The sequence below is a fragment of the Clupea harengus genome, unplaced genomic scaffold (assembly GCF_900700415.2).
Source record: "Clupea harengus unplaced genomic scaffold, Ch_v2.0.2, whole genome shotgun sequence".
Taxonomy (NCBI): Eukaryota; Metazoa; Chordata; class Actinopteri; order Clupeiformes; family Clupeidae; genus Clupea; species Clupea harengus.
Genome location: NW_024879734.1, coordinates 1 through 66,293, shown reverse-complemented (window position 1 = coordinate 66,293; position 66,293 = coordinate 1). Strand labels below are relative to the sequence as shown.

The 66,293-nt window shown below is 46.1% G+C and overlaps 59 non-coding genes across 59 annotated transcripts; 56 read left to right on the top strand and 3 right to left on the bottom strand.

The window, feature by feature from the left end:
• Window positions 1-39,671: 39,671 nt before the first annotated feature.
• trnaq-cug lies at window positions 39,672-39,743 on the bottom strand. Its single transcript has one exon. It is a non-coding gene; the product is annotated as a tRNA-Gln (tRNA).
• A 453-nt stretch (window positions 39,744-40,196) lies between these two features.
• On the bottom strand, window positions 40,197-40,268 carry trnaq-cug. Its single transcript has one exon. It is a non-coding gene; the product is annotated as a tRNA-Gln (tRNA).
• A 415-nt stretch (window positions 40,269-40,683) lies between these two features.
• On the bottom strand, window positions 40,684-40,755 carry trnaq-cug. The gene has a single exon. It is a non-coding gene; the product is annotated as a tRNA-Gln (tRNA).
• A 337-nt stretch (window positions 40,756-41,092) lies between these two features.
• On the top strand, window positions 41,093-41,174 carry trnal-uag. Its single transcript has one exon. It is a non-coding gene; the product is annotated as a tRNA-Leu (tRNA).
• Window positions 41,175-41,452: 278 nt separating this feature from the next.
• On the top strand, window positions 41,453-41,524 carry trnag-ucc. Its single transcript has one exon. It is a non-coding gene; the product is annotated as a tRNA-Gly (tRNA).
• Window positions 41,525-41,730: 206 nt separating this feature from the next.
• On the top strand, window positions 41,731-41,812 carry trnal-aag. Its single transcript has one exon. It is a non-coding gene; the product is annotated as a tRNA-Leu (tRNA).
• Window positions 41,813-42,454: 642 nt separating this feature from the next.
• On the top strand, window positions 42,455-42,536 carry trnal-uag. The gene has a single exon. It is a non-coding gene; the product is annotated as a tRNA-Leu (tRNA).
• A 277-nt stretch (window positions 42,537-42,813) lies between these two features.
• trnag-ucc lies at window positions 42,814-42,885 on the top strand. The gene has a single exon. It is a non-coding gene; the product is annotated as a tRNA-Gly (tRNA).
• Window positions 42,886-43,091: 206 nt separating this feature from the next.
• On the top strand, window positions 43,092-43,173 carry trnal-aag. Its single transcript has one exon. It is a non-coding gene; the product is annotated as a tRNA-Leu (tRNA).
• A 644-nt stretch (window positions 43,174-43,817) lies between these two features.
• On the top strand, window positions 43,818-43,899 carry trnal-uag. The gene has a single exon. It is a non-coding gene; the product is annotated as a tRNA-Leu (tRNA).
• Window positions 43,900-44,178: 279 nt separating this feature from the next.
• Window positions 44,179-44,250, top strand: trnag-ucc. Its single transcript has one exon. It is a non-coding gene; the product is annotated as a tRNA-Gly (tRNA).
• Window positions 44,251-44,457: 207 nt separating this feature from the next.
• trnal-aag lies at window positions 44,458-44,539 on the top strand. Its single transcript has one exon. It is a non-coding gene; the product is annotated as a tRNA-Leu (tRNA).
• Window positions 44,540-45,181: 642 nt separating this feature from the next.
• On the top strand, window positions 45,182-45,263 carry trnal-uag. The gene has a single exon. It is a non-coding gene; the product is annotated as a tRNA-Leu (tRNA).
• Window positions 45,264-45,541: 278 nt separating this feature from the next.
• Window positions 45,542-45,614, top strand: trnag-ucc. Its single transcript has one exon. It is a non-coding gene; the product is annotated as a tRNA-Gly (tRNA).
• A 209-nt stretch (window positions 45,615-45,823) lies between these two features.
• trnal-aag lies at window positions 45,824-45,905 on the top strand. The gene has a single exon. It is a non-coding gene; the product is annotated as a tRNA-Leu (tRNA).
• A 642-nt stretch (window positions 45,906-46,547) lies between these two features.
• trnal-uag lies at window positions 46,548-46,629 on the top strand. Its single transcript has one exon. It is a non-coding gene; the product is annotated as a tRNA-Leu (tRNA).
• A 278-nt stretch (window positions 46,630-46,907) lies between these two features.
• On the top strand, window positions 46,908-46,979 carry trnag-ucc. Its single transcript has one exon. It is a non-coding gene; the product is annotated as a tRNA-Gly (tRNA).
• A 206-nt stretch (window positions 46,980-47,185) lies between these two features.
• trnal-aag lies at window positions 47,186-47,267 on the top strand. Its single transcript has one exon. It is a non-coding gene; the product is annotated as a tRNA-Leu (tRNA).
• Window positions 47,268-47,917: 650 nt separating this feature from the next.
• Window positions 47,918-48,002, top strand: trnal-uag. The gene has a single exon. It is a non-coding gene; the product is annotated as a tRNA-Leu (tRNA).
• A 596-nt stretch (window positions 48,003-48,598) lies between these two features.
• trnal-uag lies at window positions 48,599-48,680 on the top strand. Its single transcript has one exon. It is a non-coding gene; the product is annotated as a tRNA-Leu (tRNA).
• A 278-nt stretch (window positions 48,681-48,958) lies between these two features.
• On the top strand, window positions 48,959-49,031 carry trnag-ucc. Its single transcript has one exon. It is a non-coding gene; the product is annotated as a tRNA-Gly (tRNA).
• A 208-nt stretch (window positions 49,032-49,239) lies between these two features.
• On the top strand, window positions 49,240-49,320 carry trnal-aag. Its single transcript has one exon. It is a non-coding gene; the product is annotated as a tRNA-Leu (tRNA).
• Window positions 49,321-49,777: 457 nt separating this feature from the next.
• trnap-agg lies at window positions 49,778-49,860 on the top strand. Its single transcript has one exon. It is a non-coding gene; the product is annotated as a tRNA-Pro (tRNA).
• A 918-nt stretch (window positions 49,861-50,778) lies between these two features.
• Window positions 50,779-50,850, top strand: trnag-ucc. The gene has a single exon. It is a non-coding gene; the product is annotated as a tRNA-Gly (tRNA).
• Window positions 50,851-51,058: 208 nt separating this feature from the next.
• trnal-aag lies at window positions 51,059-51,140 on the top strand. The gene has a single exon. It is a non-coding gene; the product is annotated as a tRNA-Leu (tRNA).
• Window positions 51,141-51,782: 642 nt separating this feature from the next.
• trnal-uag lies at window positions 51,783-51,864 on the top strand. The gene has a single exon. It is a non-coding gene; the product is annotated as a tRNA-Leu (tRNA).
• Window positions 51,865-52,142: 278 nt separating this feature from the next.
• On the top strand, window positions 52,143-52,213 carry trnag-ucc. Its single transcript has one exon. It is a non-coding gene; the product is annotated as a tRNA-Gly (tRNA).
• Window positions 52,214-52,421: 208 nt separating this feature from the next.
• Window positions 52,422-52,503, top strand: trnal-aag. Its single transcript has one exon. It is a non-coding gene; the product is annotated as a tRNA-Leu (tRNA).
• Window positions 52,504-53,145: 642 nt separating this feature from the next.
• Window positions 53,146-53,227, top strand: trnal-uag. Its single transcript has one exon. It is a non-coding gene; the product is annotated as a tRNA-Leu (tRNA).
• A 278-nt stretch (window positions 53,228-53,505) lies between these two features.
• Window positions 53,506-53,577, top strand: trnag-ucc. Its single transcript has one exon. It is a non-coding gene; the product is annotated as a tRNA-Gly (tRNA).
• A 215-nt stretch (window positions 53,578-53,792) lies between these two features.
• On the top strand, window positions 53,793-53,875 carry trnal-aag. Its single transcript has one exon. It is a non-coding gene; the product is annotated as a tRNA-Leu (tRNA).
• An 83-nt stretch (window positions 53,876-53,958) lies between these two features.
• On the top strand, window positions 53,959-54,040 carry trnal-uag. Its single transcript has one exon. It is a non-coding gene; the product is annotated as a tRNA-Leu (tRNA).
• A 279-nt stretch (window positions 54,041-54,319) lies between these two features.
• Window positions 54,320-54,393, top strand: trnag-ccc. The gene has a single exon. It is a non-coding gene; the product is annotated as a tRNA-Gly (tRNA).
• A 209-nt stretch (window positions 54,394-54,602) lies between these two features.
• Window positions 54,603-54,684, top strand: trnal-aag. The gene has a single exon. It is a non-coding gene; the product is annotated as a tRNA-Leu (tRNA).
• Window positions 54,685-55,328: 644 nt separating this feature from the next.
• trnal-uag lies at window positions 55,329-55,410 on the top strand. Its single transcript has one exon. It is a non-coding gene; the product is annotated as a tRNA-Leu (tRNA).
• A 278-nt stretch (window positions 55,411-55,688) lies between these two features.
• Window positions 55,689-55,760, top strand: trnag-ucc. The gene has a single exon. It is a non-coding gene; the product is annotated as a tRNA-Gly (tRNA).
• Window positions 55,761-55,969: 209 nt separating this feature from the next.
• Window positions 55,970-56,051, top strand: trnal-aag. The gene has a single exon. It is a non-coding gene; the product is annotated as a tRNA-Leu (tRNA).
• Window positions 56,052-56,683: 632 nt separating this feature from the next.
• Window positions 56,684-56,765, top strand: trnal-uag. Its single transcript has one exon. It is a non-coding gene; the product is annotated as a tRNA-Leu (tRNA).
• A 278-nt stretch (window positions 56,766-57,043) lies between these two features.
• Window positions 57,044-57,115, top strand: trnag-ucc. The gene has a single exon. It is a non-coding gene; the product is annotated as a tRNA-Gly (tRNA).
• Window positions 57,116-57,324: 209 nt separating this feature from the next.
• trnal-aag lies at window positions 57,325-57,406 on the top strand. The gene has a single exon. It is a non-coding gene; the product is annotated as a tRNA-Leu (tRNA).
• Window positions 57,407-57,864: 458 nt separating this feature from the next.
• trnal-uag lies at window positions 57,865-57,946 on the top strand. Its single transcript has one exon. It is a non-coding gene; the product is annotated as a tRNA-Leu (tRNA).
• Window positions 57,947-58,494: 548 nt separating this feature from the next.
• trnal-uag lies at window positions 58,495-58,576 on the top strand. The gene has a single exon. It is a non-coding gene; the product is annotated as a tRNA-Leu (tRNA).
• Window positions 58,577-58,853: 277 nt separating this feature from the next.
• trnag-ucc lies at window positions 58,854-58,925 on the top strand. The gene has a single exon. It is a non-coding gene; the product is annotated as a tRNA-Gly (tRNA).
• A 209-nt stretch (window positions 58,926-59,134) lies between these two features.
• On the top strand, window positions 59,135-59,216 carry trnal-aag. Its single transcript has one exon. It is a non-coding gene; the product is annotated as a tRNA-Leu (tRNA).
• A 644-nt stretch (window positions 59,217-59,860) lies between these two features.
• On the top strand, window positions 59,861-59,942 carry trnal-uag. The gene has a single exon. It is a non-coding gene; the product is annotated as a tRNA-Leu (tRNA).
• Window positions 59,943-60,223: 281 nt separating this feature from the next.
• Window positions 60,224-60,295, top strand: trnag-ucc. Its single transcript has one exon. It is a non-coding gene; the product is annotated as a tRNA-Gly (tRNA).
• Window positions 60,296-60,505: 210 nt separating this feature from the next.
• trnal-aag lies at window positions 60,506-60,587 on the top strand. Its single transcript has one exon. It is a non-coding gene; the product is annotated as a tRNA-Leu (tRNA).
• A 641-nt stretch (window positions 60,588-61,228) lies between these two features.
• trnal-uag lies at window positions 61,229-61,310 on the top strand. Its single transcript has one exon. It is a non-coding gene; the product is annotated as a tRNA-Leu (tRNA).
• Window positions 61,311-61,588: 278 nt separating this feature from the next.
• Window positions 61,589-61,660, top strand: trnag-ucc. The gene has a single exon. It is a non-coding gene; the product is annotated as a tRNA-Gly (tRNA).
• A 208-nt stretch (window positions 61,661-61,868) lies between these two features.
• trnal-aag lies at window positions 61,869-61,951 on the top strand. Its single transcript has one exon. It is a non-coding gene; the product is annotated as a tRNA-Leu (tRNA).
• A 639-nt stretch (window positions 61,952-62,590) lies between these two features.
• trnal-uag lies at window positions 62,591-62,672 on the top strand. Its single transcript has one exon. It is a non-coding gene; the product is annotated as a tRNA-Leu (tRNA).
• Window positions 62,673-62,950: 278 nt separating this feature from the next.
• On the top strand, window positions 62,951-63,022 carry trnag-ucc. Its single transcript has one exon. It is a non-coding gene; the product is annotated as a tRNA-Gly (tRNA).
• A 207-nt stretch (window positions 63,023-63,229) lies between these two features.
• trnal-aag lies at window positions 63,230-63,311 on the top strand. Its single transcript has one exon. It is a non-coding gene; the product is annotated as a tRNA-Leu (tRNA).
• A 646-nt stretch (window positions 63,312-63,957) lies between these two features.
• Window positions 63,958-64,040, top strand: trnal-uag. The gene has a single exon. It is a non-coding gene; the product is annotated as a tRNA-Leu (tRNA).
• Window positions 64,041-64,315: 275 nt separating this feature from the next.
• Window positions 64,316-64,387, top strand: trnag-ucc. Its single transcript has one exon. It is a non-coding gene; the product is annotated as a tRNA-Gly (tRNA).
• A 209-nt stretch (window positions 64,388-64,596) lies between these two features.
• trnal-aag lies at window positions 64,597-64,678 on the top strand. Its single transcript has one exon. It is a non-coding gene; the product is annotated as a tRNA-Leu (tRNA).
• A 642-nt stretch (window positions 64,679-65,320) lies between these two features.
• Window positions 65,321-65,402, top strand: trnal-uag. Its single transcript has one exon. It is a non-coding gene; the product is annotated as a tRNA-Leu (tRNA).
• Window positions 65,403-65,680: 278 nt separating this feature from the next.
• Window positions 65,681-65,752, top strand: trnag-ucc. The gene has a single exon. It is a non-coding gene; the product is annotated as a tRNA-Gly (tRNA).
• Window positions 65,753-65,939: 187 nt separating this feature from the next.
• On the top strand, window positions 65,940-66,020 carry trnal-aag. Its single transcript has one exon. It is a non-coding gene; the product is annotated as a tRNA-Leu (tRNA).
• The last annotated feature ends 273 nt before the right edge of the window (window positions 66,021-66,293 follow it).

Here is a 66,293-nt window from a genome sequence, read left to right as displayed (position 1 = left end):
AAAGTGGGGGGCGCGAACACTCTCCAGGGGGGGCGCGATGTCACAGACGGAGAAAAGAAAAACGACCGCCGACCTGTCACTGGTTAGTGAAAGCTCCCTCAGTGGCGAAATGCAAGGGAATGGACTGACCCAAACAAATCAAATACTGTTTTGCTCCTGATCCACCAATCAAAACGGAGTCTTGTCATATGAACGCGAGTATAAAAAAAACCGCAGGCATGGTAAGCGCTCACCCGGCTGGAGGAAGTGCCTTGGTAGAGCGGAGTTTTGAGTCACGGAGAAGACACGCGGCCAGGGAACGTTACAGCGGAGAGCTTCTAGGTTGAGAGGGCTGTCTCTTTCGAACCAGCAAGTGCTATCGGGGAGAGACGCTATCGTGGACACAAAGTTTTTCGCAGGAGTTTGTATCAGTGAGTGTTTTTCGTTTGCTTTGTAAGCCTTTTGTTTGTTTTGGTAGAGCGAGGGTGTCGGTCCGACGGCCGTCGGCTGGCCGGCACTTTTGCTTTATTTTTCTTTCATTTGGTGGTAATATGCCAGGCTCTATAAGGAATAGTGAAAGTGATATGGATGAGGAATCTCAGGGTGTTGGGCGCGAAGGGGCGAAAAAGAGAAAAGGAAGTGGTGGTGGTGGTGGTGGTAATGGCGACGAAAGCTTAGCTAGTAAAGGTAGAAGAATGGAGGAGGACGAGTTTAAAGTTTTGATGAAATTCAATGAGGATATATCTAAACATGACATTTCCAATCCAATGCGTCTAACCAAGCTGATTAAAGAAGCTGTTGGAGAGGTGGTATCAGCGAGGTATATAAGCAACAATAGGATCATAGTGTTTTGCAAGTCTAGCCAGCAAAAACAGAAGGCTTTTAGTTTGAGTAAGCTAGGGAAGGAGGATGTGGAATGTGTGGAGGTGGGAGTAAGAGATGGAACAAAAGGAGTCATTACTGGTGTCCCCATGAATATTTCTGAAGAGGTAATGAAAACCTGTATGGAGGGAGGGACACTAGTGAAGGCAACCCGATTTCACACTACCAAGGAGGGTAAAAAGGTTCCAAGCACAACGATCTTGCTGCAGTTCAGTGAACTGCAGCTTCCTAAACGTGTGATGATTGGATATGTTTGCTACCCAGTCAGGCCATATGTGCCGGCACCGCTCAGGTGCGTTAAATGCCAAAGGCTGGGGCATGTCGCAGCAGTCTGCAGAGGGGCAAGGAGATGTTGTAGATGCGGAGGAGATCACGACTATGGACACTGTGGGGAGGGAGTGCAGCCCAGATGTTGCAATTGTGGTGGGGCACATAGCGCAGCATTTCAGGGTTGTGTTAAACAGCAGGAGGAACAGGAGGTACAAAAATATAGGGCAGTTAACCAGGTGTCATATGCAGAGGCTGTCAAACAGGTTAAAGCAAAAGAGCCTGCAACCAATCAGAGGGTAAATCAGAAAGAGGCATCTGTTATGTACGAAGCAGAATGTGCTTCGGTTATGGTGACCACCAGGTGGCACCTCTGTCCTGTATAAATTCACGTTCCTAATAAACCAGACTAGCTAAGTTGTAGAACAAGCTACAAGGTTTCGTGTCCCTCTCTGTGTGTGCATGTGGATGATTGCATCTAGTTAAAACATACAGGGAGCATGACATAAATTGGCGACGAGGTGCGTAGTTCTAAAGACGGAACAAAAGAACAACCACGTTGGAAGCTAGCTAGTGAGCTAGTGTGTAGCTGTTAAGAGGTGATGAGCCAATCTTCTTCCGAAGAATCTGTCATTGAAGTGCAATCCATTGAAAGCGGACGCATCATGACTGGAATAATTGGAAATATGGATCCCTTTGATGATACCGGTGAGCAATGGGCAACGTATATTGAGCGTTTTGAACATTACATTCTGGCTAATGAGATCAGAACAGTGAAGAAAGTGCCGGTGTTGTTTAGTGTGATGGGACCTAAAATTTATGGATTACTACGCAGTTTGGTGGCTCCTGACAAGCCTGGGGAGATGGATTATGGACGTGTTGTGGACGTGTTGCAGGCCCATTTTGCTCCAAAACCGCTCGTAATAGCGGAAAGATTCCGTTTCCACAAGCGAAATCAGGGGGAAGAGAAAACCGTTGCACAGTATGTTGCAGTACTGAAAAGACTTTCTGAGTATTGTGAGTTCGGTGCTTATCTAGAAGACGCACTACGGGACAGATTTGTCTGTGGACTAAAGAGTGAAACAGTGCAGAAGCGTCTTTTGACTGAGAAGGATCTCACTTTTCACAAAGCAGTGGAGTATGCTGTGTCGGCAGAGACAGCCACGCGCGACGTGCAGCAATTAAGCGGTTCACTTAAAGTGCATGCAATGATTTCCCAAAAAGGTGACCAATGCCGCCGCTGCGGGAAAATGAACCATAGGGATGAAGACTGCTGGTACAAAGATCTTGACCGTTACCAGTGTGGGAAGAAAGGCCATACCAAGCACATGTGTAAGGGTAAAGCCAGAAGCAGCAAAGCCAGAAGCAGCCAAGACAGAGAATGGAAACAGAAAGGTAATGCAATTAAGCGCAGTGTTAAAGATAGAAAGAAGAGAATTCATCATGTGGATGCTAGAAATGTTAGTGAAAGTGGTGAGACTTAATCTGACACTGACTCTGAGTTGGGACTGTATTCCTTGTCTGAAAAGGGGAAATATTCCAGAATCTCTGTGCTGCCTAGAGTAAATGGAAAGAAAATGGAAATGGAATTGGATACTGGGGCTGCTGTGTCTTTAATTTCTTTGAGTCAGTATAGAAGCAAATTGAGTCAATTGCCTCTGCAACCCACTGAGATTATGCTTAAGACATACACTGGAGAGCCATTGGCACCAGAAGGGGTCATCAAAGTACAAGTAAAATTAAATAAGCAGTGTGCTGATTTGCCCTTGTACGTAGTGAAAGTTGATGCACCTCCACTGTTTGGTAGAGAGTGGCTGAGGGTTATTAAACTGAACTGGAAAGACTTAAAGACTGTGCATGCCATTGAGCAAAGAGAGAAAGACAACTTAAAGACGGTGTTAAAGAGACACTCAGCTGTTTTCTCTACAGAGTTAGGCACTATGAAACAGATTAAAGCCACACTGACTGTTAGACCTAACAGGGTACCCAAATTTTGCCCCCCACGTAATGTGCCCTATGCTCTTCGACCTCGGGTGGAGGCCGAGCTGAAGCGCCTAACTGAGCTTGGGGTGATCTCACCATTGGAGAATAGTGAGTGGGCCACACCTGTGGTGCCTGTAATCAAGAAGGATGGCACAGTGAGACTGTGTGGCGATTTCAAGGTCACCCTCAACCAAGCTCTCTGCGTGGATAGATATCCAATACCACGCATTGAAGACATTTTTGCCTCTCTAGCAGGAGGGCAACACTTCAGTAAGTTAGACTTATCAAATGCCTATCTACAGATGGAGGTAGAAGAGAAGTGTAGGAAGCTGCTGACTATCTCCACTCAAAAAGGGCTATTCCGCTTTAATCGCTTGCCCTTTGGCATAGCGTCATCACCTGGCTTGTTCCAAAAGGCTATGGACCAAGTACTGCTCAGACTGCCTTACACACACTGTTACCTGGACGACATCCTCATCAGTGGTCCTGATGAACCGACTCACCTCAAAGCGCTGGATTCAGTCCTGGGCAGGCTAGAGGAGTATGGCCTGCATCTCAAACAAGAGAAGTGTCTGTTTTTCCAGGAGTCTGTGGAATACTTGGGCCACATCATTGACGCGTCTGGGCTCCACAAATCACCAGAGAAGGTACGTGCTATTGTGGAAGCACCAGCACCATGTGATGTCAGCCAGCTACGTTCTTTCCTAGGGATGCTGAATTATTATGGACGCTTCATTCCTGATCTAGCCACTGTCCTAAAACCACTGAAGGAACTGCTTAACAAAGGGAAGCAATGGCAGTGGACAGTAGACTGTGAGACAGTTTTCCAGAAAGCAAAAGCACTCCTTGTGTCACAGGAAGTATTGACGCACTACAATCCTGAGCTGCCCCTTCGCCTTGCATGCGATGCTTCACCATATGGGGTCGGAGCTGTGCTCTCGCACGCTATGCCTGATGGAGAGGAATGACCTATAGCGTATGCTTCACGAACACTCAGCAAGGCAGAACAAAACTATGCTCAGATAGAGAGGGAAGCGCTAGCGATAGTCTTTGGAGTTCGCAAGTTCCATCAGTACCTCTATGGTAACAAGTTTACCCTACTCACTGACCATCGCCCGCTGACCTCCATCTTAAGTCCAGTGAAAAGTACACCATCAATGGCTGCAGCCCGAATGCAGCGCTGGGCACTGCTCCTATCAGCGCATGATTATACCATCCAATACCGGAAAGGTGCACTACATGCAAATGCAGATGGACTTTCACGCTTACCACTCTCCCACACACATAAAGAGAAGCTAGGCGCAGTAGAGGTGTTCTACACATCTCAGTTGGACACACTACCAGTCAGTAACACCGAGATCAAACGTGACACCCTGTCTGACCCCACCTTGTCTCGTGTCCGAGAAATTGTCTCAACTGGTCGTTTTCCAGCTGCAAAGGACGCAGGCGAAGAGCTGTCGCCCTATCTGTTGCGCCGTCATGATCCCACCATACAACAGGGATGCCTCATGTGGGGTATGAGAGTGATTGTGCCACCTAAACTGCGCCCCCGGGTTCTGAAAGAGCTCCACACAGCACATCCAGGTGTAGTAAGGATGAAGAGCTTGGCACGCAGTTATGTGTGGTGGCCCGGCATCGACTCTCAAATTGAGCTTCACGCTAAATCCTGTCCCCCGTGTCAGAGCGTACAAAAAGCACCTGGGCTAGCACCTCTACACCCTTGGATGTGGCCATCCAGTCCTTGGGAAAGGATACATGTGGACTTTGCAGGTCCTTTTGAAGGACATATGTACCTGATCACTGTGGACGCCCATTCCAAGTGGCCTGAAGTGCATATCATGGACAGCACTACAGCCAGCAAGACCATTCAAGTGCTCAGGGGCCTTTTTAGTCGCCATGGAATTCCGCACATCCTTGTGAGCGACAACGGACCTCAGTTCTGCTCTGAAGAATTCAGTGCATTCTTGAAGTCCAATGGAGTCAAACACATCCGCTCAGCACCGTATCATCCTGCTACCAATGGCTTGGCCGAGCGTTTTGTGCGCACATTCAAACAGGCTTTAAAATCATCCAAAGGCACCGGAATGGTGCAACAACGCCTTGACACGTTCCTGCTGGCATACCGCAACATCCCCCACACCACAACAACTGAAACGCCAGCCATGTTGTTCCTTGGACGCCGGCTGCGTTCTCGTCTGGATTTCCTGAAACCCAGTGTTGCTGGAACAGTGCACAGATCACAGGATGCCCAACAACAACGCCGCCATCAACACTCAAAGGACAGGCAGTTTGATGTTGGGGATCCAGTCCTTGTGCGTGACTATAGGAAGGGGGAGGAGAAGTGGACACAAGGTACTGTTGTGGAAAAGACAGGCCCAGTGTCGTACAGGGTAAATGTGGGAGTACCAGGGGTATGGAAACGCCATGTGGATCAGATGCTGACACGCCCCGATCCAGAGCTGCAGCAGACTGCAGTGGACCTTTCTCTACCAGAGGACCTATCCCAGAGTGATATCTGCACCACACTTCACTCTAAAACACCTCACCCACAAGAGCCTGACGATCGAGTTCCTCAGCACACAGAATCTCCAAAAACACCCCAGTCCACTGAACCACCACAGACTGGTGTAACTGCGGTAACAGAGACCGTAAGACGCTATCCTGTGAGGATCACTCAACCACCCGTACGTTACGGTACTGAGTGAACACGTTGTATAATTAATATAAAGCTGTAAGACTGTGTGAGTTCTGAGACATTGTTTCCAGTATAATAGGACATCCCCATTATTATTATTTGAGCTGTAAGAAAATATCCTTTGTGTTTATTGACAACATATCTTAGCGGGGAGGAAATGTTATGTACGAAGCAGAATGTGCTTCGGTTATGGTGACCACCAGGTGGCACCTCTGTCCTGTATAAATTCACGTTCCTAATAAACCAGACTAGCTAAGTTGTAGAACAAGCTACAAGGTTTCGTGTCCCTCTCTGTGTGTGCATGTGGATGATTGCATCTAGTTAAAACATACAGGGAACATGACAGCATCAATGCAGGGTGAAGTACAAGGCAGGGGCGACTCCCCAGTACGAGTGGATACAATGCAGGTGGCTAAGACAGATTTTTTAGCTTTTATAATTAAGGTTATTAACTGCTCTGCCCAAGCAACTACACGTACAGATCGCATCAGGATAATAATGCAAGCTGCAAAGACACATTTGGACATGGCTAGTGTGCCTGTGGAAGAGGTGATGGAAAAAGCTATCAGAGGGAAATGTTGAATCATCACAGCCTGAAGGATGACAGGAACCCCATTAACCATATTACAGTGGAATGCTAGAAGCCTAGTGGCGAATGGGCAGGAATTTAAGAAATCTGCCTATCTGATGTGTTTTTGACTGCAACTGCGGCTGCAGTACCCAGATCACAAGGGATAGGAGGAAGATAGTACCATGGTGGACCAAGGAGTGTACTGAGGCAATCCAAACACGCAATAAAGCATTTAGGGTGTTGCGAATTACGCTCACCCCTGAGAAAGTGGTGGAATATCAGAAGCAAGGGCCAAGGCTAGGAAAGTTATTAAAGATGCAAAAAGGAAATATTGGAGGGAATACTGTAGTCAACTTGGAACATATGTCCAGATAGAACAGGTGTGGGGTATGGTTAAAAAGATGATGGGGGTATTTAGAGGGAGATCTATTCCTGTTTTGGTTGAGGGAAATAGTGTGGCAAGCTCAGCAAAAGATAAGGCAGAGCTATTGAAGATTGCATTTGCCAAAGCTCATAGCACAGATAACCTGGAAGAACCGTTGGTGGAGCAGAGACAAGCAACCCTGAGAGAGTGGGGAAATGTATGTGAAAGGCAAACAGATTGCAACAGCATTATGGATAGGGATATCACATTATTCAGAGCTGCCAACTCACACGGTTTCGCCGTGTGACACACGCTTTTGCATGTTTTCACACGCACTCACGCCACACATCCAATTTCTCACGCCAAAAAAAAAATCTGTTTTTGGGCCGAGACGCGTTCGTTCCTTTTCAAACTCCCTAAGGAGCGCATCTGTAACCCTATTCGCTGCATAGACATCTTATTTACCCCAAGAAGTCCCGAAGTTAGCGACAGAAGAAGAGTTACAAAGAGAGACAAACGCGGTAGAAACTCGGGGAGAGAATACATCCCTGAAGAAAATCTTCATCTCCAAACTGAGCAGAGACTAGGTATGTTAATGACATGAGGTTCAATTAGGTACTCACTCTCTTAAACTTTAAATCTTTAAAGAAATTATTCGTTTGTGTTTGTGCGTGTGAACTTGATTTTGTGTGGTGAATGTAAACTCAGCTGTTATCTGCAGGGATCTAATATTAGTTTTGTAAATGTCTGTCATAGATGGTGAATTCGTACGCAAGCTATGTTCCAAATGTATGGTTCCAGCAGCTCTGCAAGGCCATGAGTGTAGTGTTTGGCTATTATTATGATCATACACTGTGATATGTGATAGATAAAATGTGATATTTAGCCTTGTACCTAGCCTTTTGCCACTTCATGAGCAGAAACCTACGGTTTGTGGTAGTCCTTCCAACAGTGATCTTCTGGTTAGATTTCTTGCCCTATGTGTCAAGCTGATATTGCTGCATCAGTATGTTAAACCATTTATGTTAACCTGATATGCTGTATCTGTACAGGGAAAACGTTGGACATTGGGTTCACAACCAGGGCTAAACTTGACAGATATCTTGATGAGGGTGACATCACACCACGGCAGGTGGATTCATTCCATGAAGCTGTGTTGATTTTCCTAACAAGTGCTGTTGGCCATGCACTTAAGAAGCTGCCAATGGAAGAGCCACTGATCAAACACGCAGAATTTGTAGATGTGCGGCAGAGGGCTGAAAGTGGCATTGAAGGTGTCCTGTACTTTGTTGAAAGGTTCGTTTTTTTCTTTAATTATTGTCTATCATCTTAGCTAAAATGCTTATGATGAGGTGTGTTCACTCCTAAACTGCACATGAGTTATTCTTATATGGCTTTTTCTCAAAGATGTGTATGAACTGCTGCTGGTTGATGACAATATACCTATAACTTAACAACCTGTAACTCGACTTTCATAAATAGGTTTCCCCATCTCCTCCTATACCATGGGCCAGAGGAGCATGACCACCTGGGTGAGGAGTTTCTGAATTATCAGACCATGCCAACAACCTCCATCAGGACGAAACTGAGATGGAAAGATTCTGGGCTGGAATGGCAACACGGAAACATAAGGTATACAATTTTCTGGTCTTTCTTTTTGGCAGGTGTGGCTTGGCTACATATGTTGCTTTTATTGATGCATGCATATATTGTGTCATACATGATGCAAACTATGCATGTTGTATCTGAACTTAGTTACAGTATACTTACAGTATTAGTCAAAACAAAATATGGTATGTTTTTCCATTTTGTTCTTGGTTCATTTTCCATAGGTGACAGGAGCCAAAGAATTTGAGAGGCTTGCTGCCGTCGCCAAGCTGGTCCTGGTGTTGCCCCATTCGAATGCAGAGGCTGAGAGGGTGTTTTCAGTTGTGGGACTGAACAAAACTAAGACCAGAAATAGCCTGGCATTGGATGGCACCCTGTCCTCAATAATGACCATAAAGATGGCCGACCTGGAGCCCTGTTTCAGATGGGAGCCCCCCTCAAATTTTAAACACAGGTCTATTAATTAGGCTATATTGTGGTACATAGACAGTCATTGAGGCACAACAATAGTTTTGTGGTTGAATGTTCAGCTCAAGTCTAGAAGGCCCCACAAGTCATGATCAGATGAACATGAATCAGAATAAGTTCAGGTATTGCACATCTTTAGCATACCACCCAAAAATCCACTAGAATGCAGGAAATAACATGTGCGCGACAAAATTTTGGTCACCCCGACAGAATCTCACTCCAAGGTTTTTTGAAAAGTTGGCAGCTCTGCATTATTTGAGCTTAAATGTGCCCTCATCAATACCTCCAATACTGCGCCAGGTCAAGATGAAGTGTGCTACATAATGTTGAAGCATGTATCTGATGAGGTGCTTAAAAAGGTGGTGGAAGTATTTAATAGAATATGGTCAGAAGGAAAGGTGCCAGATGTGTGGAAGCATTCACTTGTCATCCCAATAGCCAAGCCAGGGAAAGACCCGTCAAAGGCAGCTAGCTACAGGCCTATTGCTCTTACTTCTAACATGTGCAAACTGATGGAGAGAATACTGGTTAACAGGTTAACATACTTTATGGAAAGCAAGGGTCTATTTGCAGGATACCAAAGTGGGTTTAGGAAGGGGAGGTCTACGCTGGATGCTATGATTAGGCTTGAGACTGACATTAGAAAAGCCTTAGCAATGAAAGAGGTTCTAGTGGCTGTCTTTTTTGACATCGAGAAGGCCTATGACATGTTGTGGAAGGAGGGCCTCATAATACAGCTTAAAAAGCTTGGGGTGGGAGGGAGGCTATTTAACTGGATATTGAGCTTCCTATTTGGGCGTACAATCCAGGTGAGGGTGGGGGCAGACGTGTCTACAGTGACTGAGGTGCAGAATGGCACGCCCTAGGGCAGTGTAATCAGCCCTGTGTTGTTCAACATCATGGTAAATTAGGTGTTTAGGAGGGTAAGCCCAGACATAGAGGTCTCACTATATGCAGATGATGGGGCATTGTGGAGGAGGGGAAGGAACATTCATTTTATAGTCAGTAAGATCCAACAAGCAATTGAGGCAGTTGTAGGATGGGCTGGTGACTGGGGATTCAGATTCTCAGTGGCAAAAACTTACTGTGAATTCTTCACAAAAAGGACAGTTGCTGATAATGTTAAACTGTACATGTATGGGGAACCACTTGAGCGAGTTGAGGTTGCCAGGTATCTAGGGCTTTGGTTTGACAGAAGGCTCACATGGAAAGCACATATTGACAAATTGGAGACAAAGTACAAGAGAGTATTAAATGTTATGCGATGTCTGACAGGGATGGAATGGGGGGCAAGCCGATCCTCCTTAATGACACTATATTATGCCCTCCTGCGTTCAGCAATAGATTATGGTAGCTTTGTCTATGGATCTGCGTCTGATTCTCGACTCATGAAGCTGGAGAGAATACAGTCACGAGCGCTGAGGCTTTGTTGTGGAGCACTTCAATCCTCCCCAATAGTGAGTTTACATGTTGAGCTGGGGGAAATGCCTTTAGCAATCAGAAGGAAAAAGCTGTCCCTAGCCTACTGGTCAAACCTGGAAGGCCACAATCAAGGGAATCCTGCAAAAAGAGTGATAGAGCCATGCTGGGAGTACGAGGCCAAAAAAGGCAAGGGGTTTTGGGTGGAGGGTGAGGGAATGGGTACAGGAAGCGGGGTTGAAAGAGGGAATGGTTAGCCCGACAGTAGCCATGTCACCAGTGCCACCATGGTTGTTCCCCATGCCTATAGTGGACATGAGCATATTGAAGTATGCCCAGGAAGAACAGGAGAAGCAGTACGTGGCTGGGTACGCACTAGACCACATTGGGTGCAAGACCTGTCCAGATATATACTGATGGATCAAAGGACCCAGAATCTGGGAAAACTGCAGCTGCCATGGTTGTGAAGGGGATGGGTGTCTGTGCCTCCTGGAGGCTGACAGATGAGGTGTCTGTGTACACCACGGAGCTAATTGCCATCATTAAAGCACTAGAGTGGGTTGAGGAGACTGGGCAAGAGGAGGGGCTTATTTGCTCTGACTCTGCAGCAGTGTTGGGCAGTATACAGTCATTTAGATCCTGTAGAATGGATTTACTGAATGAAGTGTACCTATGCCTATATAGGCTGGAGCAGAGAGGGGCCTCTGTGTCTTTCCTGTGGATCCCAGCCCATGTGGGGATATGGGGCAATGAGAAGGCGGATGGCCTAGCCAAGAAGGCGCTAGAAAATCCAGAGCCACAGGTCAACACTAAGCTTGGGAGGGGGGAGGTAAAAGTTTTTATAAGGAGGGCTCTGACAAAGCAGTGGCAGATCCAGTGGAATACAAGTCCTAAAGGCAGGCATATGTATGCAATACAGAGAGGTTGGGAGAGAAGCCAGAGTTGGAGGTTGCAGGAAGGATGAAATAGTGGTCGCCAGGCTGAGGATTGGCCATACCCGGCTGAATAGCACCCAATACAGGGTAGGTGGGACAGACACAGGAAATTGCATGTGGTGTCCAGGCCAAGAGGAAACTGTGGAGCATGTATTGCTCGTCTGTCCCACCTACCAGGGTCACAGGGAGCATTGGAGGGAACAACTGTAGGGAGCTGGATGCTCGGGATTCGGTCTGGCTGAGGTTCTGGGGGAGGGAATAAGGCCAGGGGAACTGGTCAAGTTCCTCAAAATAGCAGGGCTATACAAGAGAATATGAATATCCCTTTTGGTATTATTATTGTTATTTATTTTCTTTGTTTTGTGTTACTGAGATGCCCAAAACTGCAATGTTTACAGTGATCTGTAGGTGGCAGCATGCACCACTAGGTGTAACCTGCCATTAAAGTGAAAGAAGAAGAAGAAGAAGTAAGCGCTCACCCTGAGACGACACTCTGCAGAGTTTGTTCAATTTCTCTTGTTTCCTCTATCATTCAGATATTCATTGCTTTATAAACAGTATTTTTAAAGACTCACTCCTTCCTTAGTAATACCTTACTGCACTTGCAGTAGGTCTATTCGTAGCCTATTCTAAGGAGTAATTTGCTCCACAATCTTTAAAAAAAGCTTGTAGCCCCGAGAGCTAGCCTAGCTAGCTACCTTCTTCCAACTACAGCTAGCCCTTTTCTCCTTAACACCTACCTTTACATGTTTTGATCATCCACCGTGTTGCAACAAATAAAACACCAGCACGTGAATACTATTTTGTGCTGTCCCTGTCTACATTATGTACAGTTCGTTTTGTTAGGAATCATTGCCTAGCACAGCCGTATCCATTATTCGTGTGCAAGTCGTTCACAACCACACATACAAGAACACGACGTTAAAATTAGAACTTTATTAACTTCACACACACTGTATCAGCAAACAAACACAACATGGACAAGTTTCTGATTCGTCAGAAAGAGAAGCCTGTGGACTTCTTTAAACATAAAAGTGATGGCCTCCAGCAACAACGAACCACCATGTCCAAGCATAGCACTGTCTCCAAGCAATGTCTGGAGGCATCTTATGTAGTTGCTCATAGAATTGCTAAGCTTGGCAAACCCCATACAATTGCCGAAACACTGATTTTGCCGGCCACGCAAGACGTGTAGAATAATAATAGGAGCTAAACTCAGCGCAATACCTATGTCAAATGACACTGTATCACGCCGAATATCAGAAATCAGTTTGGGTCCAATTTCAAAGAGGACTACCGTTCATTCGCCTGAGTTCGGGATCCATTTCTCTGCTCAGCAGATGAGCTGTCAATAGACATGAAAGAGCAGCTGAAGAGTGACAGTAGACTTAAGCATCTCCCCTCTTTCTCATTCTGGGTAACAATAATCAGCTTTGCGACATGGCCTTAAAAATGCTCCTCCTGGGGCGCTGTTGAGCATGCCTAGAGAGTAGACGTGTCTTCCGCAGCTCCTGCAAAATCCTAAATGTAATTAATATTTTGTGAACAAATACTTAGACTCGAATATTTCGTACACCAAACGTTTGATATCTATATAATGACGCACAAGACTCCTAAAGAAAGTCGGTCAACCTCAAGAAACACGACAAACTCGGAGGATGCTAATTCCAAAACTATGGATGCGCTAGCAAAAGCTGTTGGTGTTATCCAAGCTTCCATCAACTCATTCCGAGAAGAAAACCGGGCGTCTATTGCTTCTTTACACACAACGCTTAATGCACTTGGCCAGAGAATTACGAGTGTGGAGGAAGGACTTAATGAACTGGATAAAAGATTGGACGGTGTGGAGCTATCACAAACTTCCTTAAGGCCCCGTCACACCATGACGTTCTGGCCAACGTTCTATGATGTTAGAGGAAACGTTGGTAATCGTCCATGGTCGCTGGTATTGCGCCAGAAGAGCTTTGTGTGAAAGCTGGTGAACGCTGTAATCGTCGGTAATCGTCGGTGATCGGAGGAGAACGCTGGTCCAAAAAAAAAGTTTTGAACATGCACAAAAGTTCTCATGGAGATCAGCGTTCATCAACGTTTAATTTAAACGCTGGAGAACTTTCGTGGAACGTTTTATTAACTTTGCACGCGTTTGGCTATCGTAGTCAGTCGTTGGGTAGGGTAGACTGAGTACCTACAGTTGATGCACCCGAAATAACTTATGTGCGCAGCAATCCTGAGACGTGATTTTTAGTTTGGACATGCCTACTAACGTCCTCTTTGATCGAGGGAAATTTGAGCACCTAACCTATCTCTCGTAGGAAGATATTGGCGAAAGTTTTTTCACCAAGGGAAGATCTTACATACAATTAATATGTTATTAACCATACGTGATCAACAAACGCAACTTACATCATTGCAAACGTTATTCTGTGCACTATACATCTACATATCCAATGCTATCATGTCATGCAAGGTCATTGCATAATCTAGCGAAAATTTATTTATAGCGAGGTATTTGCTTGCTTGAGCCAGCATGAAGTAGATGTACTGAACTTGAACATAGCTGAGCACTGTTATAGCTGGTGTTGTTCCATGGCAGATGGATATGATATGAAGACTCTTGTGACATGGACAATGTGTGTGGATGTGTTGATGTTTTCTAATAATAAACATTGAGAAACACAAATTCAGTGTCAAATTTAAATCATTTATTTTAATAACATAAAACCCCAGGAACAACGCCCGTTATTTCGTAAATCACAGTAATAATAACAGTAAATCTTCGTCCGAAGACATTGCTAGTGAAAGAGGCTTTGTATTCTTCTTACTTTCAGCCGCGCTAGTAGCAGAAGCCCCCCTCACACCTTTTCGTGGTCTTGGAGGCATGATGTTCACTGTTCAGATCAACTGAATCCACTATGATTTTCCAGCGTTTTATACCCGTTTGACCATAAAACCCACACGCCGCAAAACGCTTTTCTGTCATTATTCACACGTTAATTACACCTTTAACACGCTCTTCTAATGTTGACTTATCGTTTGTCGCGCTGGAGTGACACGTCAGCACACGTTTGTCGCGGACCAGTGACACGTCACTTGGTCGGTGTTACACACTCCTCATGCGTCAGTCCCACGCTAGTCATGTGTCAGTCCTACGCTATTCTTTTGTTAGTAACACGCCAGATGTGTCCACATCGCCCTAGAACGCTCGAAATTGAACGATTAGAAAGTTCAGAGAACGTTGACCAGAACGTCATGGTGTGACGGGGCCTTTAGCTAAGGAGAATTGCGAGCTAAGGGAGAAAGTATCATACCTGGAGAATTACAAAAGAAGGCAGAACATTAGAATCGTCGGGATAAAGGAAAACATAGAGGGAACAAAGCCAACAGAGTTCATCGCTAATCTACTTGTGGAGTTGTTTGGAGAGGATAACTTTCAAATGTCACTGCCTGTGGATAGAGCTCATCGAAGCCTAGCTCCTAAACCGCGAGATGGCGACAAACCCCGACCATTCATTGTAAAGCTACATCACTTCCAGACCAAAGAGCGGATCCTGCGCCTTGCGCGAGAGAAAGGTGCGCTTACCTACAATGGATCAAGAATTCATATATTCCCCGACTTCAGCCCGGACATCAACAAACGTCGTGCAGCCTTCTCCGATTGCAAGCAGATGCTCCATGCTGCACACATCAAATTTGGTATGTACTTTCCAGCCACACTGCAGTTCATCCACGACAAGAAGCGTATGAAGTTCACCGACCCCGTAGAGGCACTTGCATACATCAACAATCACATCGCTGGCCAATCTCCTTCACGCTCCACTCCGGACGAGGATAATCAAGGTGACGAGTCAAATCCAGAATGATTATGAACTATATCTGACCAATTGCATAAGGGGGAAAGAACCACTAGAATCCTTTTTTTTTTCTAACTATACGTTCAATGACCTATCCGCCATTAATGTAGCTATACAATATATGATGGACAGTCCTTTTCCCTCTACACCGTATAGTTTCATGTTCATAGTATGTCTGAGGGCATGACCTAATTTTTACAAACATAGAGGTTCACAAAGTTTAGACTGCTTGTTTAATAGCAGGAGAGTTGCAAATGAGAGTTTGCGAAAAGTTAATGTGTTTCAGGGGGGATGCCATTGTCAGGCTTTAGTGCTCTGTTTACTATGTGTTAAGTGTAATTGTGTGTGTATATATGTCTTTTGTTTTTTGTGCATCCATTATCTTATACCATTCAAGTAGGATAGACACAGGTATATTTGATAAGTTTACTTGCAATGACACATAATACCTCCAATGCAATTCTAGGCAACAGGGATGTAAACATTATAAGTTGGAATGTAAAGGGTCTTAATCACAATGTTAAAAGGAAGAAGGTTCTCTCACACTTGCAACATCTGGAGGTAGGCATAGCAATGCTACAGGAAACTCATCTACGCAACAGGGATCATATTAGGATTCATAGAGACTGGGTGGGACAAATGTTTCATTCAAAATTTGATGGCAAAAGTAGAGGAGCAGCCATACTTATTCATAAGAATATTCAATTTGATGCAACAAGCACCATCTCTGATCCAAATGGTAGATATGTAATGGTTGTGGGAAAGCTATTTCAGATCCCCGTCATATTAGTTTGTATATATGCTCCTAATTTTGATGACCATTGTTTTTTTGAGAGGATGTTTAGCTCTATCCCTAATCTTGACAGTCATCATCTTATTTTGTCTGGTGATTACAATCTAGTAATGGACCCAACATGGGATCGTTCGTCTCACTCTATGTCAAAACCAACTAAATCAGCTCAAACAGTGCAAGCATTCATAGATTCACATAAACTGATCGACCCATGGAGATTTAAAAATCCCTCTAAAAGGGAATATTCTTTCTTTTCCAATGTACACAAATCATTTTCAAGAATAGACTTTTTTCTAGTTGATCCTTTTCTTCTAAATGTTATCACCGAATGCAAATATCACTCAATTATGATCTCTGATCATGCCCCTGTAGGTATGACAATAAAACTTCTATCTCAGAGGTCCAGGCGGTCATGGCGACTTGATCCACTCTTGCTGGCTGACTCTGACTTTGTTGAGTTTGTCTCAGAACAAATAGATTTCTACCTGGAAACCAACAGAACAGATGACATATCAGCCTCAACTCTGTGGGAAGCACTTAAGGCATATCTTAGAGGACAGATCATTTCTCACAATGCACGCACTAGAAAAAAACACCATAATACTATTATAGATGTATCCTCCAGAATTAAGACTTTGGATAACCAGATATCAACGTCCCCCACCCCTGACTTGGTCAAAACAAGAATCAGCTTACAAACTGAAGCGGATCTTCTATCTACCAATGAGGCAGAAAGGCTGATATTCAAGTCCCGTAGTCGATTTTATGAAGAGGGGGATAAACCTTCTAAACTACTGGCCAGCCAGCTTCGTCAGAAAGCAGCATCTCATATCATACCACAAATTAGACTGTCTGATGGTTTACTAAGCGAAGACCACCAAGCTATAAACAACCAATTTAAAGAGTTTTACTCAAAACTATATTCATCAGATTTAAAACCAGATCAACACCAATTTGATGCCTTTTTCTCCAATTTAAACATACCCACAGTTGATCCCGACTATAAGGCAAACTTAGATCAGCCCCTCACACAGAAAGAAATCATCACTGCAATAATGTCTTTACAAAGTGGGAAGGTTTCTGACCCAGACGGGTTTTGTACGGAGTTCTATAAAAAATTCCGGGATCAACTAGCACCTCTCCTTCTTTCAGTGTATGAGGAAGCATTGGAAACCAAAGTCCTCCCACCCACACTCCGACAAGCATCCATTACACTACTACTTAAGAAAAACAAAGATCCACTTGACTGCTCATCTTATAGACCCATCAGTTTGACAAACTGTGATGGTAAAGTGTTTTCCAAAGTAATTGCCCTCCGTCTTGAGTCAGTCCTACCGGATTTGGTCTCATATGATCAGACTGGATTTGTTCAAGACAGGCAGTCTTATTTTAATTTGAGACGCCTGTTTAACATCATTTATACCAAGTCTGATAAAATAGTCCCTGAAGCAGTCGTATCTCTTGACGCAGAAAAGGCATTTGATAGGGTCGAGTGGGACTATCTCTTTTATACACTACATAGATTTGGGTTTGGCCAAAATTTCATTAAGCTAATCAAATTAATATACACTGACCCTACTGCTTCAGTTTTTACCAATTCTATCTCCTCTGATTACTTTGGTCTACACAGAGGGACCAAACAAGGTGACCCCTTAAGTCCACTACTTTTTGTTCTAGCTATAGAGCCACTTTCAATTGCATTAAGAAACAATGGTAAAATAGAGGGTATTGTGCGTGGGGGCCTAACACATACTGTCTCACTATATGCTGATGATTTATTATTATATGTCACCAACCCAGTTACCAGTGTACCTGAAGTCCTTGATGTTCTTGAACATTTTGGAAAAATATCAGGGTACAAGCTTAATTATAACAAAAGTGAATATTTTCCTATTAATAAAACTGCTGAAATATATCCCAACTTACCCTTTAAGCTCTCAGCTAACTCATTTACATACCTAGGTGTAAAAGTTACCAAGTCCTATCATCACTTATTTAAAAACAACTTTGCTTCTCTTCTGGAACAGACCAAAAAAGATATTCAGCGGTGGTCCATTCTACCATTATCCCTTATTGGGAGAGTAAATTCTATAAAGATGAATGTAGTACCAAAATACCTTTATTTATTTCAAGCTATACCTATATTCATACCAATGTCATTTTTCAAAGCCTTCAGCCAGTCAGTATCTTCTTTTATTTGGAATAGTAAAGCTGCACGTATAAGAAAAGAATTTATGGAGAGACCTAAAGCCTGTGGTGGATTGTCCCTGCCAAATCTCCGTTCATATTACTGGGCTGCTAATTTAAATGCTATCTCTCTATGGCTAAAGGAGTGGGATGACACAGCCCCTGCGTGGCTTCAAATTGAACTTGCTACAAGTAGGCCACACTCACTTCCTGCTTTACTCTGTGCATCTTTACCAACAATAGTGAATAATGTGAATGGAAATGTAATTGTGAATCAGTCTTTGCGCATCCTCAAACAATTCAAAAAATGCTTAGGCATCCAAAACATCTCTATCTACTCTCCAATAACAAATAATCATCTTTTCCAGCCATCTCTGTTAGACAATGGCTTCAAGATCTGGCGTGATAAAGGTATACATAGCATAAGGGACCTTTATTTTGAAAACACTTTTGCCAGCTTTGAACAGCTGTCCGCAAAATATGAACTGACAAATGCTCACTTCTTTCGCTACTTACAAATCAGAGATTTTGTGCGTAAGAAATTTCCTAACTTTCCAAACCTCCCTCCCTTATCCTGCTTGGACTCTTTGTTAAAGGTTAATTTGTTAAAAAGAGGTAGAGTATCAATGATTTATGCAGAGATCATGAACATACTGAGTCCCTCTGTATCACATATAAGGGAGGAATGGGTAAATGATATTGGGGTAACACTTTCTGATGAAGAATGGGAGATGGCTCTTTTTAGGGTACATGCCTCGTCTATTTGCTCAAGACATGCCTTAATACAGTTTAAAGTCTTGCACCGTCTACACTATTCAAAAGTTAGACTTGCAAGAATATTTCCAGATATAAACCCTGTGTGTGACCGATGCAAACAGGCCCCTGCGACCAACGGCCATATGTTATGGTCTTGCCCAAAACTTACGGAGTTCTGGGATTCCTATTTCAAAACAATTTCCCAAATATATAACTATCATATTCAGCCATCATCTGCAACTGCCATCTTTGGTATCACACCGTGTTCAGAAGAATCCAATCCACCAGCAAACCTACAACGGGTCATTGCTTTCTCCTCATTATTGGCTAAGCGTGCCATTCTTTTTAAATGGAAAGATCCAAAGCCTCCAACACATAGTCAATGGATAAGAGACATGATGCAAAACATAAAACTAGAAAAAATAAGATGTACACTGAATGGCTCAATGAAAAAAATTCATAAAACATGGGATCCTTTTATACAACATGTAAATATGTTACCTGGCCTAGAACTGTAAATATATATTGTATTATATATTGTCACTGTAGTATATCTTGTCACTATTGATCTGCCCTACTCATATACCGAAATATAGGGTCATAAATATATGAAATATATATATATATGAAATATATAATAATAATAATATATAATAATAAATAGTATATAATAATATTATATGAAATATATATATATATATATATATATATATATATATATATATATATTGTATATATTTACATTTACATTTAGTCATTTAGCAGACGCTTTTGTCCAAAGCGACGTACAAGGGAGAGAATATTCAAGCTACGAGCAATAGAACCTGGTGTAACAATAAATAAATACTACTTTACATAAGAAATATAACAAAATGAAATAAAAAAAGAAAGAAAGAAGTGCAGAAATGTAACTGCTGTAACTGCAAGTTACGCACTAGTCGAAGTGCCAGTTAGGACGGGAAGTGCTCTCTGAAGAGTTGGGTCTTCAAGAGCTTCTTAAAGGTAGAGAGGGACGCCCCTGCTCTGGTAGTGCTGGGTAGTTCATTCCACCAACGTGGAACTACAAATGAGAATAGTCTGGACTGCCGTACTTGCACAGACGGCAGTGCCAAACGACGCTCACTAGAAGAGCGCAGCATCCTGGGTGTAACATTTGCCCTTACAAGAGCATTTAGGTAGGTGGGAGCAGAACCATCAAGCACTCTGTAGGCAAGCATAAGTGACTTGAACTTAATGCGAGCAGCTACAGGCAGCCAGTGGAGGTCAATAAGAAGCGGGGTGACGTGTGCCCTCTTCGGTTGGTTGAACACCAGACGCGCCGCCGCGTTCTGGATCATTTGTAGTGGTTTCACCACGCAAGCCGGCAGGCCCGTTAGGAGGGCGTTGCAGTAATCAAGGCGGGAATTCACCAAGGTTTGCACCAGCAGCTGGGTGGCATACTGGGTTAGGTACGGCCTGATTTTGCGGATGTTGAATAGCGCAAAGCGGCAGGACCTAGAGACAGAGGCAATGTGGTCCGTGAAAGTCAGTTGGTCATCAATAATGACCCCGAGGTTTCTTGCTGTTTTGGATGGAACAAGACACAAGGAGTCAATATTGATGCTGATGTTGTGGTGGATGGCCTGTTTGGCTGGAAAGACCATCAGTTCCGTTTTGGCCAGGTTCAGCTGAAGGTGGTGGTTTTTCATCCATGTGGATATATCAGCAAGACAGTCCGAGATCCGCGCAGAGACAGTGGTGTCCTCAGGAGGGAAAGACAGAAACAGTTGAGTATCATCGGCATAGCAATGATAGGAAAAACCATGCGAGCGGATGATAGGGCCCAGCGAAGTGGTGTAAATGGCAAAGAGAAGTGGTCCCATCACCGAGCCTTGGGGCACCCCTGTGGTAAGGTGGTGAGGTACAGACAGCTGACCTTGCCATGACACCTTGAACGAGCGCCCAGTGAGGTACGATTCAAACCAGGAGTGCGCCTTGCCAGAAATGCCCATACTTGACAGTATGGACAGAAGGATGCGGTGGTTGACTGTATCAAACGCAGCTGATAAATCAAGCAGGACGAGAGCTGAGGATTGAGCTGCTGCTCTAGCTGTTTTCAAGGCCTCTGTCACAGACAACAGGGCTGTTTCGGTGGAGTGACCACTTTTGAATCCAGACTGGTTTGGATCGAGGAGATTGTTCCTTGATAGGAACTCTGTGACCTGTTTGGAAGCTGCCCTCTCAATGGTTTTTGATAGGAGCGTGAGAAGTGAGACCGGTCGATAGTTTTCCACCTGAGTGGGATCGAGAGACGGCTTCTTCAGCAGCGGTGTTACCCGAGCCACTTTAAATGAAGAAGGGAATGTTCCAGAATTAAATGAAGCATTAATCATATATATATATATATATAAATAATAATAATAATAATAATAATAATAATAATAATAATATATGGAATACTGGGATGCTGCCTAACCAGCTTTGGGGGGGCCCAGCTTGCAAAAGTTTGAGAACCCCTGCTCTACAGGATGTGCACAATAGCTCTTAGTGTTAGCATTAGCTTTGACTGATGTGATTTCATTCCTCATTCAGGTGTCCAAGGAGAGACTCCCACTGTCTTCTCCAGTGTGGGTGGGGATGCAACTCTTCCATGCAGGAATGTGGTTTATCCTAACTGCTCCTCTACTACATGGCTTAATAGTAGCTCTGGAACTGCTGTAAAAGTGGTCTTCCTTGGAAAGATCAATTCTGATGAAGCCACACAGAGCTAAGAGACTGAGGGCCTCATTTACTAACATTGCGACCGCTGCGCAATCTGCGCCTTTGCCAACCCGCATATAGCGCACAGTATTTTTATCAAACAAGAACCTCATCTGAATATGTCAACGCCTTACCAGCGTAATCAGCGCCTAACCCCGTCCATTAGTGTTATTTAGCGCGCAGCTAAAATAGGGAAGAAAGAGCCTGCGTGTTCCTTCCACCCATGGATGATGAGTTAAAATTAGAATTAGAGCTTTTGGTTCACGAGGTTACAGCAAACTAACCCAGGTAAATATAGAAACTGATAAATATTTCTCCATTTAGCCCTTCCGTCCAAACTAAAAGTTGTGATCACTTTGAATTCAAGACTGTCTTTTATTGGTGAGCTGATTTTGGGAAATTAAACTTTTCAGCGAACATTGAGTTTCTGGGTTACTATGGTTACCTCTCAGGGTGCCTGTGCAGCTTCATATTAACGAGTTTATGTTCACAAGTTCATATTCACACATATTAACATGAGTTAATCACACACAGGCAACTGCAAACTGTTAAGATGGTTCCCTAAGCTAGAGATAGCTAGGATAGTTAACTGCTCCATAGCATCCCGTTAAATAGTCTGGTAGGACGCTTGAGAGGCTATAACGTCAAAATAAACATGGAAGGTGAAATGAATATGCTGCTCTGTACAATTTACTTACCGGTAGTTTAGTTAGTGTACTTCGAGTACAAGTACTTTTCCTGAATAGATACGCGTTACCCCTACGCAGAAGGTGTGCACTGTATTCTGTGTGCTTGAACTATGAGTGAAAATACGGTTTAAACCATACAATGAGCGGTGATTTTGGGTAAGACCTGGCCGAACTTTTCCCAAACAGCTAGCTGGTGGGACAGTTTGTAATTCTATTTGTTTGTATGCCTATTAAATGATATATCAAATATAAACATTAAAAAAAAATAACATTTCTGATGTTCGTATTTTTCAAATTTCTCGCAGGCACATAGTTTTCATTTAGCAGCTGATATGTCATGCTAAAACACCTCTTGTTTCGTTACTAATACATAATTAGGCGCACTTTACGCATCTCCTCCCATCGCTTTGCGACGAACACCCACTTTCCCACACCCACTTCCCAGCAGCGGTAATCTGCATTTTTACTCAGGTGCGCCTCCTTTGGAAATACAGTTTTATGTCTTTACCCGCTATTTTACGCCTGAAATGGGCGCAATCCTGTTAGTAAATGAGGCCCTGAGTCTGTTCTCTGACTGTTCTCTCCACATTACTGATGTCACTGAGGATGCTGGACTCTACACCTGTCAGCAGTACCTGCCGGGCGGAGCCAAACATGGAGAGGATGCTCCTGTCTATCTGTCTGTTTTTCAGGGTAGGTGTTATTATTGTTGTTTTATATGTTGTTGTTTTCAGGCACTCAGGGGCTCAGTAACTGGAAATGGATGGATTTGGATTTGTTGGATATAGATTTGTTGGATATATTAAGTCTGTATTATAAGGTATCCTTAATTTTTTACTGTTTTGTTTAAGGATTTGTATGAAACATTTTCTTGATGACATAATACAATACAATACAATGGTCATGTTAAGAGGACATAAACTCACTGAAATAAATCAGTATGTAAGCTAGTTCTTTGTGCCAACTCTGCGGCTGTTGGTGTTTGCAAGGCAAGGCTGGCTTAGAGTGGATTAGCACATCAATTATAGACAATTATATTCCTCTTTAAATAAAATTTCAACTCACATTGCTGTGTTTGAATGCAGGTGTCTGATGTATGCTTAATCAGATGTAGTGTGATGATGTCATTTTGTCCGGTAGTCTCCCCAGTGAGACTGAGATGGAGGCACACAGTCATGTGACTCTCCACTGCCTCCTGCACACACATGACAACTGTACGTGGTCAATGGCAGATAAGGGAGTTAGTCTGAGCTGGGTGTATGAGACAGGGAAAGAGCTGCAGAACATTAACATTAGCCAGATCATAAACACACCTCCCTGTTCCATCACACTGACTGAGAAGCTCAGAGGTCCAAACCCTGTTCATACTCGGACATGCCAGCTGACTGCAGGAGGGCAGGTTCAGACTTCTGTCTCCCACAGCATTAGAGTGAAAGGTTAGAGATGATACAATGAGTTTGATATGAAATTACTGCTGTTTGCATGGTAAACTGTACATGATTTGTAAAGTTGTCTTAAGTAGCCGATGTTCTCTGCATAACTGCTGCTCCCGGCTCAGTTTTCGCTCACTCAGTTTTCATGAAGTGAATTTGTGTCTGTTTATACCAGGCTACTTATGCTCATCATCCTAAAGATATCCAGTTTTTAAAGCCCACTCCTTCTGATGACATCCATGTCCTGAATTTTAAACTATTTTAAGGGAATGCCTGATCTTCCATGTGTAATTGTCTAGTAGTTTCTTAACTATCTTGCAGTGAATGCTACTGCCTGGGACTATGCATTGAGTTGTGAAGTACTTCCTACAACGGTTATTCACATTTACACTTTCATCAATAGGAGTGAGTGTACATCGTTTAATAACACAGGTGTTATACCCAAAACTCACCACTGCTTCCTCAACCTCAGGCCCATCAGGTACAGTATGAAGACCATGTTCCCCTCAGTCTCTTATTATTATCTTACAGTTCTTCAAATTCTCAAATATGTTACGCAATATGTTACGCGTGTGTGTTTGTCCCATCTGTGAGCATCTTCTGTCTGTGTACTCCCTTCAGACTCCCCATCTTCTTCATAGTGCTGATTCTGCCTGGGCTCATTGGAACTGTTCATTTAGTGAGAATGAGGAAGCAAACGTGTAGAGGTGAGTGACACACACACACACACACACACTTCATGCTGCTGGCATATGGAAAAGTTCTTTAAAAACATATTAGAATCATGTGTCATGTGCAATACTTCCATGATAAATCTGAGGTTTACATTTACATTTACATTTAGTCATTTAGCAGACCATTTTGTCCAAAGCGACGTACAAGGGAGAGAACAGTCAAGCTAAGAGCAATAAAAAGCATGTAACAATAAATACTACTTTACATGAGAATTAGAACGACCTAGAAAAAAGGAAAAAAAGAAGTGCAGGAATGTAACTGCTGAAGTGCAAGTTAAGCGCTAGTCAGGTGCCAGTTAGGAAGGGAGGTGCTCTCTGAAGAGTTGGGTCTTCAAAAGCTTCTTGAAGGTAGAGAGGGACGCCCCTGCTCTGGTAGTACTAGGCAGTTCGTTCCACCAACGTGGAACTACAAATGAGAATAGTCTGGATTGCCGTGCTTGCACAGACGGCAGTGCCAAACGACGCTCACTAGACAAGCGCAGCGTCCTGGGTGTAACATTTGCCCTTACAAGAGCATTTAGGTAGGTGGGAGCAGAACCAGCAAGCACTCTGTAGGCAAGCATAAGTGACTTGAACTTAATGCGAGCAGCTACTGGCAGCCAGTGGAGCTCAATAAGTAGCGGGGTGACGTGTGCCCTTTTCGGTTGGTTGAACATCAGACGCGCCGCCGCGTTCTGGATCATCTGTAGTGGTTTCACCACGCAAGCCGGCAGGCCCGTTAGGAGGGCGTTGCAGTAGTCAAGGCGAGAACTCACCAAGGTTTGCACCAGCAGCTGGGTGGCATACTGGGTTAGGTACGGCCTGATTTTGCGGATGTTGTATAGAGCAAAGCGGCACGACCTGGAGACAGAGGCGCTGTGGGCCGTGAAGGTCAGTTGGTCATCAATAATGACCCCGAGGTTTCTTGCTGAGGTAAAGAGCTTACATATATATTAGTGCTGTCAGTTTAACGCGTTATTAACGGCGTTAACGCAAACCCATTTTAACGCCGTTAATATTTTTATCGCGAGATTAACGCGATTTTTTTTTTATTATTATAATTTTTTTTTTTTTTTTTAGATTAACGTTCTTTTTGGCCTCGCAAACTGTGTAGTAGGCTCACGTTATGGTTTGAGTGAATGGTGAGCGCGATACGGCGAAATGGATGATAAAAAGCTTCTGAATGGAAAGTTTACTTTTAAAAGTTGTGTTGTGCAAAAGAAGCAAGCTTCACTGTTGTCTGAAAATGTCAACAGGCAGCTGGCTGAAAGCAAAGAAGTAGTAGGCTTACCTTTTATTGGTAACCTAACTGTTACGGTTCATTGTTTCTGAAATAAGAGGCCTGACTGCTATGTTCCCAGCAAACTTGAAAAAAAGAAAATATTAAGCCATGGTTTAACTGCACTATAGGCTGAGTCCTTGTTTACCTGAAATGTGCACTTTATAATTTTATTTTGTACCGCCCTGTTTGGCAATGTTGGTTTTCAATAAAATAAAACATTTGCTTAAAGCAAGCCAATCCACTTTTCCATGTTGATAAGGGCAATAAAATAAAAATATAATGATGGAAAAAATAAATAAACGAAGGGATATTTAGAATAGATACAAATTTGCGATTAATCGCGATTAATTTTGAGTTAACTATGACATAAATGCGATTAATCACGATTAAATATTTTAATCGTTTGACAGCACTAATATATATTTCATGTTATAATGCCCTTCAACATGCAAGATCATATCGAAAACTTGTCGCTCACAAGACCTTACAGTGTTTTTATACCCCCATCGGCGCCAGGTGTGGGTAATCAGCTTTAATCAGTTTCCCCGCTGCAGGCCCACAACCTGCTGCCTCCGTATGGTCAGTCCTGGGACTGCAGGCGGTTTGCGCAGGGGCACAGGTGGATGAATATTGTAAACTTTTTCCATATTGGTGTTTCTGATAGATATTTCTTTGGATAATATTTAGTTTAAGAGATATGCACAGATATCAGACTGCTTCAGCAAATCATTTGGCTGACCTGGTGCTTCTACTCGATGGAATTTAATTATTCTTAAATTGTATTCAACTTTTCTGTCATTCCACAGAGGAACCCCAAACCATTCAACTGCAGGCAATGAATAAACATGTCAAACTCAGAATGGTCTACATTACTTGTATGTGAAGACACTGGTTTTATTTGGAAAGGTGTCACCTTTTTAATTTTGTTTGTGTAATATTTTGTGTGGCTGTATGGACATCACATCCTGCTGATGAAGAAAAGTAAATCATACTGTTTAAAATAACCAATACAACGAGAGTAAAGCTGAATCATGTTTATGTAATCAGTTTGTGACCCAAATAAAATGGGGAATAGTGAATATTTTGGATGATGACACTGCATTCACCTTGTATTTTACATTATGTTTCAAAAACATGCTTTTCTTTGTGGTGTGTTGCCATATCCAATTATTATCATCGGCTCCAGACACTGACAACAAAGACCATTTGTGAGATAATCACATGTGAGATAAGTGAGATAATCACATGTGGTGACAGACAGCTTTTCAGCTAACTGTGGGCATTAGGAGGACACCGACCGACCGACCGACCGACCGACAGACAGACAAATAGATCTGCCAATACCAATACACTCTCCCCACTAAACCTCACCCTCATTCCAGCTCTACAGCACCACTGCACTGTGAGAATCACATGACTGTCTGCCTTCATACAGGCCTGAGTGCATGAATTTTATGTGTCATTTGTCATTTATTTTAAGTTGTGGCGCTTTTAAATTTAAACTGTGTTGCCATATCCTTTTTTTCCGAGCCTCTAAACACCACAGACCACCGCTGGTATTTATGTCATGGAGGCGCAAAGCTGGTGCTCAAACTAGCATCTTCCCCAAAGACATTAACGTGATACCTCAGCTTTACTTTAAAGCTCTACTTTACTTTGGCTCTCTTCGAAGGCGGTCGCATTTTTCTCTCCCTCTCCTCCCCTTGACCTTCCCTGCTTGGCTTCTATCGTCTTGTCTTGTCTTGTGCTATACTTGAGAGACTCTCTCCGCATCGCTCTTCGAACTAAAAAAACATGGATTTGATCACTTGGTCTCTCAATGCAATTGACACCATCTTCTCAACGAGAAGCTCGGGTTCGGGGAACCTGTCTGTCCTCCCGGGACGTTCGCAGCTGGCTACATGATGGACGCGTGGGAGCAGTGGCGTGTCGTGTGCCTAGCAGCCCTTTCCGTGGAGGACGTTGAAGACATCTACCTATTCGGAACTATGATTACAGGATTTCTGCTGTTTGGATTAGGCGCTACCCTGATTTATCGGAAAATTAAGGAAACGGCGACACCTGTCATTAGCCCCCTAAGGCTGCCCGAAATGATTGATGCGCTGGGTAGAGTTGTGGGCACTCAGACTGTGGCTTCAAACCGCCAGATTGATAACAACAAGGAGATGTTCACGGCTATGCAAATGAAATTGGATCGAATTGAAGACCTGTTACAAAAAGTTGTTACTAAAATGGGATAAAAAAGGTCTCAAGAGTAGAGGCACAAATTGAATGCAGCTACTTGCAAGACCAAACAATCCCAATCTTATCTGCTTTCGGCTCCCTCAACCGGAACGTGCCTTGGCCAAGGCCGTTGCTGGAAAAACAACTCCCCTGAAGATTGCTGCAGTGAGACTCTCTCTCATTCCCTTCCCCCTTTCCACAGACACCTGTGGATTGTTGTCTCTGTCCAGGACCCTTTCAAGGATGTCTCCATGGCAACGACAATCTTGCGAACTGAGAATCTGTCTGATTGTGGCCTGGGGGAAGGAACAACCCAGGCCTACTCATACATGAACTTTGCATGAACTTTACATACATACATGAACTTTGCATACATATACACGTACATACTACACACAGATATGCATCCACGCCCCCAACCCCCCATCCCACGCCTTCGCCTCGTTGCAAGTCTTGAGTTCTGTCATGTTGTAAAATGTATGTGCTTATGTGCTGAGGTGTTTTTTTCCTGCTCCCACACTGTACTCCTCTAGGAGCATAGTCTGGGGGTCGCCTTTTTTTTTCTCCTCCCTTTCCTCATGTTATGCTGCAATTCTTCCCTCAACCTTGTCTTCTCGTCCTGTACCCCCTTGTCCGATGGCGCTTGTGTAGCGGCCGTGGAGATCTCGTGCAGGAGATAGTTTGTATACTATAGCCTACATGGAGAATACCAAAACAAATTCCTAGTATCTGTATACATGGCGAAATAAAAGTTGAATTTTCTCATAGGTTTCTCTGTTTCATTGACCCATTTATTGTCATTGTCTCCAGACACGTACAGCAAACCACATAGTAGTGCCCTTTAGATAGAAAACGCAGTCGGTATAGACTGATAAACAGATAGATACTCTCCACTCTAAACCTCACCCTCATTCCAGCTCTACAGCACCACTGCACTCTGCATTGGGAGACACACAGAAGCACTGGGCTCCAACTTGCATGCTCAGTCATGGGAAGTGGACATGCTAGCAAAGGAGCTAAAACCCACGACTACTAGCATCCGCTGCTAACACACAGAAAGAGGTTTACTCACTAACCTGCTCTTTACCAACCGACCTCTGAATTACTCATTTCTGACCAGCAGGGGGGGTGGTTGGGTTTACAGAGACCTTGGAGAGCTGCACCCAAGTCCAAACTCTGGTATATTAGGGCTTCAAATTCACAAATCAACATGCTGCATTTTGAGGAAGTGTAAAGTACCCATATAAAGTAGACGACTGACTCACACACACTCCAGACACACGCACACACACACACACACACACACACACACACACACACACACTCAGACAACGGAAAAGAGAAGAATATAAAGGAAAGGAAAAGAGAGTTAAGTGAAAGAGAAAATGGCATCCATCGTAACAATGACATAACAGTGTCACTGACCTGACCACAACCTTTACCAATGATGGTAGAAGCCTGATCTGGTTCCCTTGCAGTCCGCTGGCATGGATCATTTATGTTACCATGCATGTAAAAAGTCATTCTTGACATTGGTCATTTCTTGTAATTAATTAAATGTAATTTTACCAACACTTGAGGGTGCAATACAGTGTTACTCAAGCTTTTTTTACACGGACCCTATTCTCAGAAGCTCCGGACGCCACTTCCTGCTGCTAGAGTTGCTACCTACTGTGCTCGCTAGCCCCGGAAGGCTGCTTATCTGCTTTTGTACTTAAGTATCCCAGTGACTGCGCTCACTACTACTAACTTTCACATTACATCGAGTCTGGGAATTCACTCCCCCCCTATTCTCTGTCACTCTTGGCTAACTGTCCTTAATTGGCTCCCACGGCCATGGCTTTTTTCTCTACCTCTGTCTGCTGCCTGGAATGTAACATGTTTAGCGACTCCCCAACACCCTTCAATGGGCACAAAACTTGCAATAAGTGTAGGCTACTGGCAAGCCTGGAAGCGAGGATATCTGTAATTGAGTCGCGTCTCCTCAGCTTAGACCATATTACCTCGTTAGCCCAAACTAGCGAAACCCAGCATGTGGATGAAACTAAATTAACTACATTAACCAACGCCACTCCGCCTTCTAGCACACCCATTGCAACACCGCAGCTTAAATGCCAAGACAAATGGCTAACTGTAAAGCGAGGAAGTAGTAGAACAAATAAATCAATGTCCGTATCACACTCACATCCCATCTCAACTTCAAACCGTTTCTCCCCAATTAATACCACCGATGCTGATGATAAAGTTCTCGTAATTGGTGATTCTACCCTGAGACATATTAAACTCTCAACCCCGTCACAAACAGTGAGCTGTATATCCGGAGCTAGAGCAAATGACATCGAATCCCACTTAAAACTAATCGCCAAACGGAGATTCTCTAAAATTATTATTCACACAGGCGTAAACGATGTCCGCCTACGACAATCGGAAACCACCAAACTAAACTTCGCATCGCTACTCAATACCGCTACACACAGGGCCGGCGATTGCTATAGGCGAACTAGGCGACTGCCTAGGGCGACAAATGGGTTGGGGGCGCCCTCTAGCGTCGCCCTTGGACCTACTTCCCATTAATCATAGTTAGAATAACAAGCAAATAAAAACATGTTTATTAATCATGATCATCCGAGGGCGCCCCTTCAGCCCTACGTTTACTTCAACCTGATTTTTAGATTGAATTGATGGTTATTGTCGATAGGGGGGGCGGTTGCGTTAAGTTACGTTACGTTAGTTATGTGAGGGCTCCTGCACATTGCCAGGGTGGGGTGAGCCGTGAGCGTGTCAGCTACGTGACATTCGCAAAAATGAAGCGGTCAATACCATCTGGAGCACAGGGACGAAAACGAAGAAAGGAAGAAGAGGAAAAGAAAGCCAAGTATAGAGGTAAGTCTTCTCATCTCAGCCATTAAGTTGTCAAACGAAATACATGTAGTATTGTGCATCACCTAATATTGGACGTTTCATTGCTGTCACTTAGGCTAGCTATAGCTAGCTAGCGACTGTTACTTTGCTAATTTGCTACGTAGGCTATTACTAGCAAACGTAACTTCACTGATAACCTACATGGATGTAAATGTCAAAAGACCAGTATCTGGATAACGTATGCTAGTTATGAAAAGTACAGTTGCTGTCTACATTAATTATAAATGGCATAAGTTCTGTTTAGTGACTGTTCACAACTAGCAGGTGCACACACAGTAACCATTTTGGGGATAGTGGTGGTGTTCACCCTTCTGTACAGTTCCTCCCCAGGAATATACTTTTTTTTTTCTCATTCATTTTTTTATTTCCATATCACAGACATACAACCAAACATATCAGGAAACATGTTATATAGATATAGATATACATCTGGGATCATCATGGGATGCTCCTTTAACTCTGACCCCCAAGGAACCCTGTAGGCCCTACAGGCCGATCTTATTCTAAAATAAAAGAAAAGAGAATGCTTATCAATACTGTATTGAGATATCAACTCTTGAAAATTAAGTATTGTATCAGCCCCATTAATGTCCTGCAGTGTGTTGATGCCCTTAGCCTCCCAGTGTTTGTTAATGAAAGGTTTTCCCCCAGACAAAAGGTGACTATTATTCCATAATGGGGATGATTTACACCATATGTTTTTGAAGTTTATAAATGTTTCTGCTGCCCTGAACACTTGAATCATATATGTCAAAATTGGTTCATAATGTAAAGTACATCTCTTGATATGCACGCCTGTGAGAGGGAAGTCTTTTAATCTAACAGGTGCTATTAATTCTTCTTCTATATTTTTTCCATGCGGAATTATAGTCCTCATCTATCCAGTACCTGAAACTTCTTAATACAAACGCCCCAGTGGTATAACTTGAAAATTAGGACACGCCATTCCCCCATTCATTTTATCAACCTGAAGAGCTGACCATTTTAACTGTGGTCGTTACCATTCACACATAACCTCTTAGTAAGGCCTCCAATTTTTTCCAGTATCCCACTGGAGGTGGCAAGTGGGATCATTGAGCTAACAAAGTTAATGCGGGGTAACATGTTCATTTTGATGACTGAAATACGGGCAGGTACTGAAGCTTGGCAAATGTTTCCATCTATTTATATCCTCCTCTATTTTTTCCAGAATTGTTGAGTAATTCAGTTTCGCCACAGACCATAGGGGAAGTAATTTATTCTAATACCCAGGTATAGGACCTCATTTATGACATTAATCTTGGCTGGGAGAGATATCTTATCTTTATCTGTATTAAATAAGCATAAGGGCGGATTTTGAAAGATTGACCTTATAACCCTGACAGGTATCCAAATGCTCCAGTGTTTGTTAAGACGCATGGAAGCGTTTGCTGGACATTTGCCAAATAAACCAATGTATCATCAGCATAAAGTGATATTGAATGTGATGTTGAACCAATTGTAATTCCCCAGGAATATACTAAACATTTTGTTTATTTTTGTTTTAAAATTGGCCAGATGCACTCAGGCAATTTTTGCAGAGGCCGCTGTAGAAAAGGACGCCTGATTCGCCTCCCTCTAAACTTTGTAAGTAGCCCACACAACTAGTACTACTGTTGCTGTTTTTGTTATTATTTATTAGCAAATTATTACTTTAATAATCACATCACATTAAATACTACTAATTGTAATCAGTAGCCTAGTATTTTAGCCTTGTGGCAGTAATTGTAATATATCTACTACAAAGTTACATGGTCAGATAAAATGTATTTGTAACATGCAACTATGTGGTAGGATGATAGAAGTGACCAATGCAACTGTGTAACGAACAGCATGGATGAACTCTGTGTTTAAAATACAGCTGCAGGAGAAGGGACATCCAAGTAGTACTCAAGGGGCCAGTAACACACAGGCCAGGAACACACAGCCTGCCTCAGGTGAGTCTATTTAATAGTATTTATTCAAGCCACATCCATACTTTAAAGTACAATAGAAACATGTTAGCATGTATTAAATACAATAGCTTGTTTTCTTAAAGAAGTTCAACCACATTCATGATCATTTCACTTTATTATATAAACACTGCTTGTCTGGCTATACAATATGCTTGAATACAGGTGAAGGTGAAGGGACATCCAGGACCACATCAAGCACTCTGGGCACCAGTGAAACTCACTGCCGCCTGCAGACACCTCACCCTCCACAATTCCTGCTATCCAGGGAGAACCTATAGGGAGAACCTATAGATTCCTGCTGACTGGCCAGCTGTGATCCGGTAAGGACAGAGTTAGTTTGCAGAGGACCATACCAGACCAGTCCAGACTTACATTTCCAAAAAGAGATGATGGGAGAAGCTGCCACCACAACCACTTCTACAGGAAATTAGTAAATGGGGAGAAAATCAAGAGAAGCTGGCTTGTATATTCAAGGAAAAACAAATACTCTGTATTGCTTCTGCTGCAAGCTCTTTTCACAGAAAAATTACCACCTCATTAGGAGTGGCCTAAATGACTGGAAGAAATTGTAGTGAGGTATTTGAGATATTTTGTAGAGGTACGTACAGTATCCATAAAAGCACTTTTGTTTGTAGAGGGTATAGTTAGGGTATAGAGGGTCATATTGCTTAAATGTCCTTACAGGTGCTTAAGAGTGTTTTGCACAGTTTATGGAGTTAACTTATCCTAACTTTGAGTGTGTAATAAATTATTTAAACTAATAAAAAAGAAAATGTTTCTGAAACTATTCTAGTGTTTGTTGTCCATGGCAACATTTATGTTGAACCGCAATGTGGAATAGTATAATTATAAGTGGGTGAAAAAACGGGGGCGAAAAGGGCCAAAGGGCTAGAGCCGGCCCTGGCTACACAAATGGCAGACTCTGTAGTGTGTTCGGGCCCTATGCCCATAAACCGCGGCGACGAGATGTACAGCAGGCTATCCTCAACTTAATAACTGGTTAGCAGAATGGTGCTCATACAATAACGTAGATTTCATAAATAACTGGCCAACTTTTTGGAGGAAGCCTGGGCTACTGCAGAAGGATGGCATCCACCCCTCCTGGGAGGGTGCTAGACTCCTCTCTCAAAACTTAATACACCACCTAGCCCAAACCTACTACTGACAACCCAAAATTAGCACTGGAAGGCAGACCACACTAACTTTGGCTGCACCAGTACACTCTTTGCCCATATTAAACCATATACAAACGGTATCTATACCCAGAACGTACAAACCCAATGCAAATCACACTAAAAGAAGTATTAATCAGGAACATCTAATAAAGATACAAACTTTATCAGCACACAATGAAACTTGTACAATCCTAAAACTGGGCCTTATTAACATTCGGTCCTTAACATCAAAAGGTGCACTCATAAATGAGCTGATAACGGACAACAACATTCAAATACTTTTCCTAACTGAAACCTGGCTAAAACCAGATGAATTCCTAGCCTTAAATGAGTCCACCCCTCCAAGTCATGTTAACTGTCACATCCCCCGCAGCACAGGGCGTGGAGGTGGAGTAGCTACAATTTCCCTCACTAACCTATGTATTTCCCCAAGACCTACATTTAAATTTGCATCATTTGAAGTTCTCGTACTTCATCTTATGCATCCAAACTCAAAAGCCACTCAGCCGGTCACTCTTGTGACACTATATAGACCACCAGGCCCCTACACTGAATTTTTATCTGAATTTACCGACTTCCTATCCGCCCTGGTTGTAAACTCTGATAAAATCCTCATAGTGGGAGATTTTAATATCCACATGGATAATGAAAATAATAGCCTTACAATTGCATTCCAATCACTAATAGACTCTATCAGGTTCTCCCAACATGTAAACACACCAACTCACCACCATAATCACACCATTGACCTTGTATTAACACATGGCCTAGAAATTGACCGCCCTCTAGTTCTACCTCAAAATACTGCTCTTTCAGATCACCACCTAATTACATTCAACATGAAATTAGATCTCCAACAACGGAATTAACCTACTTCTACAGCCGCTGTCTATCCGACAGGAATACAGCAGAATTCATATCAAAACTACCAGTCGCTCCTGCCACAGCTCCTACCACTGGCAAAATAAATGACGTACGCACACCCCCACCCCATATCGACCTACTAACGGATGGCGTCATACATGCGCTCCACTCAACCCTTGACGCTGTTGCGCCACTAAAAAAGAGAATAAGAAAACTGAAAAGACTGGCCCCATGGTACACTGATCAGACTCGTGCACTTAAACAAACCACACGAAAACTAGAAAAAAAATGGTACTCCACCAAACTTGAGGTATTCCACCTGGCATGGAAGGACAGTCTTCTAAGCTATAAACGAGTACTTTTTGAGGCAAAATCGGCTTACTATTCTTCATTGATTGACAATAATAAAAACAACCCAAAGTTCCTATTTAACACCATTTCTAGGCTAACAAAAAACCACAATAGAATCGAACATTCTGTTCCCATAAGCTTTAGTGGTAATGATTTCATGACCTTTTTCAATAACAAAATTCTAACAATAAGAGAACAAATTCATAGTCTCCTCCCCCTCTATGACCTAGTGGGTCTAGTGGGCACGTCAATGATTTAGATGAGAGGATCAGGGGGTGTTGCCATAGCCATAGGGCATTTTGGAAGAGGTGTACCTCTTCCAAAATGCCCTATGGCTATGGCAACACCCCCTAAACCTGGTGCTCTCCTTGAATCCTTCGCACCCATTGACCTCCCTGAACTAAACTCCCTGATCCTCTCATCTAAATCATTGACGTGCCCACTAGACCCTCTCCCCACAAAACTTCTTAAACATGCACTACCGTTATTAAGTGAGACATTACTTAATGTAATGAATAATTCACTAATTTCCGGATACGTCCCCAAATCATTTAAAATAGCAGTGATCAAACCATCTCTCAAAAAACCTAACCTTGATCCTGATAATCTAGCTAACTATAGACCCATATCTAACCTCCCCTTCTTGTCAAAAATACTTGAAAAAATAGTAGCTAAGCAACTTACTTCCTTTCTACACCAAAACAAAATCGAAGAAACCCTCCAATCTGGCTTTAGAGCCCACCACAGCACTGAAACGGCCTTAGTCAAAGTCCTGAATGACCTACTAATCGCATCCGATCATGGGTGCACCTCAATACTAGTTCTCCTAGACCTTAGTGCCGCCTTCGACACTATAGATCACCATATCCTATTACAAAGACTTGAACATCATGTTGGCATCAAAGGCTGTGCCTTATCCTGGTTTAGAGCTTACCTCTCTGATCGCCATCAATTCGTTCATGTCCATGAGAAGTCATCCAATCACACTAGTGTAAGCTACGGTGTTCCCCAAGGCTCTGTCCTCGGACCACTGCTCTTTTCCCTTTACATGCTACCCTTAGGTGCTGTCATAAGGAACCATGGCATTAACTTCCACTGCTATGCTGATGACACCCAACTCTACCTATCCATGAAACCTGAAGAAATTGTACATTTACCCAAGATAGACACTTGCCTGCAAGATGTAAAATCTTGGATGGCTAACAACTTCCTGCTCCTCAACTCTGATAAAACTGAGTTTATGCTTGTAGGCCCCGATCAATTGAGAATGACACTATCTAGCCATCTATCCACACTCGATGGCATCCCAACACCCAATACTAGCATCAAAAACCTTGGTGTAACTATCAACCAAGACCTCCTATTTGACTCACACATAAAACAGATCTCAAAGACATAATTTTTTCATTTACGCAATATTGCCAAATGAGAAAAGTCCTATCCCTCCAAGATGCAGAAAAACTAATCCACGCATTTATTACTTCCCGACTAGATTACTGCAATGCTCTCCTGTCCGGATGCAGCATCAACTCAATAAAGAGCCTCCAACTTATACAGAACGCTGCTGCCCGTACACTCACCAGAACAAAAAAATATGAGCACATCTCACCTGTACTTGCCTCTCTGCATTGGCTCCCTGTCAAAAGTAGAATTGATTTCAAAGTACTCCTGCTAACATACAAAGCCCTAAATGACCTGGCTCCAAACTACCTTAAGGAACTAGTTGTCCCCTACTGCCCTCCAAGACCGCTGCGTTCCCAGAGTGCAGGCCTCCTTGTAATTCCAAGAATATCAAAAACCACAGTAGGAGGCAGAGCTTTTAGCTACCAAGCCCCCCTCCTCTGGAACAATCTCCCTGCCTCCATCCGAGATGCAGACACCCTACCTATATTCAAATCAAGACTATAAAGACATTCCTCTTTAGTGCATCCTATAGCCACAAGTAATTGCGTCAACAAACCCATCACCTGCTGGGCCAGCCAGTCAGCAAGCATAACTAGACATAACTGAACACATAAAAAAAAAGTATATCACTGGGCTACAGACATGTTGTACCCTGCAACCCTAACAAAGCTTACGACTAAAATCTCCATATGTACCAAACCAAACTAATTGCTAAATGGCAGCATAACTAAACATAACTAATGCTAAACCAAACTAAATGCCAAACCAAACTAAATGCTAAATGCCAGCATAGCTAAACACATCTAAAACACATGCAATACCCCACAAATCAACATAACTGGGCTACAGACAGCGTATGTTGTACCGTGAAGGAGTGCGGAAGATCCCGGGTACAGCACACGGCGCGTATTGCGACTGTCACCAGCCAACTAAATACTAAATAAAATCCCCATACACCCAGCCAGGCAGCCTCTCTCTCTCCCTCTCCCTCTCCTTTCTTATCACATTGCTAATGCCTATAATAACCCACTCACTCTGTTCCTTTTCTTTCTCTCCTAATCTAGACTATCTTCGCCATGGGACGCTGCTGTAGTCTCTCCACCTGGTCTACCTGCAGAAACCCTTGACCAATTGCACCCACCGCCACCGCACTGCCGTACACTTACTCTACCTCATACCCTATGCTAGCATTTATATACAATATATATTATTGCCACCATCGACATGTTTCTCTGTTCCTACTCCCCTTACCCCTGTAATAGTAACCCTATCAGCACAGTGTATATCCACTAAACTGGTCTTGTCTGTATCATGTATTTACCACTGGATGTCTGTATATATATTATATACATCTACCAAATGCAGGCTATGTAAAACACCTGTTGTTTCCCTTCCCCTTCTACCACACAACCCTCCCCCTTCCCCCCTTCCTATCTCCACCCGGCCGACCTCAAGCAGATGGGTTCCCCCTTATGTGCCGTGGTTCTGCTTAAGGTTCCTTCCTGACTAACAGGGAGTTTTTTCTTGCCCGTGTTGCCATTGTGCTTGCACTAAGGGGGTTTCAGGCTCTAGGCTCTGTAAAGCGCTGAAGAATAAGATCATTTGTGTCCGCCTATAGATACCAACTGAGTGTTTTCACGTGAGCTTTCGAATGCTCTCACAATTAATATTTATGGCTATTCGACACACTTATCTAAAAACCAGGCTAGTTCGGATCATCATGTCATACTGTTCTTCTCCCTATAGAGTGTGTTTCAGCCCCAAATACAACAAGGAGTCACAGTCACCTTTATTATATTCTTTTCCTGAAATGGAAATGCAGACAGTCTTACCCATTCACACCAGCCGTCCCAGAGTCGTTCTTTCTTCAAGAGGTCTCGGCTTCTTGCGGATGACCTGTTTGTGTCCCGATCTGGGGTCGTGGCTGGGATACTAAGGTAAAAAGGCCATGCTTTTCGGGGGTAGCTCAGTCCATAGGAAAGACGCAGACGCGGCTCTTGTATTTCTCTTGTCTTTATTGTCTACCCTACTACCCTAAAGAGCTCTCGAACACAAACTGCATTCGCCTTTTAAATCCCTCTCACATGCAACACGTTCTAAACCACCTCCCTTTTTCATGACACTTCTTAGTAACATATGTTCATCTCTGACCCATGTGTCACCTCCTTGCAGGCCCAGAGGCCCCTTCCTGCCCCCTCCACTATTACACAATGTACAGCACAGTGAAGTTTGCAAACTCTCTCAAAGTACACATTGTTCTGCTTTACATTCTTGTTGGTTAAGCACATTTCATATTTCACACTTTTTCAGCAAGCATATATGGATATAGGTTTGTGTAAGCATAACTCAAGCAATTTCCACACACAGTTATTTAGCATGTTTCACACCACATATTAGGAGAGCACACAGTGGTTATATCATTGCACGACATGACTCAAGCATCATTCAGCAAAGCACATATAGTATATATGTTCATCACTCATTATTAATTGCATATGGGTTGGTACGGGTTGCAGGTCCACTCTCATGAGCCATATTCATCAGCGCCTAGAGACAATTGTATTGTTATGGCGCTATATTAATAAAATTGAATTGAATTGAATTGAATGTGTCAGTTAGGCGAGTTGGGTCTTCAAGAGCTCAAAATCCTAGGTCCTACCGAGATTTGAACTGGGATCGCTGGATTCAGAGTCCAGAGTGCTAACCATTACACCATAGAACCTTCAGCACTTTTGGGGTGACATGACGTCACCCTTAAAAATACGATGCTTTCAAAGCATTGCCCGTTGCTGTTCTTCTCAGTTCGCACGTAAGGATCTAACGGTGTTACATTTAGTCATTTAGCAGACGCTTTTGTCCAAAGCAACGTACAAGGGAGATAACAGTCAAGCTAAGAGCAATAAAAACCTGGTGTAACAATAAATACTACCCTACATAAGAAGTCGAAAAAAGACATAGAAAGAAAAAGAAGTGCAGGAATGTAACTACTAGCAAGTTAAGCACTTGTGAATGTGCCAGTTAGGCGAGTTGGGTCTTCAAGAGCTTCTTGAAGGTAGAGAGGAAGGTAGTGTGGAACATTCTTGTCGAAGCAAATTGGAAGGCGGTGTTGAGCACTGAGCACATTTCGCACTTAACTCAAAATCCTAGGTCCTACCGAGATTTGAACTCGGATCACTGGATTCAGAGTCCAGAGTGCTAACCATTACACCATAGAACCGTCAGGACTTTTCGGGTGACATGACGTCTCCCTTAAAAATACGATGCTTTCAAAGCATTGCCCGTTGCTGTTCTTCTCAGTTCGTACGTAAGGATCTAACGGTGTTAGATTTACATTTTGTCATTTAGCAGACGCTTTTGTCCAAAGCGACGTACAAGGGAGAGAACTTGTCGATGCAAATTGGAAGGCGGTGTTGAGCACTGAGCAATAAAAACCTGGTGTAACAATAAATACTACCCTACATAAGAAGTCGAAAAAAGACATAGAAAGAAAAAGAAGTGCAGGATTGTAACTACTAGCAAGTTAAGCACTAGTGAATGTGCCAGTTAGGCAAGTTGGGTCTTCAAGAGCTTCTTGAAGGTAGAGAGGAAGGTAGTGTGGAACATTCTTGTCGAAGCAAATTGTAAGGCGGTGTTGAGCACTGAGCACATTTCGCACTTAACTCAAAATCCTAGGTCCTACCGAGATTTGAACTCGGATCGCTGGATTCAGAGTCCAGAGTGCTAACCATTACACCATAGAACCGTCAGGTTATGGGGTGAAATGCCCTCAAAAATACGATGCTTTCAAAGCATTGCCCGTTGCTGTTCTTCTCAGTTCGCACGTAAGGATCTAACGGTGTTACATTTAGTCATGTATCAGACGCTTTTGTCCAAAGCAACGTACAAGGGAGATAACAGTCAAGCTAAGAGCAATAAAAACCTGGTGTAACAATAAATACTACCCTACATAAGAAGTCGAAAAAAGACTTAGAAAGAAAAAGAAGTGCAGGAATGTAACTACTAGCAAGTTAAGCACTTGTGAATGTGCCAGTTAGGCGAGTTGGGTCTTCAAGAGCTTCTTGAAGGTAGAGAGGAAGGTAGTGTGGAACATTCTTGTCGAAGCAAATTGGAAGGCGGTGTTGAGCACTGAGCACATTTCGCACTTAACTCAAAATCATAGGTCCTACCGAGATTCGAACTCGGATCGCTGGATTCAGAGTCCAGAGTGCTAACCATTACACCATAGAACCTTCAGGTTAATGGGTGAAATGCCCTTAAAAATACGATGCTTTCAAAGCATTGCCCGTTGCTGTTCTTTTCAGTTCGCACATAAGGATCTAACGGTGTTATATTTACATTTTGTCATTTAGCAGACGCTTTTGTCCAAAGCGACGTACAAGGGAGAGAACTTGTCGATGCAAATTGGAAGGCGGTGTTGAGCACTGAGCACATTTCACACTTAACTGCAATCTAGGTTCCAGTCTCTTGGAGGCGTTGGTTCAAATCCCACCGCTGCCATTATAACCAGCTGGCTTTGCTCTCCACTCTAACTTTCTCATAGACGGTTCAGAAGAATTCGACACTCGTGGTAGTGTGGCCGAGCGGTCTAAGGCACTGGATTTAGGCTCCAGTCTCTCTGGAGGCGTGGGTTCAAATCCCACCACTGCCATTATCTTCTGATACGGGAGGACCGAGGCCTACCTCATCAGGCCTCCTAAGCCAATGTGAGCGTCCTTACCTGCATGTGCTTCGGGTCTTGGAATTCTTAGCTTGCACTGCCTTGAACAGATCAAATTTGGCCATGCTGTGGGACACAGCTGTTTCCTTTACTTCCAGAGAAGTCTCTCCTTTTTCCTAGATCGCTGCTTTTGTGCTGAAAAAGTAAAGCTAGGCCAGTCAGTTCAACGGCCCGATCTGTACAGCCGGAACCTTTTCATCATATGTGTAGCGTTGGTGGTATAGTGGTGAGCATAGCTGCCTTCCAAGCAGTTGACCCGGGTTCGATTCCCGGCCAACGCAAGCAGCAATTCTTTACACAAGTCTACATATTACGTCCCAAGGGTCCCTATACGTCCAATGCCGCTAACATGTCCGCTGCGCCTCTGTCCGGGTAATGGCAAGATGTTGGCCTTGGCTTTCTGACGTGTTCTCGCATCGCTTCTACTCTGTAGGTTCTCCCCAATGCAGTTGCTCACCCTTCTGCTCAGAGCCTTTGTGTATCTCACGGTAGCGTGGCCGAGCGGTCTAAGGCGCTGGATTAAGGCTCCAGTCTCTTCGGAGGCGTGGGTTCAAATCCCACCGCTGCCATTATGACCAGCAGTGCAAATACAGCTGCCTTTGCCCGTCAATATAGCTTTCTCAACGACTGTTCAGAAGAATTTCGAGGCTTGTGGTAGTGTGGCCGAGCCGTCTCAATACCCGTATAGCGTTGGTGGTATAGTGGTTATCGTAGCTGCCTTCTAAGCAGTTGACCAGGGTATGATTCCCGGCAGACGCATGGATCCTTTCTTTACAGAAGTCTCAATTCCCTGTTTCTCGTGTAATTCCATTCATATTTGAAACTTGCATAACTTTTGACTGCTTGGAGATAGAAAGTCCATTCCAGCGCCAGCCGACTCATCTCACTGAGAGCATTCTGTAGAGCGGTAGAAGTCAAGCAAATTCCGCAGCGGGCCCAAGATAGGCCAGTTCTTGTGCGCTCCTTCTCAAAGTTTGCTCTTCATGCAGTCAGGATGGCAGAGCGGGCGAAGACGCTGCACGGCACGAATGTTGTTGGCTCTCACCTCCAACATTTCCATCATTTCCCTGGCTGTTCCTTCGGTAGCCGGCTCTCTAGGTTCCAGTCTCTTGGAGGCGTTGGTTCAAATCCCACCGCTGCCATTATAACCAGCTGGCTTTGCTCTCCACTCTAACTTTCTCATAGACGGTTCAGAAGAACTCGACACTCGTGGTAGTGTGGCCGAGCGGTCTAAGGCGCTGGATTTAGGCTCCAGTCTCTCTGGAGGCGTGGGTTCAAATCCCACCACTGCCATTATCTTCTGATACGGGAGGACCGAGGCCTACCTCATCAGGCCTCCTAAGCCAATGTGAGCGTCCTTACCTGCATGTGCTTCGGGTCTTGGAATTCTTAGCTTGCACTGCCTTGAACAGATCAAATTTGGCCATGCTGTGGGACACAGCTGTTTCCTTTACTTCCAGAGAAGTCTCTCCTTTTTCCTAGATCGCTGCTTTTGTGCTGAAAAAGTAAAGCTAGGCCAGTCAGTTCAACGGCCCGATCTGTACAGCCGGAACCTTTCATCATATGTGTAGCGTTGGTGGTATAGTGGTGAGCATAGCTGCCTTCCAAGCAGTTGACCCGGGTTCGATTCCCGGCCAACGCAAGCAGCAATTCTTTACACAAGTCTACATATTACGTCCCAAGGGTCCCTATACGTCCAATGCCGCTAACATGTCCGCTGCGCCTCTGTCCGGGTAATGGCAAGATGTTGGCCTTGGCTTTCTGACGTGTTCTCGCATCGCTTCTACTCTGTAGGTTCTCCCCAATGCAGTTGCTCACCCTTCTGCTCAGAGCCTTTGTGTATCTCACGGTAGCGTGGCCGAGCGGTCTAAGGCGCTGGATTAAGGCTCCAGTCTCTTCGGAGGCGTGGGTTCAAATCCCACCGCTGCCATTATGACCAGCAGTGCAAATACAGCTGCCTTTGCCCGTCAATATAGCTTTCTCAACGACTGTTCAGAAGAATTTCGAGGCTTGTTGGTAGTGTGGCCGAGCCGTCTCAATACCCGTATAGCGTTGGTGGTATAGTGGTTATCGTAGCTGCCTTCTAAGCAGTTGACCAGGGTATGATTCCCGGCAGACGCATGGATCCTTTCTTTACAGAAGTCTCAATTCCCTGTTTCTCGTGTAATTCCATTCATATTTGAAACTTGCATAACTTTTGACTGCTTGGAGATAGAAAGTCCATTCCAGCGCCAGCCGACTCATCTCACTGAGAGCATTCTGTAGAGCGGTTAGAAGTCAAGCAAATTCCGCAGCGGGCCCAAGATAGGCCAGTTCTTGTGCGCTCCTTCTCAAAGTTTGCTCTTCATGCAGTCAGGATGGCAGAGCGGGCGAAGACGCTGCACGGCACGAATGTTGTTGGCTCTCACCTCCAACATTTCCATCATTTCCCTGGCTGTTCCTTCGGTAGCCGGCTCTCTAGGTTCCAGTCTCTTGGAGGCGTTGGTTCAAATCCCACCGCTGCCATTATAACCAGCTGGCTTTGCTCTCCACTCTAACTTTCTCATAGACGGTTCAGAAGAACTCGACACTCGTGGTAGTGTGGCCGAGCGGTCTAAGGCGCTGGATTTAGGCTCCAGTCTCTCTGGAGGCGTGGGTTCAAATCCCACCACTGCCATTATCTTTCTGATACGGGAGGACCGAGGCCTACCTCATCAGGCCTCCTAAGCCAATGTGAGCGTCCTTACCTGCATGTGCTTCGGGTCTTGGAATTCTTAGCTTGCACTGCCTTGAACAGATCAAATTTGGCCATGCTGTGGGACACAGCTGTTTCCCTTACTTCCAGAGAAGTCTCTCCTTTTTCCTAGATCGCTGCTTTTGTGCTGAAAAAGTAAAGCTAGGCCAGTCAGTTCAACGGCCCGATCTGTACAGCCGGAACCTTTTCATCATATGTGTAGCGTTGGTGGTATAGTGGTGAGCATAGCTGCCTTCCAAGCAGTTGACCCGGGTTCGATTCCCGGCCAACGCAAGCAGCAAATTCTTTACACAAGTCTACATATTACGTCCCAAGGGTCCCTATACGTCCAATGCCGCTAACATGTCCGCTGCGCCTCTGTCCGGGTAATGGCAAGATGTTGGCCTTGGCTTTCTGACGTGTTCTCGCATCGCTTCTACTCTGTAGGTTCTCCCCAATGCAGTTGCTCACCCTTCTGCTCAGAGCCTTTGTGTATCTCACGGTAGCGTGGCCGAGCGGTCTAAGGCGCTGGATTAAGGCTCCAGTCTCTTCGGAGGCGTGGGTTCAAATCCCACCGCTGCCATTATGACCAGCAGTGCAAATACAGCTGCCTTTGCCCGTCAATATAGCTTTCTCAACGACTGTTCAGAAGAATTTCGAGGCTTGTGGTAGTGTGGCCGAGCCGTCTCAATACCCGTATAGCGTTGGTGGTATAGTGGTTATCGTAGCTGCCTTCTAAGCAGTTGACCAGGGTATGATTCCCGGCAGACGCATGGATCCTTTCTTTACAGAAGTCTCAATTCCCTGTTTCTCGTGTAATTCCATTCATATTTGAAACTTGCATAACTTTTGACTGCTTGGAGATAGAAAGTCCATTCCAGCGCCAGCCGACTCATCTCACTGAGAGCATTCTGTAGAGCGGTAGAAGTCAAGCAAATTCCGCAGCGGGCCCAAGATAGGCCAGTTCTTGTGCGCTCCTTCTCAAAGTTTGCTCTTCATGCAGTCAGGATGGCAGAGCGGGCGAAGACGCTGCACGGCACGAATGTTGTTGGCTCTCACCTCCAACATTTCCATCATTTCCCTGGCTGTTCCTTCGGTAGCCGGCTCTCTAGGTTCCAGTCTCTTGGAGGCGTTGGTTCAAATCCCACCGCTGCCATTATAACCAGCTGGCTTTGCTCTCCACTCTAACTTTCTCATAGACGGTTCAGAAGAACTCGACACTCGTGGTAGTGTGGCCGAGCGGTCTAAGGCGCTGGATTTAGGCTCCAGTCTCTCTGGAGGCGTGGGTTCAAATCCCACCACTGCCATTATCTTCTGATACGGGAGGACCGAGGCCTACCTCATCAGGCCTCCTAAGCCAATGTGAGCGTCCTTACCTGCATGTGCTTCGGGTCTTGGAATTCTTAGCTTGCACTGCCTTGAACAGATCAAATTTGGCCATGCTGTGGGACACAGCTGTTTCCTTTACTTCCAGAGAAGTCTCTCCTTTTTCCTAGATCGCTGCTTTTGTGCTGAAAAAGTAAAGCTAGGCCAGTCAGTTCAACGGCCCGATCTGTACAGCCGGAACCTTTTCATCATATGTGTAGCGTTGGTGGTATAGTGGTGAGCATAGCTGCCTTCCAAGCAGTTGACCCCGGGTTCGATTCCCGGCCAACGCAAGCAGCAATTCTTTACACAAGTCTACATATTACGTCCCAAGGGTCCCTATACGTCCAATGCCGCTAACATGTCCGCTGCGCCTCTGTCCGGGTAATGGCAAGATGTTGGCCTTGGCTTTCTGACGTGTTCTCGCATCGGTTCTACTCTGTAGGTTCTCCCCAATGCAGTTGCTCACCCTTCTTCTGCTCAGAGCCTTTGTGTATCTCACGGTAGCGTGGCCGAGCGGTCTAAGGCGCTGGATTAAGGCTCCAGTCTCTTCGGAGGCGTGGGTTCAAATCCCACCGCTGCCATTATGACCAGCAGTGCAAATACAGCTGCCTTTGCCCGTCAATATAGCTTCTCAACGACTGTTCAGAAGAATTTCGAGGCTTGTGGTAGTGTGGCCGAGCCGTCTCAATACCCGTATAGCGTTGGTGGTATAGTGGTTATCGTAGCTGCCTTCTAAGCAGTTGACCAGGGTATGATTCCCGGCAGACGCATGGATCCTTTCTTTACAGAAGTCTCAATTCCCTGTTTCTCGTGTAATTCCATTCATATTTGAAAACTTGCATAACTTTTGACTGCTTGGAGATAGAAAGTCCATTCCAGCGCCAGCCGACTCATCTCACTGAGAGCATTCTGTAGAGCGGTAGAAGTCAAGCAAATTCCGCAGCGGGCCCAAGATAGGCCAGTTCTTGTGCGCTCCTTCTCAAAGTTTGCTCTTCATGCAGTCAGGATGGCAGAGCGGGCGAAGACGCTGCACGGCACGAATGTTGTTGGCTCTCACCTCCAACATTTCCATCATTTCCCTGGCTGTTCCTTCGGTAGCCGGCTCTCTAGGTTCCAGTCTCTTGGAGGCGTTGGTTCAAATCCCACCGCTGCCATTATAACCAGCTGGCTTTGCTCTCCACTCTAACTTTCTCATAGACGGTTCAGAAGAACTCGACACTCGTGGTAGTGTGGCCGAGCGGTCTAAGGCGCTGGATTTAGGCTCCAGTCTCTCTGGAGGCGTGGGTTCAAATCCCACCACTGCCATTATCTTCTGATACGGGAGGACCGAGGCCTACCTCATCAGGCCTCCTAAGCCAATGTGAGCGTCCTTACCTGCATGTGCTTCGGGTCTTGGAATTCTTAGCTTGCACTGCCTTGAACAGATCAAATTTGGCCATGCTGTGGGACACAGCTGTTTCCTTTACTTCCAGAGAAGTCTCTCCTTTTTCCTAGATCGCTGCTTTTGTGCTGAAAAAGTAAAGCTAGGCCAGTCAGTTCAACGGCCCGATCTGTACAGCCGGAACCTTTTCATCATATGTGTAGCGTTGGTGGTATAGTGGTGAGCATAGCTGCCTTCCAAGCAGTTGACCCGGGTTCGATTCCCGGCCAACGCAAGCAGCAATTCTTACACAAGTCTACATATTACGTCCCAAGGGTCCCTATACGTCCAATGCCGCTAACATGTCCGCTGCGCCTCTGTCCGGGTAATGGCAAGATGTTGGCCTTGGCTTTCTGACGTGTTCTCGGCATCGCTTCTACTCTGTAGGTTCTCCCCAATGCAGTTGCTCACCCTTCTGCTCAGAGCCTTTGTGTATCTCACGGTAGCGTGGCCGAGCGGTCTAAGGCGCTGGATTAAGGCTCCAGTCTCTTCGGAGGCGTGGGTTCAAATCCCACCGCTGCCATTATGACCAGCAGTGCAAATACAGCTGCCTTTGCCCGTCAATATAGCTTTCTCAACGACTGTTCAGAAGAATTTCGAGGCTTGTGGTAGTGTGGCCGAGCCGTCTCAATACCCGTATAGCGTTGGTGGTATAGTGGTTATCGTAGCTGCCTTCTAAGCAGTTGACCAGGGTATGATTCCCGGCAGACGCATGGATCCTTTCTTTACAGAAGTCTCAATTCCCTGTTTCTCGTGTAATTCCATTCATATTTGAAACTTGCATAACTTTTGACTGCTTGGAGATAGAAAGTCCATTCCAGCGCCAGCCGACTCATCTCACTGAGAGCATTCTGTAGAGCGGTAGAAGTCAAGCAAATTCCGCAGCGGGCCCAAGATTAGGGCCATTTCTTGTGCGCTCCTTCTCAAAGTTGCTCTTCATGCAGTCAGGATGGCAGAGCGGGCGAAGACGGCTGCCACGGCACGAATGTTGTTGGCTCTCACCTCCAACATTTCCATCATTTCCCTGGCTGTTCCTTTCGGTAGCCGGCTCCTCCTAGGTTCCAGTCTCTTGGAGGCGTTGGTTCAAATCCCACGCTGCCATCATAAACCAGCTGGCTTTGCTCTCCACTCTAACTTTCTCATAGACGGTTCAGAAGAATTCGACATCCTCGTGGTAGTTGTGGGCCGAGGCGGTCTAAGGCGCTGGATTTAGGCTCCAGTCTCTCTGGAGGCGTGGGTTCAAATCCCACCACTGCCATTATCTTCTGATACGGGAGGACCGAGGCCTACCTCATCAGGCCTCCTAAGCCAATGTGAGCGTCCTTACCTGCATGTGCTTCGGGTCTTGGAATTCTTAGCTTGCACTGCCTTGAACAGATCAAATTTGGCCATGCTGTGGGACACAGCTGTTTCCTTTACTTCCAGAGAAGTCTCTCCTTTTTCCTAGATCGCTGCTTTTGTGCTGAAAAAGTAAAGCTAGGCCAGTCAGTTCAACGGCCCGATCTGTACAGCCGGAACCTTTTCATCATATGTGTAGCGTTGGTGGTATAGTGGTGAGCATACAAACTTGCATAACTTTTGACTGCTTGGAGATAGAAAGTCCATTCCAGCGCCAGCCGACTCATCTCACTGAGAGCATTCTGTAGAGCGGTAGAAGTCAAGCAAATTCCGCAGCGGGCCCAAGATAGGCCAGTTCTTGTGCGCTCCTTCTCAAAGTTTGCTCTTCATGCAGTCAGGATGGCAGAGCGTTGGTTCAAAGCGTTGGTTCAAATCCCACCGCTGCCATTATAACCAGCTGGCTTTGCTCTCCACTCTAACTTTCTCATAGACGGTTCAGAAGAACTCGACACTCGTGGTAGTGTGGCCGAGCGGTCTAAGGCGCTGGATTTAGGCTCCAGTCTCTCTGGAGGCGTGGGTTCAAATCCCACCACTGCCATTATCTTCTGATACGGGAGGACCGAGGCCTACCTCATCAGGCCTCCTAAGCCAATGTGAGCGTCCTTTCCTGCATGTGCTTCGGGTCTTGGAATTCTTAGCTTGCACTGCCTTGAACAGATCAAATTTGGCCATGCTGTGGGACACAGCTGTTTCCTTTACTTCCAGAGAAGTCTCTCCTTTTTCCTAGATCGCTGCTTTTGTGCTGAAAAAGTAAAGCTAGGCCAGTCAGTTCAACGGCCCGATCTGTACAGCCGGAACCTTTTCATCATATGTGTAGCGTTTGGTGGTATAGTGGTGAGCATAGCTGCCTTCCAAGCAGTTGACCCGGGTTCGATTCCCGGCCAACGCAAGCAGCAATTCTTTACACAAGTCTACATATTACGTCCCAAGGGTCCCTATACGTCCAATGCCGCTAACATGTCCGCTGCGCCTCTGTCCGGGTAATGGCAAGATGTTGGCCTTGGCTTTCTGACGTGTTCTCGCATCGGTTCTACTCTGTAGGTTCTCCCAATGCAGTTGCTCACCCTTCTTCTGCTCAGAGCCTTTGTGTATCTCACGGTAGCGTGGCCGAGCGGTCTAAGGCGCTGGATTAAGGCTCCAGTCTCTTCGGAGGCGTGGTTCAAATCCCACCGCTGCCATTATGACCAGCAGTGCAAATACAGCTGCCTTTGCCCGTCAATATAGCTTTCTCAACGACTGTTCAGAAGAATTTCGAGGCTTGTGGTAGTGTGGCCGAGCCGTCTCAATACCCGTATAGCGTTGGTGGTATAGTGGTTATCGTAGCTGCCTTCTAAGCAGTTGACCAGGGTATGATTCCCGGCAGACGCATGGATCCTTTCTTTACAGAAGTCTCAATTCCCTGTTTCTCGTGTAATTCATTCATATTTGAAACTTGCATAACTTTTGACTGCTTGGAGATAGAAAGTCCATTCCAACATTTCCATCATTTCCCTGGCTGTTCCTTCGGTAGCCGGCTCTCTAGGTTCCAGTCCTCTTGGAGGCGTTGGTTTCAAATCCCACCGCTGCATTATAACCAGCTGGCTTTGCTCTCCACTTAACTTTCTCATTAGACGGTTCAGAGAACTCGACACTCGTGGTAGTGTGGCCGAGCGGTCTAAGGCGCTGGATTAGGGCTCCAGTCTCTCTGGAGGCGTGGGTTCAAATCCCACCGCTTGCCATTATGACCAGCAGTGCAAATACAGCTGCCTTTGCCTTTGCCCCGTCAATATAGCTTTCTCAACGACTGTTCAGAAGAATTTCGAGGCTTGTGGTAGTGTGGCCGAGCCGTCTCAATACCCGTATAGCGTTGGTGGTATAGTGGTTATCGTAGCTGCCCTTCTAAGCAGTTGACCAGGGTATGATTCCCGGCAAGACGCATGGATCCTTTCTTTACAGAAGTCTCAATTCCCTGTTTTCTCGTGTAATTCCATTCATATTTGAAACTTGCATAACTTTTGACTGCTTGGAGATAGAAAGTCCATTCCAGCGCCAGCCGACTCATCTCACTGAGAGCATTCTGTAGAGGGTAGAAGTCAAGCAAATTTCCATAGCGGGCCCAAGATAGGCCAGTTCTTGTGCGCTCCTTCTCAAAGTTTGCTTCTTCATGCAGTCAGGATGGCAGAGCGTTGGTTCAAAGCGTTTGGTTCAAATCCCACCGCTGCCATTTATAACCAGCTTGGCTTTGCTCTCCACTCTAACTTTCTCATAGACGGTTCAGAAGAACTCGACACTCGTGGTGGTTATGGCCGAGCGGTCTAAGCGCTGGATTTAGGCTCCAGTCTCTCTGGAGGCGTGGGTTCAAATCCCACCACTGCCATTATCTTCTGATACGGGAGGACCGAGGCCTACCTCATCAGGCCTCCTAAGCCAAATGTGAGCGTCCTTTACCTGCATGTGCTTCGGGTCTTGGAATTCTTAGCTTGCACTGCCTTGAACAGATCAAATTTGGCCATGCTGTGGGACACAGCTGTTTCCTTTACTTCCAGAGAAGTCTCTCCTTTTTCCTAGATCGCTGCTTTTGTGCTGAAAAAGTAAAGCTAGGCCAGTCAGTTCAACGGCCCGATCTGTACAGCCGGAACCTTTTCATCATATGTGTAGCGTTGGTGGTATAGTGGTGAGCATAGCTGCCTTCCAAGCAGTTGACCCGGGTTCGATTCCCGGCCAACGCAAGCAGCAATTCTTTACACAAGTCTACATATTACGTCCCAAGGGTCCCTATACGTCCAATGCCGCTAACATGTCCGCTGCGCCTCTGTCCGGGTAATGCAAGATGTTGGCCTTGGCTTTCTGACGTGTTCTCGCATCGGTTCTACTCTGTAGGTTCTCCCCAATGCAGTTGCTCACCCTTCTTCTGCTCAGAGCCTTTGTGTATCTCACGGTAGCGTGGCCGAGCGGTCTAAGGCGCTGGATTAAGGCTCCAGTCTCTTCGGAGGCGTGGGTTCAAATCCCACCGCTGCCATTATGACCAGCAGTGGCAAATACAGCTGCCTTTGCCCGTCAATATAGCTTTCTCAACGACTGTTCAGAAGAATTTCGAGGCTTGTGGTAGTGTGGCCGAGCCGTCTCAATACCCGTATAGCGTTGGTGGTATAGTGGTTATCGTAGCTGCCTTCTAAGCAGTTGACCAGGGTATGATTCCCGCAGACGCATGGATCCTTTCTTTACAGAAGTCTCAATTCCCTGTTTCTCGTGTAATTCCATTCATATTTGAAACTTGCATAACTTTTGACTGCTTGGAGATAGAAAGTCCATTCCAGCGCCAGCCGACTCATCTCACTGAGAGCATTCTGTAGAGCGGTAGAAGTCAAGCAAATTCCGCAGCGGGCCCAAGATAGGCCAGTTCTTGTGCGCTCCTTCTCAAAGTTTGCTCTTCATGCAGTCAGGATGGCAGAGCGGGCGAAGACGCTGCACGGCACGAATGTTGTTGGCTCTCACCTCCAACATTTCCATCATTTCCCTGGCTGTTCCTTCGGTAGCCGGCTCTCTAGGTTCCAGTCTCTTGGAGGCGTTGGTTCAAATCCCACCGCTGCCATTATAACCAGCTGGCTTTGCTCTCCACTCTAACTTTCTCATAGACGGTTCAGAAGAACTCGACACTCGTGGTAGTGTGGCCGAGCGGTCTAAGGCGCTGGATTTAGGCTCCAGTCTCTCTGGAGGCGTGGGTTCAAATCCCACCACTGCCATTATCTTCTGATACGGGAGGACCGAGGCCTACCTCATCAGGCCTCCTAAGCCAATGTGAGCGTCCTTACCTGCATGTGCTTCGGGTCTTGGAATTCTTAGCTTGCACTGCCTTGAACAGATCAAATTTGGCCATGCTGTGGGACACAGCTGTTTCCTTTACTTCCAGAGAAGTCTCTCCTTTTTCCTAGATCGCTGCTTTTGTGCTGAAAAAGTAAAGCTAGGCCAGTCAGTTCAACGGCCCGATCTGTACAGCCGGAACCTTTTCATCATATGTGTAGCGTTGGTGTATAGTGGTGAGCATAGCTGCCTTCCAAGCAGTTGACCCGGGTTCGATTCCCGGCCAACGCAAGGCAGCAATTCTTTACACAAGTCTACATATTACGTCCCAAGGGTCCCTATACGTCCATGCCGCTAACATGTCCGCTGCGCCTCTGTCCGGTAATGGCAAGATGTTGGCCTTGGCTTTCTGACGTGTTCTCGCATCGGTTCTACTCTGTAGGTTCTCCCCAATGCAGTTGCTCACCCTTCTTCTGCTCAGAGCCTTTGTGTATCTCACGGTAGCGTGGCCGAGCGGTCTAAGGCGCTGGATTAAGGCTCCAGTCTCTTCGGAGGCGTGGGTTCAAATCCCACCGCTGCCATTATGACCAGCAGTGCAAATACAGCTGCCTTTGCCCGTCAATATAGCTTTCTCAACGACTGTTCAGAAGAATTTCGAGGCTTGTGGTAGTGTGGCCGAGCCGTCTCAATACCCGTATAGCGTTGGTGGTATAGTGGTTATCGTAGCTGCCTTCTAAGCAGTTGACCAGGGTATGATTCCCGGCAGACGCATGGATCCTTTCTTTACAGAAGTCTCAATTCCCTGTTTCTCGTGTAATTCCATTCATATTTGAAACTTGCATAACTTTTGACTGCTTGGAGATAGAAAGTCCATTCCAGCGCCAGCCGACTCATCTCACTGAGAGCATTCTGTAGAGCGGTAGAAGTCAAGCAAATTCCGCAGCGGGCCCAAGATAGGCCAGTTCTTGTGCGCTCCTTCTCAAAGTTTGCTCTTCATGCAGTCAGGATGGCAGAGCGGGCGAAGACGCTGCACGGCACGAATGTTGTTGGCTCTCACCTCCAACATTTCCATCATTTCCCTGGCTGTTCCTTCGGTAGCCGGCTCTCTAGGTTCCAGTCTCTTGGAGGCGTTGGTTCAAATCCCACCGCTGCCATTATAACCAGCTGGCTTTGCTCTCCACTCTAACTTTCTCATAGACGGTTCAGAAGAACTCGACACTCGTGGTAGTGTGGCCGAGCGGTCTAAGGCGCTGGATTTAGGCTCCAGTCTCTCTGGAGGCGTGGGTTCAAATCCCACCACTGCCATTTATCTTCTGATACGGGAGGACGAGGCCTACCTCATCAGGCCTCCTAAGCCAATGTGAGCGTCCTTTCCTGCATGTGCTTCGGGTCTTGGAATTCTTAGCTTGCACTGCCTGAACAGATCAAATTTGGCCATGCTGTGGGACACAGCTGTTTCCTTTACTTCCAGAGAAGTCTCTCCTTTTTCCTAGATCGCTGCTTTTGTGCTGAAAAAGTAAAGCTAGGCCAGTCAGTTCAACGGCCCCGATCTGTACAGCCGGAACCTTTTCATCATATGTGTAGCGTTGGTGGTATAGTGGTGAGCATAGCTGCCTTCCAAGCAGTTGACCCGGGTTCGATTCCCGGCCAACGCAAGCAGCAATTCTTTACACAAGTCCTACATATTACGTCCCAAGGGTCCTATACGTCCAATGCCGCTACACATGTCCGCTGCGCCTCTGTCCGGGTTAATGGCAAAGATGTTGGCCTTGGCTTTCTGACGTGTTCTCGCATCGGTTCTACTCTGTAGGTTTCTCCCCAATGCAGTTGCTCACCCTTCTTCTGCTCAGAGCGCTTTTGTGTATCTCACGGTAGCGTGGCCGAGCGGTCTAAGGCGCCTGGATTAAGGCTCCAGTCTCTTCGGAGGCGTGGGTTCAAATCCCACCGCTGCCATTATGACCAGCAGTGCAAATACAGCTGGCTTTGCTCTCCACTCTAACTTTCTCATAGACGGTTCAGAAGAACTCGACACTCGTGGTAGTGTGGCCGAGCGGTCTAAGGCGCTGGATTTAGGCTCCAGTCTCTCTGGAGGCGTGGGTTCAAATCCCACCACTGCCATTATCTTCTGATACGGAGGACCGAGGCCTACCTCATCAGGCCTCCTAAGCCAATGTGAGCGTCCTTCCTGCATGTGCTTCGGGTCTTGGAATTCTTAGCTTGCACTGCCTTGAACAGATCAAATTTGGCCATGCTGTGGGACACAGCTTGTTTCCTTTACTTCCAGAGAAGTCTCTCCTTTTTCCTAGATCGCTGCTTTTGTGCTGAAAAAGTAAAGCTAGGCCAGTCAGTTCAACGGCCCCGATCTGTACAGCCGGAACCTTTTTCATCATATGTGTAGCGTTGGTGGTATAGTGGTGAGCATAGCTTGCCTTCCCAAGCAGTTGACCCGGGTTCGATTCCCGGCCAACGCAAGCAGCAATTCTTTACACAAGTCTACATTTACGTCCCAAGGGTCCCTATACGTCCAATGCCGCTAACATGTCCGCTGCGCCTCTGTCCGGGTAATGGCAAGATGTTGGCCTTGGCTTTCTGACGTGTTCTCGCATCGGTTCTACTCTGGTAGGTTCTCCCCAATGCAGTTGCTCACCCTTCTTCTGCTCAGAGCCTTTGTGTATCTCACGGTAGCGTGGCCGAGCGGTCTAAGGCGCTGGATTAAGGCTCCAGTCTCTTCGGAGGCGTGGGTTCAAATCCCACCGCTGCCATTATGACCAGCAGTGCAAATACAGCTGCCTTTGCCCGTCAATATAGCTTTCTCAACGACTGTTCAGAAGAATTTCGAGGCTTGTGGTAGTGTGGCCGAGCCGTCTCAATACCCGTATAGCGTTGGTGGTATAGTGGTTTATCGTAGCTGCCTTCTAAGCAGTTGACCAGGGTATGATTCCCGGCAGACGCATGGATCCTTTCTTTACAGAAGTCTCAATTCCCTGTTTCTCGTGTAATTCCATTCATATTTGAAACTTGCATAACTTTTGACTGCTTGGAGATAGAAAGTCCATTCCAGCGCCAGCCGACTCATCTCACTGAGAGCATTCTGTAGAGCGGTAGAAGTCAAGCAAATTCCGCAGCGGGCCCAAGATAGGCCAGTTCTTGTGCGCTCCTTCTCAAAGTTTGCTCTTCATGCAGTCAGGATGGCAGAGCGGGCGAAGACGCTGCACGGCACGAATGTTGTTGGCTCTCACCTCCAACATTTCCATCATTTCCCTGGCTGTTCCTTCGGTAGCCGGCTCTCTAGTTCCAGTCTCTTGGAGGCGTTGGTTCAAATCCCACCGCTGCCATTATAACCAGCTGGCTTTGCTTCTCCACTCTAACTTTTCTCATAGACGGTTCAGAAGAACTCGACACTCGTGGTAGTGTGGCCGAGCGGTCTAAGGCGCTGGATTTAGGCTCCAGTCTCTCTGGAGGCGTGGGTTCAAATCCCACCACTGCCATTATCTTCTGATACGGGAGGACGAGGCCTACCTCATCAGGCCTCCTAAGCCAATGTGAGCGTCCTTTCCTGCATGTGCTTCGGGTCTTGGAATTCTTAGCTTGCACTGCCTTGAACAGATCAAATTTGGCCATGCTGTGGGACACAGCTGTTTCCTTTACTTCCAGAGAAGTCTCTCCTTTTTTCCTAGATCGCTGCTTTTGTGCTGAAAAAGTAAAGCTAGGCCAGTCAGTTCAACGGCCCGATCTGTACAGCCGGAACCTTTTCATCATATGTGTAGCGTTGGTGGTATAGTGGTGAGCATAGCTGCCTTCCAAGCAGTTGACCCGGGTTCGATTCCCGGCCAACGCAAGCAGCAATTCTTTACACAAGTCTACATATTACGTCCCAAGGGTCCCTATACGTCCAATGCCGCTAACATGTCCGCTGCGCCTCTGTCCGGGTAATGGCAAGATGTTGGCCTTGGCTTTCTGACGTGTTCTCGCATCGGTTCTACTCTGTAGGTTCTCCCCAATGCAGTTGCTCACCCTTCTTCTGCTCAGAGCCTTTGTGTATCTCACGGTAGCGTGGCCGAGCGGTCTAAGGCGCTGGATTAAGGCTCCAGTCTCTTCGGAGGCGTGGGTTCAAATCCCACCGCTGCCATTATGACCAGCAGCTGCCTTTGCCCGTCAATATAGCTTTCTCAACGACTGTTCAGAAGAATTTCGAGGCTTGTGGTAGTGTGGCCGAGCCGTCTCAATACCCGTATAGCGTTGGTGGTATAGTGGTTATCGTAGCTGCCTTCTAAGCAGTTGACCAGGGTATGATTCCCGGCAGACGCATGGATCCTTTCTTTACAGAAGTCTCAATTCCCTGTTTCTCGTGTAATTCCATTCATATTTGAAACTTGCATAACTTTTGACTGCTTGGAGATAGAAAGTCCATTCCAGCACCAGCCGACTCATCTCACTGAGAGCATTCTGTAGAGCGGTAGAAGTCAAGCAAATTCCGCAGCGGGCCCAAGATAGGCCAGTTCTTGTGCGCTCCTTCTCAAAGTTTGCTCTTCATGCAGTCAGGATGGCAGAGCGGGCCGAAGACGCTGCACGGCACGAATGTTGTTGGCTCTCACCTCCAACATTTCCATCATTTCCCTGGCTGTTCCTTCGGTAGCCGGCTCTCTAGGTTCCAGTCTCTTGGAGGCGTTGGTTCAAATCCCACCGCTGCCATTATAACCAGCTGGCTTTGCTCTCCACTCTAACTTTCTCATAGACGGTTCAGAAGAACTCGACACTCGTGGTAGTGTGGCCGAGCGGTCTAAGGCGCTGGATTTAGGCTCCAGTCTCTCTGGAGGCGTGGGTTCAAATCCCACCACTGCCATTATCTTCTGATACGGGAGGACCGAGGCCTACCTCATCAGGCCTCCTAAGCCAATGTGAGCGTCCTTACCTGCATGTGCTTCGGGTCTTGGAATTCTTAGCTTGCACTGCCTTGAACAGATCAAATTTGGCCATGCTGTGGGACACAGCTGTTTCCTTTACTTCCAGAGAAGTCTCTCCTTTTTCCTAGATCGCTGCTTTTGTGCTGAAAAAGTAAAGCTAGGCCAGTCAGTTCAACGGCCCGATCTGTACAGCCGGAACCTTTTCATCATATGTGTAGCGTTGGTGGTATAGTGGTGAGCATAGCTGCCTTCCAAGCAGTTGACCCGGGTTCGATTCCCGGCCAACGCAAGCAGCAATTCTTTACACAAGTCTACATATTACGTCCCAAGGGTCCCTATACGTCCAATGCCGCTAACATGTCCGCTGCGCCTCTGTCCGGGTAATGGCAAGATGTTGGCCTTGGCTTTCTGACGTGTTCTCGCATCGGTTCTACTCTGTAGGTTCTCCCCAATGCAGTTGCTCACCCTTCTTCTGCTCAGAGCCTTTGTGTATCTCACGGTAGCGTGGCCGAGCGGTCTAAGGCGCTGGATTAAGGCTCCAGTCTCTTCGGAGGCGTGGGTTCAAATCCCACCGCTGCCATTATGACCAGCAGTGCAAATACAGCTGCCTTTGCCCGTCAATATAGCTTTCTCAACGACTGTTCAGAAGAATTTCGAGGCTTGTGGTAGTGTGGCCGAGCCGTCTCAATACCCGTATAGCGTTGGTGGTATAGTGGTTATCGTAGCTGCCTTCTAAGCAGTTGACCAGGGTATGATTCCCGGCAGACGCATGGATCCTTTCTTTACAGAAGTCTCAATTCCCTGTTTCTCGTGTAATTCCATTCATATTTGAAACTTGCATAACTTTTGACTGCTTGGAGATAGAAAGTCCATTCCAACATTTCCATCATTTCCCTGGCTGTTCCTTCGGTAGCCGGCTCTCTAGGTTCCAGTCTCTTGGAGGCGTTGGTTCAAATCCCACCGCTGCCATTATAACCAGCTGGCTTTGCTCTCCACTCTAACTTTCTCATAGACGGTTCAGAAGAACTCGACACTCGTGGTAGTGTGGCCGAGCGGTCTAAGGCGCTGGATTTAGGCTCCAGTCTCTCTGGAGGCGTGGGTTCAAATCCCACCGCTGCCATTATGACCAGCAGTGCAAATACAGCTGCCTTTGCCTTTGCCCGTCAATATAGCTTTCTCAACGACTGTTCAGAAGAATTTCGAGGCTTGTGGTAGTGTGGCCGAGCCGTCTCAATACCCGTATAGCGTTGGTGGTATAGTGGTTATCGTAGCTGCCTTCTAAGCAGTTGACCAGGGTATGATTCCCGGCAGACGCATGGATCCTTTCTTTACAGAAGTCTCAATTCCCTGTTTCTCGTGTAATTCCATTCATATTTGAAACTTGCATAACTTTTGACTGCTTGGAGATAGAAAGTCCATTCCAGCGCCAGCCGACTCATCTCACTGAGAGCATTCTGTAGAGCGGTAGAAGTCAAGCAAATTCCATAGCGGGCCCAAGATAGGCCAGTTCTTGTGCGCTCCTTCTCAAAGTTTGCTCTTCATGCAGTCAGGATGGCAGAGCGTTGGTTCAAAGCGTTGGTTCAAATCCCACCGCTGCCATTATAACCAGCTGGCTTTGCTCTCCACTCTAACTTTCTCATAGACGGTTCAGAAGAACTCGACACTCGTGGTAGTGTGGCCGAGCGGTCTAAGGCGCTGGATTTAGGCTCCAGTCTCTCTGGAGGCGTGGGTTCAAATCCCACCACTGCCATTATCTTCTGATACGGGAGGACCGAGGCCTACCTCATCAGGCCTCCTAAGCCAATGTGAGCGTCCTTACCTGCATGTGCTTCGGGTCTTGGAATTCTTAGCTTGCACTGCCTTGAACAGATCAAATTTGGCCATGCTGTGGGACACAGCTGTTTCCTTTACTTCCAGAGAAGTCTCTCCTTTTTCCTAGATCGCTGCTTTGTGCTGAAAAAGTAAAGCTAGGCCAGTCAGTTCAACGGCCCGATCTGTACAGCCGGAACCTTTTCATCATATGTGTAGCGTTGGTGGTATAGTGGTGAGCATAGCTGCCTTCCAAGCAGTTGACCCGGGTTCGATTCCCGGCCAACGCAAGCAGCAATTCTTTACACAAGTCTACATATTACGTCCCAAGGGTCCCTATACGTCCAATGCCGCTAACATGTCCGCTGCGCCTCTGTCCGGGTAATGGCAAGATGTTGGCCTTGGCTTTCTGACGTGTTCTCGCATCGGTTCTACTCTGTAGGTTCTCCCCAATGCAGTTGCTCACCCTTCTTCTGCTCAGAGCCTTTGTGTATCTCACGGTAGCGTGGCCGAGCGGTCTAAGGCGCTGGATTAAGGCTCCAGTCTCTTCGGAGGCGTGGGTTCAAATCCCACCGCTGCCATTATGACCAGCAGTGCAAATACAGCTGCCTTTTGCCCGTCAATATAGCTTTCTCAACGACTGTTCAGAAGAATTTCGAGGCTTGTGGTAGTGTGGCCGAGCCGTCTCAAATACCCGTATAGCGTTGGTGGTATAGTGGTTATCGTAGCTGCCTTCTAAGCAGTTGACCAGGGTATGATTCCCGGCAGACGCATGGATCCTTTCTTTACAGAAGTCTAAATTCCCTGTTTCTCGTGTAATTCCATTCATATTGAAACTTGCATAACTTTTGACTGCTTGGAGATAGAAAGTCCATTCCAGCGCCAGCCGACTCATCTCACTGAGAGCATTCTGTAGAGCGGTAGAAGTCAAGCAAATTCCGCAGCGGGCCCAAGATAGGCCAGTTCTTGTGCGCTCCTTTCTCAAAGTTTGCTCTTCATGCAGTCAGGATGGCAGAGCGGGCGAAGACGCTGCACGGCACGAATGTTGTTGGCTCTCACCTCCAACATTTCCATCATTTCCCTGGCTGTTCCTTCGGTAGCCGGCTCTCTAGGTTCCAGTCTCTTGGAGGCGTTGGTTCAAATCCCACCGCTGCCATTATAACCAGCTGGCTTTGCTCTCCACTCTAACTTTCTCATAGACGGTTCAGAAGAACTCGACACTCGTGGTAGTGTGGCCGAGCGGTCTAAGGCGCTGGATTTAGGCTCCAGTCTCTCTGGAGGCGTGGGTTCAAATCCCACCACTGCCATTATCTTTCTGATACGGGAGGACCGAGGCCTACCTCATCAGGCCTCCTAAGCCAATGTGAGCGTTCCTTACCTGCATGTGCTTCGGGTCTTGGAATTCTTAGCTTGCACTGCCTTGAACAGATCAAATTTGGCCATGCTGTGGGACACAGCTGTTTCCTTTACTTCCAGAGAAGTCTCTCCTTTTTCCTAGATCGCTGCTTTTTGTGCTGAAAAAGTAAAGCTAGGCCAGTCAGTTCAACGGCCCGATCTGTACAGCCGGAACCTTTTCATCATATGTGTAGCGTTGGTGGTATAGTGGTGAGCATAGCTGCCTTCCAAGCAGTTGACCCGGGTTCGATTCCCGGCCAACGCAAGCAGCAATTCTTTACACAAGTCTACATATTACGTCCCAAGGGTCCCTATACGTCCAATTGCCGCTAACATGTCCGCTGCGCCTCTGTCCGGGTAATGGCAAGATGTTGGCCTTGGCTTTCTGACGTGTTCTCGCATCGGTTCTACTCTGTAGGTTCTCCCCAATGCAGTTGCTCACCCTTCTTCTGCTCAGAGCCTTTGTGTATCTCACGGTAGCGTGGCCGAGCGGTCTAAGGCGCTGGATTAAGGCTCCAGTCTCTTCGGAGGCGTGGGTTCAAATCCCACCGCTGCCATTATGACCAGCAGTGCAAATACAGCTGCCTTTGCCCGTCAATATAGCTTTCTCAACGACTGTTCAGAAGAATTTCGAGTCTTGTGGTAGTGTGGCCGAGCGTCTCAATACCCGTATAGCGTTGGTGGTATAGTGGTTATCGTAGCTGCCTTCTAAGCAGTTGACCAGGGTATGATTCCCGGCAGACGCATGGATCCTTTCTTTACAGAAGTCTCAATCCCTGTTTCTCGTTGTAATTCCATTCATATTTGAAACTTGCATAACTTTTGACTGCTTGGAGATAGAAAGTCCATTCCAGCGCCAGCCGACTCATCTCACTGAGAGCATTATGTAGAGCGGTAGAAGTCAAGCAAATTCCGCAGCGGGCCCAAGATAGGCCAGTTCTTGTGCGCTCCTTCTCAAAGTTTGCTCTTCATGCAGTCAGGATGGCAGAGCGGGCGAAGACGCTGCACGGCACGAATGTTGTTGGCTCTCACCTCCAACATTTCCATCATTTCCCTGGCTGTTCCTTCGGTAGCCGGCTCTCTAGGTTCCAGTCTCTTGGAGGCGTTGGTTCAAATCCCACCGCTGCCATTATAACCAGCTGGCTTTGCTCTCCACTCTAACTTTCTCATAGACGGTTCAGAAGAACTCGACACTCGTGGTAGTGTGGCCGAGCGGTCTAAGGCGCTGGATTTAGGCTCCAGTCTCTCTGGAGGCGTGGGTTCAAATCCCACCACTGCCATTATCTTCTGATACGGGAGGACCGAGGCCTACCTCATCAGGCCTCCTAAGCCAATGTGAGCGTCCTTACCTGCATGTGCTTCGGGTCTTGGAATTCTTAGCTTGCACTGCCTTGAACAGATCAAATTTGGCCATGCTGTGGGACACAGCTGTTTCCTTTACTTCCAGAGAAGTCTCTCCTTTTTCCTAGATCGCTGCTTTTGTGCTGAAAAAGTAAAGCTAGGCCAGTCAGTTCAACGGCCCGATCTGTACAGCCGGAACCTTTTCATCATATGTGTAGCGTTGGTGGTATAGTGGTGAGCATAGCTGCCTTCCAAGCAGTTGACCCGGGTTCGATTCCCGGCCAACGCAAGCAGCAATTCTTTACACAAGTCTACATATTACGTCCCAAGGGTCCCTATACGTCCAATGCCGCTAACATGTCCGCTGCGCCTCTGTCCGGGTAATGGCAAGATGTTGGCCTTGGCTTTCTGACGTGTTCTCGCATCGGTTCTACTCTGTAGGTTCTCCCCAATGCAGTTGCTCACCTTCTTCTGCTCAGAGCCTTTGTGTATCTCACGGTAGCGTGGCCGAGCGGTCTAAGGCGCTGGATTAAGGCTCCAGTCTCTTTCGGAGGCGTGGGTTCAAATCCCACCGCTGCCATTATGACCAGCAGTGCAAATACAGCTGCCTTTGCCCGTCAATATAGCTTTCTCAACGACTGTTCAGAAGAATTTCGAGGCTTGTGGTAGTGTGGCCGAGCCGTCTCAATACCCGTATAGCGTTGGTGTATAGTGGTTATCGTAGCTGCCTTCTAAGCAGTTGACCAGGGTATGATCCCGGCAGACGCATGGATCCTTTCTTTACAGAAGTCTCAATTCCCTGTTTCTCGTGTAATTCCATTCATATTTGAAACTTGCATAACTTTGACTGCTTGGAGATAGAAAGTCCATTCCAGCGCCAGCCGACTCATCTCACTGAGAGCATTCTGTAGAGCGGTAGAAGTCAAGCAAATTCCGCAGCGGGCCCAAGATAGGCCAGTTCTTGTGCGCTCCTTCTCAAAGTTTGCTCTTCATGCAGTCAGGATGGCAGAGCGGGCGAAGACGCTGCACGGCACGAATGTTGTTGGCTCTCACCTCCAACATTTCCATCATTTCCCTGGCTGTTCCTTCGGTAGCCGGCTCTCTAGGTTCCAGTCTCTTGGAGGCGTTGGTTCAAATCCCACCGCTGCCATTATAACCAGCTGGCTTTGCTCTCCACTCTAACTTTCTCATAGACGGTTCAGAAGAACTCGACACTCGTGGTAGTGTGGCCGAGCGGTCTAAGGCGCTGGATTTAGGCTCCAGTCTCTCTGGAGGCGTGGGTTCAAATCCCACCACTGCCATTATCTTCTGATACGGGAGGACCGAGGCCTACCTCATCAGGCCTCCTAAGCCAATGTGAGCGTCCTTACCTGCATGTGCTTCGGGTCTTGGAATTCTTAGCTTGCACTGCCTTGAACAGATCAAATTTGGCCATGCTGTGGGACACAGCTGTTTCCTTTACTTCCAGAGAAGTCTCTCCTTTTTCCTAGATCGCTGCTTTTGTGCTGAAAAAGTAAAGCTAGGCCAGTCAGTTCAACGGCCCGATCTGTACAGCCGGAACCTTTTCATCATATGTGTAGCGTTGGTGGTATAGTGGTGAGCATAGCTGCCTTCCAAGCAGTTGACCCGGGTTCGATTCCCGGCCAACGCAAGCAGCAATTCTTTACACAAGTCTACATATTACGTCCCAAGGGTCCTATACGTCCAATGCCGCTAACATGTCCGCTGCGCCTCTGTCCGGGTAATGGCAAGATGTTGGCCTTGGCTTTCTGACGTGTTCTCGCATCGGTTCTACTCTGTAGGTTCTCCCCAATGCAGTGCTCACCCTTCTTCTGCTCAGAGCCTTTGTGTATCTCACGGTAGCGTGGCCGAGCGGTCTAAGGCGCTGGATTAAGGCTCCAGTCTCTTCGGAGGCGTGGGTTCAAATCCCACCGCTGCCATTATGACCAGCAGTGCAAATACAGCTGCCTTTGCCCGTCAATATAGCTTTCTCAACGACTGTTCAGAAGAATTTCGAGGCTTGTGGTAGTGTGGCCGAGCCGTCTCAATACCCGTATAGCGTTGGTGGTATAGTGCTTATCGTAGCTGCCTTCTAAGCAGTTGACCAGGGTATGATTCCCGGCAGACGCATGGATCCTTTCTTTACAGAAGTCTCAATTCCCTGTTTCTCGTGTAATTCCATTCATATTTGAAACTTGCATAACTTTTGACTGCTTGGAGATAGAAAGTCCATTCCAGCGCCAGCCGACTCATCTCACTGAGAGCATTCTGTAGAGCGGTAGAAGTCAAGCAAATTCCGCAGCGGGCCCAAGATAGGCCAGTTCTTGTGCGCTCCTTCTCAAAGTTTGCTCTTCATGCAGTCAGGATGGCAGAGCGGGCGAAGACGCTGCAACGGCACGAAATGTTGTTGGCTCTCACCTCCAACATTTCCATCATTTCCTGGCTGTTCCTTCGGTAGGCCGGCTCTCTAGGTTCCAGTCTCTTGGAGGCGTTGGTTCAAATCCCACCGCTGCCATTATAACCAGCTGGCTTTTGCTTCTCCACTCTAACTTTCTCATAGACGGTTCAGAAGAACTCGACACTCGTGGTAGTGTGGCCGAGCGGTCTAAGGCGCTGGATTTAGGCTCCAGTCTCTCTGGAGGCGTGGGGTTCAAATCCCACCACTGCCATTATCTTCTGATACGGAAGACCGAGGCCTACCTCATCAGGCCTCCTAAGCCAATGTGAGCGTCCTTACCTGCATGTGCTTCGGGTCTTGGAATTCTTAGCTTGCACTGCTTGAACAGATCAAATTTGGCCATGCTGTGGGACACAGCTGTTTCCTTTACTTCCAGAGAAGTCTCTCCTTTTTCCTAGATCGCTGCTTTGTGCTGAAAAAGTAAAGCTAGGCCAGTCAGTTCAACGGCCCGATCTGTACAGCCGGAACCTTTTCATCATATGTGTAGCGTTGGTGGTATAGTGGTGAGCATAGCTGCCTTCCAAGCAGTTGACCCGGGTTCGATTCCCGGCCAACGCAAGCAGCAATTCTTTACACAAGTCTACATATTACGTCCCAAGGGTCCCTATACGTCCAATGCCGCTAACATGTCCGCTGCGCCTCTGTCCGGGTAATGGCAAGATGTTGGCCTTGGCTTTCTGACGTGTTCTCGCATCGGTTCTACTCTGTAGGTTCTCCCCAATGCAGTTGCTCACCCTTCTTCTGCTCAGAGCCTTTGTGTATCTCACGGTAGCGTGGCCGAGCGGTCTAAGGCGCTGGATTAAGGCTCCAGTCTCTTCGGAGGCGTGGGTTCAAATCCCACCGCTGCCATTATGACCAGCAGTGCAAATACAGCTGCCTTTGCCCGTCAATATAGCTTTCTCAACGACTGTTCAGAAGAATTTCGAGGCTTGTGGTAGTGTGGCCGAGCCGTCTCAATACCCGTATAGCGTTGGTGGTATAGTGGTTATCGTAGCTGCCTTCTAAGCAGTTGACCAGGGTATGATTCCCGGCAGACGCATGGATCCTTTCTTTACAGAAGTCTCAATTCCCTGTTTCTCGTGTAATTCCATTCATATTTGAAACTTGCATAACTTTTGACTGCTTGGAGATAGAAAGTCCATTCCAGCGCCAGCCGACTCATCTCACTGAGAGCATTCTGTAGAGCGGTAGAAGTCAAGCAAATTCCGCAGCGGGCCCAAGATAGGCCAGTTCTTGTGCGCTCCTTCTCAAAGTTTGCTCTTCATGCAGTCAGGATGGCAGAGCGGGCGAAGACGCTGCACGGCACGAATGTTGTTGGCTCTCACCTCCAACATTTCCATCATTTCCCTGGCTGTTCCTTCGGTAGCCGGCTCTCTAGGTTCCAGTCTCTTGGAGGCGTTGTTCAAATCCCACCGCGCCATTATAACCAGCTGGCTTGCTCTCCACTCTAACTTTCATAGACGGTTCAGAAGAATCGACACTCGACATCGTGGTAGTGTGGCCGAGCGGTCTAAGGCGCTGGATTTAGGCTCCAGTCTCTCTGGAGGCGTGGGTTCAAATCCCACCACTGCCATTATCTTCTGATACGGGAGGACCGAGGCCTACCTCATCAGGCCTCCTAAGCCAATGTGAGCGTCCTTACCTGCATGTGCTTCGGGTCTTGGAATTCTTAGCTTGCACTGCCTTGAACAGATCAAATTTGGCCATGCTGTGGGACACAGCTGTTTCCTTTACTTCCAGAGAAGTCTCTCCTTTTTCCTAGATCGCTGCTTTTGTGCTGAAAAAGTAAAGCTAGGCCAGTCAGTTCAACGGCCCGATCTGTACAGCCGGAACCTTTTCATCATATGTGTAGCGTTGGTGGTATAGTGGTGAGCATAGCTGCCTTCCAAGCAGTTGACCCGGGTTCGATTCCCGGCCAACGCAAGCAGCAATTCTTTACACAAGGGTCCCTATACGTCCAATGCCGCTAACATGTCCGCTGCGCCTCTGTCCGGGTAATGGCAAGATGTTGGCCTTGGCTTTCTGACGTGTTCTCGCATCGGTTCTACTCTGTAGGTTCTCCCCAATGCAGTTGCTCACCCTTCTTCTGCTCAGAGCCTTTGTGTATCACGGTAGCGTGGCCGAGCGGTCTAAGGCGCTGGATTAAGGCTCCAGTCTCTTCGGAGCGTGGGTTCAAATCCCACCGCTGCCATTATGACCAGCAGTGCAAATACAGCTGCCTTTGCCCGTCAATATAGCTTTCTCAACGACTGTTCAGAAGAATTTCGAGGCTTGTGGTAGTGTGGCCGAGCCGTCTCAATACCCGTATAGCGTTGGTGGTATAGTGGTTATCGTAGCTGCCTTCTAAGCAGTTGACCAGGGTATGATTCCCGGCAGACGCATGGATCCTTTCTTTACAGAAGTCTCAATTCCCTGTTTCTCGTGTAATTCCATTCATATTTGAAACTTGCATAACTTTTGACTG